The 55,000-nt window shown below is 41.4% G+C and overlaps 1 protein-coding gene and 1 long non-coding RNA gene across 2 annotated transcripts; both read left to right on the top strand.

The window, feature by feature from the left end:
• The first annotated feature begins 22,056 nt into the window (after window positions 1-22,056).
• LOC134585302 (cathepsin K-like) lies at window positions 22,057-32,717 on the top strand. Its single transcript, XM_063440722.1, has 8 exons — window positions 22,057-22,099; window positions 25,502-25,631; window positions 26,897-27,019; window positions 27,519-27,668; window positions 28,886-29,104; window positions 29,451-29,616; window positions 30,866-30,971; window positions 31,968-32,717. The coding sequence occupies exons 2-8, from the start codon at window positions 25,506-25,508 to the stop codon at window positions 32,065-32,067; spliced, it is 990 nt and encodes a 329-aa protein (XP_063296792.1). The 5' UTR covers window positions 22,057-22,099; window positions 25,502-25,505; the 3' UTR covers window positions 32,068-32,717.
• Window positions 32,718-37,816: 5,099 nt separating this feature from the next.
• Window positions 37,817-52,747, top strand: LOC134585300 (uncharacterized). Its single transcript, XR_010086512.1, has 3 exons — window positions 37,817-37,981; window positions 50,039-50,165; window positions 52,595-52,747. It is a non-coding gene; the product is annotated as an uncharacterized LOC134585300 (long non-coding RNA).
• Window positions 52,748-55,000: the final 2,253 nt, after the last annotated feature.

Below are 55,000 nucleotides of genomic sequence, written 5' to 3'. Positions count from 1 at the left end.
GAGGAAACTCACACTTAACACACAATTAAAAAATAAAACAAAACTGGTCTGGAGGTTATTGATAAAATAACTTGTATTCACAATCTAAAATCAAACACTTCAAACTGTTGGTATATCTAGCAATGTATTAAAAAGTCCCTTTCATTTAAACGTAATTTTCAGTTTATGTGATCTGCCCCACTTTTCCCGTGATCTCTACCCCTGATGAGCGAAATGCGTTGGGATCATATTGAGTAGATGAGTGTGATCTCTGCGTTAGAGATGTAGTTTTGCTAACTTTTTTCCCCACTCTCTTGTCCAGCAGGTTATAATTGTTTCTCTTCACTCTTCCTAGGGGACCACGTTGAATGTGCCAAACTGGGAACGCTATAAAAGTTACAGTTTTGCAATTATTTGCACACCAGATTTTTGAAATATTGTTTGTTATGTCTATTTTAAGTGAATTTCAGTTGCAGTTTTATGCAGAATTTCCAGGAGATATTTTTTTTAATTTATTTTTACCCATTTTTTTGTGTTCATATTTTTTAATGTATGCTTTTTTCTTGCTATGTGACCATTTCTGCAGACATGGATTTTTCTGTTGAAATCTATAATACCCCATTCATTGTATATTTATACTTTGATTTTAATGGGCCCCACATGAACAGTTTAGCCTTTGTCGATATTAGATTTTCGATTCCTTGTGGTGGATCCTTCTGTTATCATTACGCATGTTGTTAACAATTCAAGGAACTTTAACAATGTTGTTAATACACACCTTGCCAACATAATATCTGTAATGTCAGCATATCGTATCAGTTGAAACCAGTCGTCTCATAAGGGAGCGCAGTGTGACCTTCCAGGGATTGAAAACCCTTTTCATAACAAAGTGCTTTGAGGAAGACCTATCGTCATGATTTCACCTCAGGGGTTTTTTTTTCTGGTTTTACTAAAGGTATATGAGGGAGGTGATATCTGGCCAGTTTTTTATTGTCTTTTAAGGTAAAAAATATAGAATAAACATGGTACATAAGAGGGGAGAGGAAGGCCAAACAAGGGGCAATAATGGGTTAGGAGTTCTCAGTCCAGGCTACAGTACTGAACTTACAAGAAAGGTCAACAATATGCAGACAGAAAGGACGTATCACCTGACTAGAATGGCCGGGTTTAATGTAAAAAAGAGAGAAATCGTAAACGTATAACTAGCCAGGTCAGGATTCCAGAAATACAATATAACTAGCCAAAATCAGGATTCCAGAAATACAATATAACTAGCCAGGGTCAGGATTCCAGAAATACAATATAACTAGCCAGGGCCAGGATTCCAGAAATACAATATAACTAGCCAGGGTCAGGATTACAGAAATACAATATAACTAGCCAGGGCCAGGATTCCAGAAATACAATATAACTAGCCAAAATCAGGATTCCAGAAATACAATATAACTAGCCAAAATCAGGATTCCAGAAATACAATATAACTAGCCAGGGTCAGGATTCCAGAAATACAATATAACTAGCCAGGTCAGGATTCCAGAAATACAATATAACTAGCCAGGGCCAGGATTCCAGAAATACAATATAACTAGCCAGGGCCAGGATTCCAGAAATACAATATAACTAGTCAGGGTCAGGATTCCAGAAATACAATATAACTAGCCAGGGTCAGGATTACAGAAATACAATATAACTAGCCAGGGCCAGGATTCCAGAAATACAATATAACTAGCCAGGGTCAGGATTCCAGAAATACAATATAACTAGCCAAAATCAGGATTCCAGAAATACAATATAACTAGCCAGGTCAGGATTCCAGAAATACAATATAACTAGCCAGGTCAGGATTCCAGAAATACAATATAACTAGCCAGGTCAGGATTCCAGAAATACAATATAACTAGCCAGGGTCAGGATTCCAGAAATACAATATAACTAGCCAGGTCAGGATTCCAGAAATACAATATAACTAGCCAGGGCCAGGATTCCAGAAATACAATATAACTAGCCAGGGCCAGGATTCCAGAAATACAATATAACTAGCCAGGGTCAGGATTCCAGAAATACAATATAACTAGCCAGGGCCAGGATTCCAGAAATACAATATAACTAGCCAAAATCAGGATTCCAGAAATACAATATAACTAGCCAGGTCAGGATTCCAGAAATACAATATAACTAGTCAGGGTCAGGATTCCAGAAATACAATATAACTAGCCAGGGTCAGGATTCCAGAAATACAATATAACTAGCCAAAATCAGGATTCCAGAAATACAATATAACTAGCCAGGTCAGGATTCCAGAAATACAATATAACTAGCCAGGTCAGGATTCCAGAAATACAATATAACTAGCCAGGTCAGGATTCCAGAAATACAATATAACTAGCCAAAATCAGGATTCCAGAAATACAATATAACTAGCCAGGTCAGGATTCCAGAAATACAATATAACTAGTCAGGGTCAGGATTCCAGAAATACAATATAACTAGCCAGGGTCAGGATTCCAGAAATACAATATAACTAGCCAGGTCAGGATTCCAGAAATACAATATAACTAGCCAGGGTCAGGATTCCAGAAATACAATATAACTAGCCAGGTCAGGATTCCAGAAATACAATATAACTAGCCAGGTCAGGATTCCAGAAATACAATATAACTAGCCAGGGCCAGGATTCCAGAAATACAATATAACTAGCCAGGGCCAGGATTCCAGAAATACAATATAACTAGCCAGGTCAGGATTCCAGAAATACAATATAACTAGCCAAAATCAGGATTCCAGAAATACAATATAACTAGCCAGGTCAGGATTCCAGAAATACAATATAACTAGCCAGGTCAGGATTCCAGAAATACAATATAACTAGCCAAAATCAGGATTCCAGAAATACAATATAACTAGCCAGGTCAGGATTCCAGAAATACAATATAACTAGTCAGGGTCAGGATTCCAGAAATACAATATAACTAGCCAGGGTCAGGATTCCAGAAATACAATATAACTAGCCAGGGTCAGGATTCCAGAAATACAATATAACTAGCCAGGTCAGGATTCCAGAAATACAATATAACTAGCCAGGGTCAGGATTCCAGAAATACAATATAACTAGCCAGGTCAGGATTCCAGAAATACAATATAACTAGCCAGGGCCAGGATTCCAGAAATACAATATAACTAGCCAGGGCCAGGATTCCAGAAATACAATATAACTAGCCAGGGCCAGGATTCCAGAAATACAATATAACTAGCCAGGTCAGGATTCCAGAAATACAATATAACTAGCCAGGGTCAGGATTCCAGAAATACAATATAACTAGCCAGGTCAGGATTCCAGAAATACAATATAACTAGCCAGGGTCAGGATTCCAGAAATACAATATAACTAGCCAGGTCAGGATTCCAGAAATACAATATAACTAGCCAGGTCAGGATTCCAGAAATACAATATAACTAGCCAGGGCCAGGATTCCAGAAATACAATATAACTAGCCAGGGCCAGGATTCCAGAAATACAATATAACTAGCCAGGTCAGGATTCCAGAAATACAATATAACTAGCCAGGGCCAGGATTCCAGAAATACAATATAACTAGCCAGGTCAGGATTCCAGAAATACAATATAACTAGCCAGGGTCAGGATTCCAGAAATACAATATAACTAGCCAGGGTCAGGATTCCAGAAATACAATATAACTAGCCAGGGTCAGGATTCCAGAAATACAATATAACTAGCCAGGTCAGGATTCCAGAAATACAATATAACTAGCCAGGTCAGGATTACAGAAATACAATATAACTAGCCAAAATCAGGATTCCAGAAATACAATATAACTAGCCAGGGCCAGGATTCCAGAAATACAATATAACTAGCCAGGGCCAGGATTCCAGAAATACAATATAACTAGCCAGGGCCAGGATTCCAGAAATACAATATAACTAGCCAGGGTCAGGATTCCAGAAATACAATATAACTAGCCAGGTCAGGATTCCAGAAATACAATATAACTAGCCAGGTCAGGATTCCAGAAATACAATATAACTAGCCAGGGCCAGGATTCCAGAAATACAATATAACTAGCCAGGTCAGGATTCCAGAAATACAATATAACTAGTCAGGGTCAGGATTACAGAAATACAATATAACTAGCCAGGGCCAGGATTCCAGAAATACAATATAACTAGCCAAAATCAGGATTCCAGAAATACAATATAACTAGCCAGGTCAGGATTCCAGAAATACAATATAACTAGCCAGGTCAGGATTCCAGAAATACAATATAACTAGCCAGGGTCAGGATTCCAGAAATACAATATAACTAGCCAGGGCCAGGATTCCAGAAATACAATATAACTAGCCAAAATCAGGATTCCAGAAATACAATATAACTAGCCAGGGTCAGGATTCCAGAAATACAATATAACTAGCCAGGTCAGGATTCCAGAAATACAATATAACTAGCCAGGTCAGGATTCCAGAAATACAATATAACTAGCCAGGGCCAGGATTCCAGAAATACAATATAACTAGCCAGGTCAGGATTCCAGAAATACAATATAACTAGCCAGGTCAGGATTCCAGAAATACAATATAACTAGCCAGGTCAGGATTCCAGAAATACAATATAACTAGCCAGGTCAGGATTCCAGAAATACAATATAACTAGCCAGGGCCAGGATTCCAGAAATACAATATAACTAGTCAGGATTCCAGAAATACAATATAACTAGCCAGGGCCAGGATTCCAGAAATACAATATAACTAGCCAGGGCCAGGATTCCAGAAATACAATATAACTAGCCAGGGTCAGGATTCCAGAAATACAATATAACTAGCCAGGTCAGGATTCCAGAAATACAATATAACTAGCCAGGTCAGGATTCCAGAAATACAATATAACTAGCCAGGTCAGGATTCCAGAAATACAATATAACTAGTCAGGGTCAGGATTACAGAAATACAATATAACTAGCCAGGGCCAGGATTCCAGAAATACAATATAACTAGCCAGGTCAGGATTCCAGAAATACAATATAACTAGCCAGGGTCAGGATTCCAGAAATACAATATAACTAGCCAGGTCAGGATTCCAGAAATACAATATAACTAGCCAGGGCCAGGATTCCAGAAATACAATATAACTAGCCAGGTCAGGATTCCAGAAATACAATATAACTAGCCAGGGTCAGGATTCCAGAAATACAATATAACTAGCCAGGTCAGGATTCCAGAAATACAATATAACTAGCCAGGTCAGGATTCCAGAAATACAATATAACTAGCCAGGGTCAGGATTCCAGAAATACAATATAACTAGCCAGGGCCAGGATTCCAGAAATACAATATAACTAGCCAGGGTCAGGATTCCAGAAATACAATATAACTAGCCAGGGCCAGGATTCCAGAAATACAATATAACTAGCCAAAATCAGGATTCCAGAAATACAATATAACTAGCCAGGGTCAGGATTCCAGAAATACAATATAACTAGCCAGGGCCAGGATTCCAGAAATACAATATAACTAGCCAGGGCCAGGATTCCAGAAATACAATATAACTAGCCAGGTCAGGATTCCAGAAATACAATATAACTAGCCAGGTCAGGATTCCAGAAATACAATATAACTAGCCAAAATCAGGATTCCAGAAATACAATATAACTAGCCAGGCCAGGATTCCAGAAATACAATATAACTAGCCAGGGCCAGGATTCCAGAAATACAATATAACTAGCCAGGTCAGGATTCCAGAAATACAATATAACTAGCCAGGGTCAGGATTCCAGAAATACAATATAACTAGCCAAAATCAGGATTCCAGAAATACAATATAACTAGCCAGGTCAGGATTCCAGAAATACAATATAACTAGCCAGGGTCAGGATTCCAGAAATAAAATATAACTAGCCAGGTCAGGATTACAGAAATACAATATAACTAGCCAGGTCAGGATTCCAGAAATACAATATAACTAGCCAGGGCCAGGATTCCAGAAATACAATATAACTAGCCAGGTCAGGATTCCAGAAATACAATATAACTAGTCAGGTCAGGATTCCAGAAATACAATATAACTAGTCAGGTCAGGATTCCAGAAATACAATATAACTAGCCAGGGTCAGGATTCCAGAAATACAATATAACTAGCCAGGGTCAGGATTCCAGAAATACAATATAACTAGCCAGGGCCAGGATTCCAGAAATACAATATAACTAGCCAGGTCAGGATTCCAGAAATACAATATAACTAGCCAGGTCAGGATTCCAGAAATACAATATAACTAGCCAGGGTCAGGATTCCAGAAATACAATATAACTAGCCAGGGCCAGGATTCCAGAAATACAATATAACTAGCCAGGGTCAGGATTACAGAAATACAATATAACTAGCCAGGGTCAGGATTCCAGAAATACAATATAACTAGCCAGGGCCAGGATTCCAGAAATACAATATAACTAGCCAGGGTCAGGATTCCAGAAATACAATATAACTAGCCAGGGTCAGGATTCCAGAAATACAATATAACTAGCCAGGGTCAGGATTCCAGAAATACAATATAACTAGCCAGGGTCAGGATTCCAGAAATAAAATATAACTAGCCAGGGCCAGGATTCCAGAAATACAATATAACTAGCCAGGGCCAGGATTACAGAAATACAATATAACTAGCCAGGTCAGGATTCCAGAAATACAATATAACTAGCCAGGGTCAGGATTACAGAAATACAATATAACTAGCCAGGGCCAGGATTCCAGAAATACAATATAACTAGCCAAAATCAGGATTCCAGAAATACAATATAACTAGCCAGGTCAGGATTCCAGAAATACAATATAACTAGCCAGGGTCAGGATTCCAGAAATACAATATAACTAGCCAGGTCAGGATTCCAGAAATACAATATAACTAGCCAGGGTCAGGATTCCAGAAATACAATATAACTAGCCAGGGCCAGGATTCCAGAAATACAATATAACTAGCCAGGGCCAGGATTCCAGAAATACAATATAACTAGCCAGGGCCAGGATTCCAGAAATACAATATAACTAGCCAGGTCAGGATTACAGAAATACAATATAACTAGCCAGGGTCAGGATTCCAGAAATACAATATAACTAGCCAGGTCAGGATTCCAGAAATACAATATAACTAGCCAGGTCAGGATTCCAGAAATACAATATAACTAGCCAGGTCAGGATTCCAGAAATACAATATAACTAGCCAGGGTCAGGATTCCAGAAATACAATATAACTAGCCAGGGCCAGGATTCCAGAAATACAATATAACTAGCCAGGGCCAGGATTCCAGAAATACAATATAACTAGCCAGGGTCAGGATTCCAGAAATACAATATAACTAGCCAGGGTCAGGATTCCAGAAATACAATATAACTAGCCAGGGCCAGGATTCCAGAAATACAATATAACTAGCCAGGGTCAGGATTCCAGAAATACAATATAACTAGCCAGGGCCAGGATTCCAGAAATACAATATAACTAGCCAGGTCAGGATTCCAGAAATACAATATAACTAGCCAGGTCAGGATTCCAGAAATAAAATATAACTAGCCAGGTCAGGATTCCAGAAATACAATATAACTAGCCAGGTCAGGATTCCAGAAATACAATATAACTAGTCAGGTCAGGATTCCAGAAATACAATATAACTAGCCAGGTCAGGATTCCAGAAATACAATATAACTAGCCAGGTCAGGATTCCAGAAATACAATATAACTAGCCAGGGTCAGGATTCCAGAAATACAATATAACTAGTCAGGTCAGGATTCCAGAAATACAATATAACTAGCCAGGTCAGGATTCCAGAAATACAATATAACTAGTCAGGTCAGGATTCCAGAAATACAATATAACTAGCCAGGGTCAGGATTCCAGAAATACAATATAACTAGCCAGGGTCAGGATTCCAGAAATACAATATAACTAGCCAGGGTCAGGATTCCAGAAATACAATATAACTAGCCAGGGCCAGGATTCCAGAAATACAATATAACTAGCCAGGGTCAGGATTCCAGAAATAAAATATAACTAGCCAGGGTCAGGATTCCAGAAATACAATATAACTAGCCAGGTCAGGATTCCAGAAATACAATATAACTAGCCAGGGCCAGGATTCCAGAAATACAATATAACTAGCCAAAATCAGGATTCCAGAAATACAATATAACTAGCCAGGTCAGGATTCCAGAAATACAATATAACTAGCCAGGGCCAGGATTCCAGAAATACAATATAACTAGCCAGGTCAGGATTCCAGAAATACAATATAACTAGCCAGGCCAGGATTCCAGAAATACAATATAACTAGCCAGGGCCAGGATTCCAGAAATACAATATAACTAGCCAGGGTCAGGATTCCAGAAATACAATATAACTAGCCAGGGCCAGGATTCCAGAAATACAATATAACTAGCCAGGGCCAGGATTCCAGAAATACAATATAACTAGTCAGGTCAGGATTCCAGAAATACAATATAACTAGCCAGGTCAGGATTCCAGAAATACAATATAACTAGCCAGGGCCAGGATTCCAGAAATACAATATAACTAGCCAGGGCCAGGATTCCAGAAATACAATATAACTAGCCAGGGTCAGGATTCCAGAAATACAATATAACTAGCCAGGGCCAGGATTCCAGAAATACAATATAACTAGCCAGGTCAGGATTCCAGAAATACAATATAACTAGCCAGGGCCAGGATTCCAGAAATACAATATAACTAGCCAGGGTCAGGATTCCAGAAATACAATATAACTAGCCAGGGTCAGGATTCCAGAAATACAATATAACTAGCCAGGGTCAGGATTCCAGAAATACAATATAACTAGCCAGGTCAGGATTCCAGAAATACAATATAACTAGCCAGGGTCAGGATTCCAGAAATACAATATAACTAGCCAGGGCCAGGATTCCAGAAATACAATATAACTAGCCAAAATCAGGATTCCAGAAATACAATATAACTAGCCAGGGTCAGGATTCCAGAAATACAATATAACTAGCCAGGGTCAGGATTCCAGAAATACAATATAACTAGCCAGGGTCAGGATTCCAGAAATACAATATAACTAGCCAGGTCAGGATTACAGAAATACAATATAACTAGCCAGGGTCAGGATTCCAGAAATACAATATAACTAGCCAGGGTCAGGATTCCAGAAATACAATATAACTAGCCAGGGTCAGGATTCCAGAAATACAATATAACTAGCCAGGGTCAGGATTCCAGAAATACAATATAACTAGCCAGGTCAGGATTCCAGAAATACAATATAACTAGCCAAAATCAGGATTCCAGAAATACAATATAACTAGCCAGGGTCAGGATTCCAGAAATACAATATAACTAGCCAGGGTCAGGATTCCAGAAATACAATATAACTAGCCAGGGTCAGGATTCCAGAAATACAATATAACTAGCCAGGGTCAGGATTCCAGAAATACAATATAACTAGCCAGGGCCAGGATTCCAGAAATACAATATAACTAGCCAGGGTCAGGATTACAGAAATACAATATAACTAGCCAGGGTCAGGATTCCAGAAATACAATATAACTAGCCAGGGCCAGGATTCCAGAAATACAATATAACTAGCCAGGGTCAGGATTCCAGAAATACAATATAACTAGCCAGGGTCAGGATTCCAGAAATACAATATAACTAGCCAGGTCAGGATTCCAGAAATACAATATAACTAGCCAGGTCAGGATTCCAGAAATACAATATAACTAGCCAGGTCAGGATTCCAGAAATACAATATAACTAGCCAGGGTCAGGATTCCAGAAATACAATATAACTAGCCAGGTCAGGATTCCAGAAATACAATATAACTAGCCAGGGTCAGGATTACAGAAATACAATATAACTAGCCAGGTCAGGATTCCAGAAATACAATATAACTAGCCAGGGTCAGGATTACAGAAATACAATATAACTAGCCAGGTCAGGATTCCAGAAATACAATATAACTAGCCAGGGTCAGGATTACAGAAATACAATATAACTAGCCAGGTCAGGATTCCAGAAATACAATATAACTAGCCAGGGCCAGGATTCCAGAAATACAATATAACTAGCCAGGTCAGGATTCCAGAAATACAATATAACTAGCCAGGGCCAGGATTCCAGAAATACAATATAACTAGCCAGGGCCAGGATTCCAGAAATACAATATAACTAGCCAGGGTCAGGATTCCAGAAATACAATATAACTAGCCAGGGTCAGGATTCCAGAAATACAATATAACTAGCCAGGGTCAGGATTCCAGAAATACAATATAACTAGCCAGGGCCAGGATTCCAGAAATACAATATAACTAGCCAGGGTCAGGATTACAGAAATACAATATAACTAGCCAGGGCCAGGATTCCAGAAATACAATATAACTAGCCAGGTCAGGATTCCAGAAATACAATATAACTAGCCAGGGCCAGGATTCCAGAAATACAATATAACTAGCCAGGGTCAGGATTACAGAAATACAATATAACTAGCCAGGGCCAGGATTCCAGAAATACAATATAACTAGCCAGGGTCAGGATTCCAGAAATACAATATAACTAGCCAGGGCCAGGATTCCAGAAATACAATATAACTAGCCAGGGCCAGGATTCCAGAAATACAATATAACTAGCCAGGGCCAGGATTCCAGAAATACAATATAACTAGCCAGGGCCAGGATTCCAGAAATACAATATAACTAGCCAGGTCAGGATTCCAGAAATACAATATAACTAGCCAGGGTCAGGATTCCAGAAATACAATATAACTAGCCAGGTCAGGATTCCAGAAATACAATATAACTAGCCAGGGTCAGGATTCCAGAAATACAATATAACTAGCCAGGTCAGGATTCCAGAAATACAATATAACTAGCCAAAATCAGGATTCCAGAAATACAATATAACTAGCCAAAATCAGGATTCCAGAAATACAATATAACTAGCCAGGGTCAGGATTCCAGAAATACAATATAACTAGCCAGGGCCAGGATTCCAGAAATACAATATAACTAGCCAGGGCCAGGATTCCAGAAATACAATATAACTAGCCAGGGTCAGGATTACAGAAATACAATATAACTAGCCAGGGTCAGGATTCCGGAAATACAATATAACTAGCCAGGTCAGGATTCCAGAAATACAATATAACTAGCCAGGGTCAGGATTACAGAAATACAATATAACTAGCCAGGGCCAGGATTCCAGAAATACAATATAACTAGCCAGGTCAGGATTCCAGAAATACAATATAACTAGCCAGGGTCAGGATTCCAGAAATACAATATAACTAGCCAGGGCCAGGATTCCAGAAATACAATATAACTAGCCAGGTCAGGATTCCAGAAATACAATATAACTAGCCAGGGCCAGGATTCCAGAAATACAATATAACTAGCCAGGTCAGGATTCCAGAAATACAATATAACTAGCCAGGTCAGGATTCCAGAAATACAATATAACTAGCCAGGGTCAGGATTCCAGAAATACAATATAACTAGCCAGGTCAGGATTCCAGAAATACAATATAACTAGCCAAAATCAGGATTCCAGAAATACAATATAACTAGCCAAAATCAGGATTCCAGAAATACAATATAACTAGCCAGGGTCAGGATTCCAGAAATACAATATAACTAGCCAGGGCCAGGATTCCAGAAATACAATATAACTAGCCAGGGCCAGGATTCCAGAAATACAATATAACTAGCCAGGGTCAGGATTACAGAAATACAATATAACTAGCCAGGGTCAGGATTCCGGAAATACAATATAACTAGCCAGGTCAGGATTCCAGAAATACAATATAACTAGCCAGGGTCAGGATTACAGAAATACAATATAACTAGCCAGGGCCAGGATTCCAGAAATACAATATAACTAGCCAGGTCAGGATTCCAGAAATACAATATAACTAGCCAGGGTCAGGATTCCAGAAATACAATATAACTAGCCAGGGCCAGGATTCCAGAAATACAATATAACTAGCCAAAATCAGGATTCCAGAAATACAATATAACTAGCCAGGGCCAGGATTACAGAAATACAATATAACTAGCCAGGGTCAGGATTACAGAAATACAATATAACTAGCCAAAATCAGGATTACAGAAATACAATATAACTAGCCAGGTCAGGATTCCAGAAATACAATATAACTAGCCAGGGCCAGGATTCCAGAAATACAATATAACTAGCCAGGGTCAGGATTCCAGAAATACAATATAACTAGCCAGGGTCAGGATTCCAGAAATACAATATAACTAGCCAGGGTCAGGATTCCAGAAATACAATATAACTAGCCAGGGCCAGGATTCCAGAAATACAATATAACTAGCCAGGGCCAGGATTCCAGAAATACAATATAACTAGCCAGGGCCAGGATTCCAGAAATACAATATAACTAGCCAGGGCCAGGATTCCAGAAATACAATATAACTAGCCAGGGTCAGGATTCCAGAAATACAATATAACTAGCCAGGGCCAGGATTCCAGAAATACAATATAACTAGCCAGGTCAGGATTCCAGAAATACAATATAACTAGCCAGGGCCAGGATTACAGAAATACAATATAACTAGCCAGGGCCAGGATTCCAGAAATACAATATAACTAGCCAGGGTCAGGATTCCAGAAATACAATATAACTAGCCAGGGCCAGGATTCCAGAAATACAATATAACTAGCCAGGGTCAGGATTCCAGAAATAAAATATAACTAGCCAGGGCCAGGATTCCAGAAATACAATATAACTAGCCAGGCCAGGATTCCAGAAATACAATATAACTAGCCAGGTCAGGATTCCAGAAATACAATATAACTAGCCAGGTCAGGATTCCAGAAATACAATATAACTAGCCAGGGCCAGGATTCCAGAAATACAATATAACTAGCCAGGGCCAGGATTCCAGAAATACAATATAACTAGCCAGGTCAGGATTCCAGAAATACAATATAACTAGCCAGGGCCAGGATTCCAGAAATACAATATAACTAGCCAGGGTCAGGATTCCAGAAATACAATATAACTAGCCAGGGCCAGGATTACAGAAATACAATATAACTAGCCAGGGCCAGGATTCCAGAAATACAATATAACTAGCCAGGGTCAGGATTCCAGAAATACAATATAACTAGCCAGGGCCAGGATTCCAGAAATACAATATAACTAGCCAGGGTCAGGATTCCAGAAATACAATATAACTAGCCAGGGTCAGGATTCCAGAAATACAATATAACTAGCCAGGGCCAGGATTCCAGAAATACAATATAACTAGCCAGGGTCAGGATTACAGAAATACAATATAACTAGCCAAAATCAGGATTCCAGAAATACAATATAACTAGCCAGGGCCAGGATTCCAGAAATACAATATAACTAGCCAGGTCAGGATTCCAGAAATACAATATAACTAGCCAGGTCAGGATTCCAGAAATACAATATAACTAGCCAGGTCAGGATTCCAGAAATACAATATAACTAGCCAGGGTCAGGATTCCAGAAATACAATATAACTAGCCAGGGTCAGGATTCCAGAAATACAATATAACTAGCCAGGGTCAGGATTCCAGAAATACAATATAACTAGCCAGGGTCAGGATTCCAGAAATACAATATAACTAGCCAGGTCAGGATTACAGAAATACAATATAACTAGCCAGGTCAGGATTCCAGAAATACAATATAACTAGCCAAAATCAGGATTCCAGAAATACAATATAACTAGCCAGGGTCAGGATTCCAGAAATACAATATAACTAGTCAGGGCCAGGATTCCAGAAATACAATATAACTAGTCAGGGCCAGGATTCCAGAAATACAATATAACTAGCCAGGGCCAGGATTCCAGAAATACAATATAACTAGCCAGGGTCAGGATTCCAGAAATACAATATAACTAGCCAGGTCAGGATTCCAGAAATACAATATAACTAGCCAGGTCAGGATTCCAGAAATACAATATAACTAGCCAGGGTCAGGATTCCAGAAATACAATATAACTAGCCAGGGTCAGGATTCCAGAAATACAATATAACTAGCCAGGTCAGGATTCCAGAAATACAATATAACTAGCCAGGTCAGGATTCCAGAAATACAATATAACTAGCCAAAATCAGGATTCCAGAAATACAATATAACTAGTCAGGGTCAGGATTCCAGAAATACAATATAACTAGCCAGGGTCAGGATTCCAGAAATACAATATAACTAGCCAGGTCAGGATTCCAGAAATACAATATAACTAGCCAGGGCCAGGATTCCAGAAATACAATATAACTAGCCAGGTCAGGATTCCAGAAATACAATATAACTAGTCAGGTCAGGATTCCAGAAATACAATATAACTAGCCAGGTCAGGATTCCAGAAATACAATATAACTAGCCAGGGCCAGGATTCCAGAAATACAATATAACTAGCCAGGGTCAGGATTCCAGAAATACAATATAACTAGCCAGGGTCAGGATTCCAGAAATACAATATAACTAGCCAGGTCAGGATTACAGAAATACAATATAACTAGCCAGGTCAGGATTCCAGAAATACAATATAACTAGCCAGGGCCAGGATTCCAGAAATACAATATAACTAGCCAGGGCCAGGATTCCAGAAATACAATATAACTAGCCAGGGTCAGGATTCCAGAAATACAATATAACTAGCCAGGGCCAGGATTCCAGAAATACAATATAACTAGCCAGGTCAGGATTCCAGAAATACAATATAACTAGCCAGGTCAGGATTCCAGAAATACAATATAACTAGCCAGGTCAGGATTCCAGAAATACAATATAACTAGCCAGGGTCAGGATTCCAGAAATACAATATAACTAGCCAGGGCCAGGATTCCAGAAATACAATATAACTAGCCAAAATCAGGATTCCAGAAATACAATATAACTAGCCAGGTCAGGATTCCAGAAATACAATATAACTAGCCAGGTCAGGATTCCAGAAATACAATATAACTAGCCAGGTCAGGATTCCAGAAATACAATATAACTAGCCAGGTCAGGATTACAGAAATACAATATAACTAGCCAAAATCAGGATTCCAGAAATACAATATAACTAGCCAGGGCCAGGATTCCAGAAATACAATATAACTAGCCAGGGCCAGGATTCCAGAAATACAATATAACTAGCCAGGGCCAGGATTCCAGAAATACAATATAACTAGCCAGGTCAGGATTCCAGAAATACAATATAACTAGCCAGGGTCAGGATTACAGAAATACAATATAACTAGCCAGGGCCAGGATTCCAGAAATACAATATAACTAGCCAGGTCAGGATTCCAGAAATACAATATAACTAGCCAGGGCCAGGATTCCAGAAATACAACTAGCCAGGGCCAGGATTCCAGAAATACAATATAACTAGCCAGGGCCAGGATTCCAGAAATACAATATAACTAGCCAGGTCAGGATTCCAGAAATACAATATAACTAGCCAGGGTCAGGATTACAGAAATACAATATAACTAGCCAGGGCCAGGATTCCAGAAATACAATATAACTAGCCAGGTCAGGATTCCAGAAATACAATATAACTAGCCAGGGCCAGGATTCCAGAAATACAATATAACTAGCCAGGGTCAGGATTCCAGAAATACAATATAACTAGCCAGGGCCAGGATTCCAGAAATACAATATAACTAGCCAGGGTCAGGATTCCAGAAATACAATATAACTAGCCAGGTCAGGATTCCAGAAATACAATATAACTAGCCAGGTCAGGATTCCAGAAATACAATATAACTAGCCAGGGTCAGGATTCCAGAAATACAATATAACTAGCCAGGGCCAGGATTCCAGAAATACAATATAACTAGCCAAAATCAGGATTCCAGAAATACAATATAACTAGCCAGGGCCAGGATTCCAGAAATACAATATAACTAGCCAGGGTCAGGATTCCAGAAATACAATATAACTAGCCAGGTCAGGATTCCAGAAATACAATATAACTAGCCAGGGCCAGGATTCCAGAAATACAATATAACTAGCCAGGGCCAGGATTCCAGAAATACAATATAACTAGCCAGGGCCAGGATTCCAGAAATACAATATAACTAGCCAGGTCAGGATTCCAGAAATACAATATAACTAGCCAGGGTCAGGATTCCAGAAATACAATATAACTAGCCAGGTCAGGATTCCAGAAATACAATATAACTAGCCAGGTCAGGATTCCAGAAATACAATATAACTAGCCAGGGTCAGGATTCCAGAAATACAATATAACTAGCCAGGGCCAGGATTCCAGAAATACAATATAACTAGCCAGGTCAGGATTACAGAAATACAATATAACTAGCCAGGGCCAGGATTCCAGAAATACAATATAACTAGCCAGGCCAGGATTCCAGAAATACAATATAACTAGCCAGGGCCAGGATTCCAGAAATACAATATAACTAGCCAGGGTCAGGATTCCAGAAATACAATATAACTAGCCAAAATCAGGATTCCAGAAATACAATATAACTAGCCAAAATCAGGATTCCAGAAATACAATATAACTAGCCAGGGTCAGGATTCCAGAAATACAATATAACTAGCCAGGGTCAGGATTCCAGAAATACAATATAACTAGCCAGGGCCAGGATTCCAGAAATACAATATAACTAGCCAGGGCCAGGATTCCAGAAATACAATATAACTAGCCAGGGCCAGGATTCCAGAAATACAATATAACTAGCCAGGTCAGGATTCCAGAAATACAATATAACTAGCCAGGGCCAGGATTCCAGAAATACAATATAACTAGCCAGGGTCAGGATTACAGAAATACAATATAACTAGCCAGGTCAGGATTCCAGAAATACAATATAACTAGCCAGGGTCAGGATTCCAGAAATACAATATAACTAGCCAGGGTCAGGATTCCAGAAATACAATATAACTAGCCAGGGCCAGGATTCCAGAAATACAATATAACTAGCCAGGTCAGGATTCCAGAAATACAATATAACTAGCCAGGTCAGGATTACAGAAATACAATATAACTAGCCAGGGTCAGGATTCCAGAAATACAATATAACTAGCCAGGTCAGGATTCCAGAAATACAATATAACTAGCCAGGGTCAGGATTCCAGAAATACAATATAACTAGCCAGGGCCAGGATTCCAGAAATACAATATAACTAGCCAGGTCAGGATTCCAGAAATACAATATAACTAGCCAGGGTCAGGATTCCAGAAATACAATATAACTAGCCAGGGCCAGGATTCCAGAAATACAATATAACTAGCCAGGGCCAGGATTCCAGAAATACAATATAACTAGCCAGGTCAGGATTCCAGAAATACAATATAACTAGCCAGGGCCAGGATTCCAGAAATACAATATAACTAGCCAGGGTCAGGATTCCAGAAATACAATATAACTAGCCAGGGCCAGGATTCCAGAAATACAATATAACTAGCCAGGGTCAGGATTACAGAAATACAATATAACTAGCCAAAATCAGGATTCCAGAAATACAATATAACTAGCCAGGTCAGGATTCCAGAAATACAATATAACTAGCCAGGGTCAGGATTCCAGAAATACAATATAACTAGCCAGGGTCAGGATTCCAGAAATACAATATAACTAGCCAAAATCAGGATTCCAGAAATACAATATAACTAGCCAGGGTCAGGATTCCAGAAATACAATATAACTAGCCAGGGCCAGGATTCCAGAAATACAATATAACTAGCCAGGTCAGGATTCCAGAAATACAATATAACTAGCCAGGGTCAGGATTACAGAAATACAATATAACTAGCCAGGGTCAGGATTCCGGAAATACAATATAACTAGCCAGGTCAGGATTCCAGAAATACAATATAACTAGCCAGGGTCAGGATTACAGAAATACAATATAACTAGCCAGGGCCAGGATTCCAGAAATACAATATAACTAGCCAGGTCAGGATTCCAGAAATACAATATAACTAGCCAGGGTCAGGATTCCAGAAATACAATATAACTAGCCAGGGCCAGGATTCCAGAAATACAATATAACTAGCCAGGGTCAGGATTCCAGAAATACAATATAACTAGCCAGGGCCAGGATTCCAGAAATACAATATAACTAGCCAGGGTCAGGATTCCAGAAATACAATATAACTAGCCAGGGCCAGGATTCCAGAAATACAATATAACTAGCCAGGGCCAGGATTCCAGAAATACAATATAACTAGCCAAAATCAGGATTCCAGAAATACAATATAACTAGCCAAAATCAGGATTACAGAAATACAATATAACTAGCCAGGTCAGGATTCCAGAAATACAATATAACTAGCCAGGGCCAGGATTCCAGAAATACAATATAACTAGCCAGGGTCAGGATTCCAGAAATACAATATAACTAGTCAGGGTCAGGATTCCAGAAATACAATATAACTAGCCAGGGCCAGGATTCCAGAAATACAATATAACTAGCCAGGTCAGGATTCCAGAAATACAATATAACTAGCCAGGTCAGGATTCCAGAAATACAATATAACTAGCCAGGGTCAGGATTACAGAAATACAATATAACTAGCCAGGGCCAGGATTCCAGAAATACAATATAACTAGCCAGGTCAGGATTCCAGAAATACAATATAACTAGCCAGGTCAGGATTACAGAAATACAATATAACTAGCCAGGGCCAGGATTCCAGAAATACAATATAACTAGCCAGGCCAGGATTCCAGAAATACAATATAACTAGCCAGGGTCAGGATTCCAGAAATACAATATAACTAGCCAGGTCAGGATTCCAGAAATACAATATAACTAGCCAGGTCAGGATTCCAGAAATACAATATAACTAGCCAGGGCCAGGATTCCAGAAATACAATATAACTAGCCAAAATCAGGATTCCAGAAATACAATATAACTAGCCAAAATCAGGATTACAGAAATACAATATAACTAGCCAGGTCAGGATTCCAGAAATACAATATAACTAGCCAGGGCCAGGATTCCAGAAATACAATATAACTAGCCAGGGTCAGGATTCCAGAAATACAATATAACTAGTCAGGGTCAGGATTCCAGAAATACAATATAACTAGCCAGGTCAGGATTCCAGAAATACAATATAACTAGTCAGGGTCAGGATTCCAGAAATACAATATAACTAGCCAGGGCCAGGATTCCAGAAATACAATATAACTAGCCAGGGTCAGGATTCCAGAAATACAATATAGGCCTGCAGGGGTGGGGAATATAGGAGAGCAGGGGTGGGGAATATAGGACTGCGGGATGGGGAATATAGCAGAGCAGGGGTGGGGAATATCGGACTGCGGGATGGGGAATATAGCAGAGCAGGGGTGGGGAATATCGGACTGCGGGATGGGGAATATAGGACTGCGGGATGGGGAATATAGGACTGCGGGATGGGGAATATAGGACTGCGAGATGGGGAATATAGGACTGCGGGATGGGGAATATAGCAGAGCAGGGGTGGGGAATATCGGACTGCGGGATGGGGAATATAGGAGAGCAGGAGTGGGGAATATCGGACTGCGGGATGGGGAATATCGGACTGCGGGATGGGGAATATAGGAGAGCAGGAATGGGGAATATCGGACTGCGAGATGGGGAATATAGGACTGCGGGATGGGGAATATAGGACTGCGAGATGGGGAATATAGGACTGCGAGATGGGGAATATAGGACTGCGGGATGGGGAATATAGGACTGCGAGATGGGGAATATCGGACTGCGGGATGGGGAATATAGGAGAGCAGGAGTGGGGAATATCGGACTGCGGGATGGGGAATATCGGACTGCGGGATGGGGAATATCGGACTGCGGGATGGGGAATATAAGACGGCTGAAGTCCCTGAAAGTTTAAAAAAAAAAACAATTTAAAGCTTTTATTCGTTTTTTTGTTTTTTTTTGCTGTGGTCTGATGAATTAATACGTGATCTGTGTGCGAGGTCCAATGTTTGTAATCATGGCTATTTGTTAACCAAAGCGCCCACTATTTATATTGTTTCTATGATTCTCTCGTTGAAAAACAAATCCTATGATCCATGGCAAGGCCTGTAACATAGGGATCGGAAACCATTCATCTCTGAAAAGTACACAGTGTTTAATAATCCAAACTATTTTCTATTTATTTATATATAATTTAAACATTAAACATCTCTCTCAATCTAAATGTATCTGATGTGTAATTATCGCATTTATTGCGCAATAACCATGTCTAAATAATCTCACTGCTTGTCTTTTGTTTTGCAGTTTATATCAGAAGGTTCTGAGCTGGCTCTGGATACGTGTGATGACATGAATTGACTGTCCATGAATTCTATTACGGTATATGGCAGTCATATGACATGCGGTATATGCTTAGGCCTCCGCTGTGTCCAGGTGCTATCCCTCACACAGCATCCAGAGCACCCACATTGCAGCATTTCAGGGTGTAATGTAACAGCTGTAATGTTAATATATTATCAGTGCAATCAGATAATGTCTGTAAGATGGATATTAAGAATCTAGTCTCATATTCACTGTTACAAACAAAATGACTAATTCCTTGAATTTCCTCGAATACGCTCGTACAGTTGAGTTTTGGAGGAAGGAGTTAAGTTAACTCTGGTGACTGATAATCATATGATTCTTGGCCAATGGAAAACAGATGTTGTTATGTTAATAAAATCCCGGCGTGTCTGTGACTGCAATTCCAATACCACAACCCATGATTCCAAGGTTGCAAATGTATCAGAACAGCCGCCACGTGACACATGCATCTAACTGGCCTGCAACGCACTGGTTAAAGGAATGGTATCAGAAGGCCTTGCAGGCCAGCAACATATTTAACGTTGCTGCTAGTTATTATTAAACGTTGCTGCTAGTTATTATTAAACGATGCTGCTAGTTATTATTAAACGTTGCTCCTAGTTATTCCACTATGCCAATGGCCAAGAGGAACTTCAGATTGGATTTCCCAGTGTCCCTTCTTACAGTCCATCCTAGAGTCCCATCCCAGAGGCCCACTCCAGATTCTCATTCCAGAGTTCCATCACAGAGATCCATCCTACAGTCTCGTCCCATCTCAGAGTCTCATTCCACAATCACATCCCACAGCCCTAAACCACAGTCACATCTCAAAGTTCCATCACACGGGTCCATCCCACAGTCCCATTGCAGAATTCCATCCCAGAGTTCTTCCCCACAGCCAATCCCGGACTCCCATCCCACAGTCCCATTCCACAGTCATATCTGAGAGTCCCAGCCAAAAGTCTCAGCCCAGTGTTGAGTCCCATCCCAGAGTCCCATTCCAGAGTCCCAATCCCAATTGTATGAATGTTTGCTTGAAACATTTTCAAGATATGTCTGGTGCTATCATGTTAGCATGGGTCAAAATCAAGCCGTTGTTGAATTTATGACGGCCATACCTGATGGGTTTTGAACCTAGTCCTTACCTGGTGGCAGGTTATAAATGTAAAAAGTTTAGTTTGTAAATGTATCACTCATGTGTCTCCCCATCACGGGGCCGCGTATCCAGAAACCCACGGATGGTAGGTCGAAAGAACGAGGTCGGCTATTTTTGTTTAATAGAATCTATATGTGTGTAGGTTCAGATGTAATGTGAAATATATTGTTTTAAGGGGACTGTGCCATTTATAAACAGGACAAATGAAGCTTCCAAATTATATTGCATTGATGATTATAAAATCTCCTTAAACTTGTTTGTAATATATAAGACCTGCACCAAACCCAAATAAAGTTATTAAAACCAAGTAAGCAAACCCTCTAAACAAGATGGAATGTTTGTGGTTCGATCATGTATTTAAAGATTTGTTTTATGGGAATTTGCAATTGTGAAATGAGTGCACCTGGTCTCAAATCACTGTTTGAAATATTAGACTGAAATCAAACCATGCCACGGAGCTCAATATCCCCAACGTGATTCAGACAAACAAACAGGTTAAACTAAAAAAAATGATTCTGGAGAGGAACGTTTTCCATAAGTGATAGTGATTCATAAAATCCCAGGTTCTTCATCAACATTTTCCGTTCTGACTTCCGCATATCAGACCATATATGTTACGATCAAAATCCCAAACACAGATACAGAGCTACGAGGAGTCCGAGGTAAGCAGAAAATGATTTAATGTTCCCTGTTTTATATCGTGGCCAAGATAGCCAAGTTTGGAAGAATAGCTGATTTGTAGAATGTTTGACCTTAAATTTGAAATCCCCTTTGAATTCTTGCCAATGCTCCTGGGCCTTTTTTTACATAGCATCCACATGAACAGTATAATACATATTCAATATTATTACTCCTGTAAGTCATCCTACAATGCTACCCGTTATCCACATATTTATATGGACCACAGGATGCAACTCGCGGGGCAAAATGGTGCACCCATCACATACCTACCTATTGCCCAGAGTTTGTGGCACTGTTACGGGTTGTATTAAATATGAAACGTGACGTTAGCAGATGTTGGGTTTTGAAGTTTGATGTCAGGATTTTTATGCAAAGTTACTTCCTGTCAAGAAAGGTGTAAGCTAGAAGCTAATTTGTGTATAAATCCATCCGACACAGTATGCAGGCTGTGTAACATACTGTGATTACAATAGAAATGCTTAATCGTTTTGGTTCCCTATTTTATATTATTAAGAAGAATGTAAATAATTAAAAATACATTGTATTCATTCTAAAAATGGCGTAAAGCCAGAGTCAGAGGCCCCCACTGAGCTGAATCCAGATTTCTAGATTTGTGTTTTTCATATCATCGTCCTCCTGTTAAAATAACACCCTGTGTAATAAAATAGTTTTCTGGCTTATTCACCAAAGTAGGAATATCCAGGTATTTCATGACAACTCAAAGGGAATTTAACATAACAAAATAACACCAAACTCCCAGCTAACTGAGCTTATGTCATAGTAATAAATTGTGGGTTTATTGACTGTAATGTAAACGGAGGTGAAATGAAAGCTGGGACATTTTAATAGAGCTCATCTATCTTGACATCAACGTCCCTGCTTAGTAAACAAGCCCCTAATTAAGGATGAGAGTGCACTTCTAGAAATAAAAAGACACAAAAATAAAACCGCTATTCAGGTCACTCGGTCTCATTTCCTTTACTGGAAAATGTAGATAAAAAAAACAGAATCCCTTCCTCTTCCTCTTAATGCAAAGTGCTGATTAAAAACAATAAAAACAATAAAAAAAAGTGCTGATTAGCAGCTGTTGAAAAGCTAACCTGTTAAAGCAAACGTTAAAGACAATAAATAAAATCGCCATCACGTCCCAGTATACACAGAGTGGAGCTGCCTATTGGAGTATAGGTTGGCACGTTAAAGGTACACTGTCCTAATTGCCCAGCTCCGTATACTGAACAAGTCTGGAGTTCATAAATTAAGATCGCCACAATGGAAGCTGCTTTGGGTGTGAGCTACAGAGCAGCCATCTTAACTATATATCACATGACACCTCGCTGGCGTTTAATGATAAATTATTTAATTATTTAGCCCAGATGTAGACAACTTTCAGCTGTATGGATGCTGTGGACTACATCTCCCATAATGCAGGCATTGCGTCAGCGGTTATGTACTCCGGAAAATTCGGGGATACGGAAAGTTGTCTACCCCTGATTTAGTGACTCCTTGGACACCTCAATGCCAAACCAAGAGCAGAGACCAAGCTCCGCCTTGAAAGGGGCGCAGGCTACCATGAGATAATGGGGGGCTTTATCAAAGTGTTCTGCTTTAAAAAAGGTGTACAGCATTCTTGGCAACGTAGGAAGGCACCTGCAAAATCTCTGCCGGAATAAAGCCTGCTCTTAAAAACTCCTACCATTTCTCATTATTAATGAAAATATAAATTAATATGAACACGTATAAGTAAATGTTTGCACACGCCTGCTTCAGGCCATCTTTAGCCTCTATGGTCAGAATCACTGATTCTCTGCTTAGATTAGGTGTGTTTGAGGCCTGAATCCATCCCACAGTGCGTTTTGAAATGTCCACTGCTTGGGCAGGATGTCAGGATTCGTTAACACACACTAACTCTTTATAATCGGGATGATTTATGTCGCACAAGCAGGTGATCCTGGCCAAAGAGGATTCAAGAAGGACACCCCCATAGAGCAAAGTTAATGCAGAACATCCAATGAAAAGTGATATTTTCTGACAAAATAAGGCTCATAGAGGAGATATAGCAAGTAACCTCTTACTTTAAATAATAACAAAATGTACATTTAATATCATACGTTAGTAGCCAGAAGGGATACATTGTGACCAAACGTCTTCATTGTCACATGTTTAGCAGAAAAATGTGTCTTCCAGTCACAATGTGTTTCAATCAGCACGTGTCACCCACTTGTTTCGTGTTTCATCTTCCTTTACATGATCTATATCAAATGTTTATTTCTGTGGTTTTTTTAAAAAACATTTTTGGTTAGAGAGATTACAATTTTAATATTTTCTTTAGATTTTTAATCAGCTAAATTAATTATTTTCTATTTTTTATTTTCTTATAGTTTTGGGGAATAACCGGAGTGGGATTTTTTTTTCCATTTTCATTAATTACTTTTAACGGTTAAAATTTCTCTTCTTTAAAACCTTGTTATAAAAAGCTACATTTCTGCTCGGCCCGTGTGGATAGTTGGTACATTTTTAATAAATGTCGTTTTCAGTCAGCAGAGCCCAGGGGGATTGCAAGATGTATTTGTATACCTACGTTCAATCAAAGGAAGCAGCGTAAAACCCCTGAAGGTTTATAAAACCTCTTTTCCAAGTAGTAGGTGCATGGTACTTTGTCCCAGTAGATATGGTAGATGCTATTCAAGTCAAGTTTATTTTGACCTTCTTATTATTCGAGGGACACTATAGTCACTAAAACAACGTTAGCTTAATGAAGTAGTTTTGGTGTATAGATCATGTTCCTGCAGTCTCACTGCTCAATCCTCTGAGAGACTTAGGAGTTAAATCACTTTGTTTCTGTTTATGCAGCCCTAGCCACACCTCCCCTGGCTATGATTGACAGAGCCTGCATGAAAACAAAACTGGTTTAATTTTCAATCAGATGTAACTTACTTTAAACATTTTATTTCCTGCTCAGTAAATTGAACTTTAATGACATACAAGATGCTCTGACAGTGTCTAGCAAGCTAACGATAGAGCAGGAGATAAGATATTGTAAATTAAACAGAATGTGCAGTAAAGGAAGTGTAAACATTAGATGACTCTTTACAGGAAGTGTTTATGGAAGGCTGTGCAAGTCACATGCAGGGAGGTGTGGCTAGGGTTCATAAACAAAGGGATTTAACTCCTAAATGGCAGAGGATTGAGCAGTGAGGCTGCAGGGGCATGTTCTATACACTAACTCTGCTTCTGTATGAGAACGTTGTTCTGGTGACTATAGTGTCCCTTTATGGTTACCAAGCTGTGAACACCAACAATAACAAGCAGCAATGAATGATCTATGGCTTTGCAGGGGGCTGACTACAGGTACAAGAGACTGACTAATCTATGACTGTTTGCAGCACAATGTTGTACTTCTGTGTTTTGGTTTTCGCTCTTCCCTTGGTGACGGCCAGTGTGGATGGAGATGATACACTGGATTCTGAGTGGGAGAAATGGAAGCAGACTCATGGCAAACAGTACCAGAATCCGGTGAGAAATTCAGCTGTTTCAAAAAGCTTTATGTACACACTCTCAGAAACGCACGCACACACACATACATACACAAGCACGCACACAAACACATTCACACACACATACATGCAAACACACACAGCAGAAAGTGAGCAATGAACGTTGTGTGTGATATTATCTTTATATTGAATTGTGAATATATAACTTGTAGAATAAATTAATAAACAACAACCTCCTGCACTTCAAGCTGAATTCAGTAAACAGATCAGGAAATTATAAATCTTAATCCAAAGTGGCCAGAGCCGTTAATACATTGAGTTAGAGAATATTTACACTCCGATTGTTTTGGAATAAAAGTTGCAATCTACAGGACAACTGTCTACAATTTCACTTTTTAGTAAATAAGATAAGCACATATACTTTATGTAAAGACAAAGTCTCATCAAGTTAAAGAGACACTCCAGGCACCCAGACAACTTCTGCCCATTGGAGTGGTCTGGGTGCCAACTCCCACTACCCTTAACCCTGCAACTGTAATTATTGCAGTTTTCATAAACCGCAATAATTACCTTGCAGGGTTAACTCCTCCTCAAGTGGCTGTCTACTAGATAGCCACTAGAGAGCACTTCCGTGTTTATAGCACAGATCGCTCAAATCCCCATAGGAAAGCATTGAAAGTGTTTTTCAATGCTTTCCTATGGGGAGGTCTAATGCGCGTACACGGCATTGCCGCGCAATTGCCTCACCCCGCTGGCGGCCGTGCATGCGCAATCTGTCTCGCCCGCCGGATGACGTTGGTGGGGGAGGAGTGTGGGCGGACCCAGAACCAGCGCCGATGACACCGGCGCTGGACTCCGGTAAGTCACTGAAGGGGTTTAAACCCCTTCAGCAACATGGGATGGGGGGTGGGAGGGAGAGGGGACCTGCAGTGCCAGGAAAACGGATTGTTTTCCTGGCATTGGAGTGTCCCTTTAAGCGTCAAGTTTGCTTAGGCACATTCAGATAATCTATGGGAGTAAAGGCCTCCCTCGATGGGTGGCATAGTCTTTCTCCATGTCTTCTTTACAGAGTTCGAGAAGAAAGACACCACTAATGAGAAATTTTCTAGAAAATTATGTTACAGTTTCCATTATGGAAATGTCCACATGGGGTCTCAATCACTTCATTACCTGTGTTTATATCTCCTAGTCATATCTGTATTCTTCATTAGTTATTGCAGACGCTCGATGCCTCACTCCACGTGGCCAGTAATTGTATTAAATCCTCTATATACCCCTCCACAGACGCATGAGGAGCAGAGACGTCAGATCTGGGAGAAGAACCTACAGATAATTGCTGCCCATAACATCCAGTTCTCAGAGGGGATACATTCGTACAATCTGGCCATGAACCATCTGGGAGACATGGTGAGATGTTATGTTTATTGTACTTACAGTCTGTGTACCCACATTCTGTACGTCCTCACTTACTGTAAATTCCATTGTTACATGCTTGTTTAGTTTGAAAAAAAGACTAAAATCACTTAATGTTATTCCTAACTCAGCCCCTATTAATATATAAGTGGCCTGTGCGATCCTTATTCCAAGATGCATTACTTTTCATTTTTCTTTGAATGATGCATTAAAATATTTATGTAGGCTAACAGACTCACAATTAGTAATATCTGTGTCACAGTGACAATGTCAACGTACCAAGAGAAGGTTATCTCATTGCGAATGTACCAACTTTTATGTATGTACTAACCATTCTTTTGATTTAAGAACTAAGTCATCTGTTCTTACAATAATGAACATAGGAATGTCAAATCTATTGGTTAGTATAATCCTGAAGGAATGAGATTGCACATACTACATGCATACAACATGCAGTTAACCATGTAATTATGGGACTTTCGTCCATTTACAGACCAGTGAGGAAATTGTTCAGACGATGACTGGGTTGAAGGTGCCAGACCATCGCCAAGCCAATAACACCTATTCCCCTGATTGGAAGTCACGGATTCCCGAATACATTGATTACAGGAAGAAAGGCTATGTCACTCCAGTCCAAAACCAGGTAAATAATTTGAGCAATAGCCGTGGAAATGTGGGCAACTGGGACCCCTTACCCTCTCACTGGTCATTTATTAGCTGTCCTGACAATGGACCTCATCGATAAGTTCAATTGAAAATTGTGTTTGTAACATTGTGGCTTTATCAGATTGATGTTATATACTATTCACCTCATAACTCTTTAAACAATGTTTGGTCAACTGACATGATATTTTATTTTAGTCTTGTTGGCCAGAGAGGTGAACAGTTGGTGAAATTCTGAAATAATAAACGTCCATCAAATTCACCATGTTTCAGTATTTTTTGTAATTTCTTCGATCCACTGGAAAAGTGGTGGTAAAATATGATAAATAGAGAAGCCACAGTGGCATGGACCACTGGAATTTGGTAGAACATTGTGTAGCGGTACTTACCCTCTCCAGGGGCCGGCCGGGGTACTCTGTTCTCACCGCGCGCGGTCCTGCTTCTGCACGAGCCGCACGCGGCTCATCCGACGGCGAAATCAGGAAGGCGGGCAGTGACCACGAGAAGCGGTCACGTGTCCCTCCTGACTCTAAGAGCGCGCCGCGTGTCTCGGGCGCGCTCTTAAAGGGACAGTGGGAGCCGAAATTTGAAACGGTCTCCCATTGGCCTCTGTCATGCCACATTCCCCATACACTCACGTTTTGGGGGCGTGGATATGACAGGGGCCAATCAAAGTGAACTCTAGGGTATTTATACTCACCTGTTCCTTAGTACCTTGCCCTATCGTGGTTTCTGTTCAGTTCCCTATAGTGCTTGTAGCGTTCAGTTGTTTTTTTGGAGCTTGACCTTGGCTTTGTTCCTGACTCCGCTTTCTCTTTATCCTTGCTTGTCTAGTCCGCCGGTTTGCTCTCCTGTGTACCAGTCCTTGGCTTGTTCTACTTTACGCTGTCTCTCTGTTTCCTTGACCTCGGCTTGTTCTGGACTCTGTCTTTTCTTGTACTCGTCTAAGTCCGGCCATTCTAAGGTCCGGTAAGACGTACCTTGTTTTCTTGCCTCTAGACTATCTGGACTATTCTTGCGTGTTGGGGTATATTACTGTGACATATTGTGACTTTCTAAACTGCCCAAAACTTTTAAAAATAATTTTACACTTCCACGTTACCAGGTTAAAGTATGGCGGGGTTTATCTCTTACGTTAATAAGTATATCCACCGTTTTTTCATACCAGATAACACATACAAACATCCTTCTTTACAGGGAAGCTGCGGTTCTTGCTGGGCTTTCAGTTCAGTGGGGGCCCTGGAAGGTCAGCTCAAGAAGAAGACTGGTACTTTGGTCTCACTCAGCCCACAGAACCTTGTGGATTGTGACACGGATAACTATGGATGTCAAGGTGGATACATGACTAATGCATTTGGCTATGTGAGGGACAATGGTGGAATAGATTCTGATACATCCTACCCCTACATTGGTCAGGTGAGTTCCAGGGCACAAATACAGACAGAAATGGTTAATGAAGTTGTAAAAACTACAACGTTTGGTTCTGCAGACCATGGGTTTCACGCAACATTGGATAGCTAGGGAGTTAGCTGTTCAGAAAACCCAAGAACCTTGAATTAACAAATCTGTGTAAGCTGTGGCGAAAGTCTACATAGAAGACTTCTTCCAAACTCAATGGCTTTTCTATTAGGGGAGATATGGCGTGAAGATGAACTTGGTAGATTCTTCACAGTATGACTGTGAGTTGTAGTCATGTTCAGAGGGTTATACTCTCTCTGACGCTGTATAAAAACACCTGTGAAGTAGATTTTCTTTATTTAAGGATGAAGGCTGCCTCTACAGACCAGAAGACAGAGCAGCCACATGTAGAGGCTTCAAGGAGATCCCAAGGGGAAACGAAAAGGCCTTGAAACGAGCGGTGGCACAGGTTGGCCCAGTGGCGGTCAGTATCGATGCCAGCCTCCCTTCCTTCCACTTTTACAGCAAAGGTGAGACTCTCCTCCTCTCTCTGTCTCTGTCTGGTGGGTCAGGAGAAAGTGCTATAGCCTTCCCATCTAGATGGATTCCTCCTCCTGCAATTATCAGGGTCGTGAAGGGAACTAATGTCCAAGCACTGCCAGATTGCCACCGGCTAGTCACATCCGGATAGTAAATATCACTTTGTGATACTTTTTTGGGCTGAGACCGAAATGCAAAACCAGTTTTGTCTAATATTTATGAGAACCATTTGACACACACAGGGTTATTCTTCATTGAAGGGTAAATGGCCAGGAATTCAGTGAATTCTAAATTGTAGACTGAAATTGTTGAACAGGAAACACAGCTCCAGTTCAGCTTTTGTAGCCTGAAATTTAAATTCAGCCTAAATTCCCTCAGAATTCCAGACAATTCACAATTTAGTGAAGGTTCCTCAATAACGGAGAGATCCGATTTTTCAACCTGCTTAAAAAAGCAGAACCAAAATTAACACTGTTATCTATAAAAGATATAAATCAGATAACAGGAAAAAAACAACACTATTAACAAGAACTCTATTAATCAGAGGATTGTCATATCTTCTAACAATTATATCAAATCATTTGTATTTCCTATTTTACCAGATCTGCTAAGCAACCTATTTGATTACCTTGTAGGTAGTCAAAGGAGCGTCGTCACTAAACAGACACGATTAATCTCCAAAGTGACAATGCAAAGTGAAATTCAGATTTAAGGCTAAGTCACCTATAAGTCCAGCTGACTTCGAGAATTTCCAGTTGGCTATTTTCACCTGGGATTTGCTATTCACTTTGATTTCTGGCTTTGGTTAATATCCCGAGTGAGTTGTGGCATGTTCCCGGCTAGTTTGGATGGTTTAGGTCCAACAGACCATGTTGGACACAAAGTTCAGCCGGTGGCAAGTTGTATGCCGGGTGTAACTGTAACACAGGACTTGTCCACCATGGCCCACGGTTAGGTCGTCAATGTGAAATGGGTCATTATCTGTCTGGAGGTAAAGATTATCTTTTATATTCGTCAATTAGAAGGACGTCTTGTGTGGATTCTGAAATTGCTATTAAATGTCTTAGGATGATAATTTAAAGTGGTTTAGTTAAGTCTCAGTTCTATGAAGGGAAATCACTCTGTTTAATGGCTAATTTTTGAATGATTTTCTCCTTTCTATATGAAATAACTCCCTGGGTGCGCACCCTAATGTACTGTGCGTGGCTGTGATCTAACGTTCGGCGTCTCTCTGAGCAGGCGTGTATTACGATAATAACTGCGACCCCGAAGGTATAAATCACGCAGTGCTTGTGGTCGGCTACGGAAACATAAAAGGGACAAAGCACTGGATTGTTAAGAACAGGTAAAAGCAGCGTTTCTTCTTCATGATATAACAAATAAATATAATCTAATAAATATATCTGTCCTTTATAATAATTCACACTCTGCATATTAACTATTAAACATGGAGATTCATTTCAGAATAGCGCATCGGGGCCATCTTTGGGAAGTGCTAATATTATCACACAGAGCTCCTCATCACGCACAGAGCTCCTCATCACGCACAGAGCTCCTCATCACACACAGAGCTCCTCATCACACACAGAGCTCCTCATCACGCACAGAGCTCCTCATCACACACAGAGCTCCTTATCACACACAGAGCTCCTCATCACACACAGAGCTCCTCATCACTCAAAGAGCTCCTTATCATGCACAGAGCTCCTCATCACACACAGAGCTCCATATCACACACACAGAGTTCCTCGTCACTCAAAGAGCTCCTTATCACACACAGAGCTCCTTATCACGCACAGAGATCCTCATCAAGCACAGAGCTCCTTATCACACACAGAGCTCCTTATCACACACAGAGCTTCTCATCACACACAGAGCTCCTTATCACGCACAGAGATCCTCATCAAGCACAGGGCTCCTCATCACACACAGAGCTCCTTATCACACACAGAGCTTCTCATCACACACAGAGCTCCTTACTGAGGTGTTGAACATGCAGGGCTTGTTATTAGTAAACAAAGAAATATATAAATAAAGGAGCTGATGATCTAAGTAAAAAGCATATTTCAGGATCAAGAGGTTCTCAAAGTGCTCTATAAACCGTCTCCAGGCAGACTATGTCACAATGTTCTGGGTGTAGGGACCTTTTCCTCTGCTGAATGTGAAATCTTGGTTCAATATGTTGATTTGTTTAGTCCTGTTTGATAACATCCCCAGAGATTTGTTTTTACTTGTTCTGTTTATATTTGTATAATGTTATCATATTACTTTGTATCATACAGAGTATTACAGCTCAGTCGTTATATTTTAGATTTCACTGATTTTTATTATAATTTTTAAGCTGGGGAGACCAATGGGGGAGGAAAGGATACATTCTCATGGCAAGAGAGAAGAAGAACGCCTGCGGAATCGCAAATCTCGCCAGTTTTCCGGTGATGTGAAAGGATGAAACTACCGGGAATGAGGACCTTATTGTAACCGAGTGCGTGGTACCCTGCTTCACCCATTTTAATTTAATAAAACTCCTTCTACTGTATTATATTACTGGTAAACAGGTGATCTAATTGGGGGTGACCTGTTCTTCCTAATATTTGCAAAAAATCCCCTTAAAAAATACTAGGAATTCATAGTTTATCCTATCCACTGTTTAATGTACAATATTTCTACTGGCTGCAAACAGAATGTCAGTGAGCAAGCTGTCAGACTGAACACAGGGTTTCATTTTTAAGAAAAATAAAATATAAATAAGATCTCAGAGAGCCTCATTGAACAAGATGGGGTTTATCACCAAACAGGAACTGGGGAAATCGGAGAGGGAAACGGCAAAATATAGACACTAATAGGGGAAATTCTCAAATTCTACCATTTCAGCAAGTGGACGAGAATATCCTATAATTTCCTCTTTACTTCCAATTGTCCACAATTCTTGGTTATGGTAATTAACCTCACAGAGATTCTGAGACTCCCAAGTAGTGATGGTGTCTGCGTGTAGCCATTAACTCTGTGGATTATCACTGATACCGCCTCATCCAATGAGGATTGGGGCTGTAAGCGTTGCCTCGTTGCATCAGGAAATCGCCATATAATAAATGACACAGTACTATGACTCAGTGCCACAGTACACAACACTGTTGGTAAAAAAATAAATTTGAGAATCTTGTGGTTTATAGAATGATCATTATTCATAGTAAATGACCTCTTCATCATCGATATCCAAGTCAGGCTGGTGGTGATGAGATTATTTATTTACGTGACTGTATTTGGCGCCTACCTCCCAATCGAGGACAGAAGAAATATCAAGAATACTTTCGTACATGTATACGTTTATAGAGTTTGTCAGATTCTTGCTCATTGAATGTGTAGTAAAGGTGTCCAAACCATAGAGCAGACACACAGGGTACTTATGCTGTTTACGGATATAAACACACGCTATAAAATTCATGTTTATTGGGTTCAAAGATGAAAGTGAATCAATCACGTGATATTCTCTCTGCACAATCTGACCTAGCAAATAAGTTCAAAAAAGAGAAAGATTTAAGTCCATTGAATTCAGTCTTTTACATATTGGTTTCCTCGGGTGATCCAAACGAAGGCGCAACACTCGATTCGACTCAATTTCCAATTACTCCTCCTAATAAGAGAAATAGGTATCTGGAGGAGGGGAGATATAACACAATTTGTAAAATAGGTACCTGTACATGTGATGGGATTATAAAATTCAAAACGTATTTACAAACCTTTATTGATTGTCACGGGACTTGTTACAATGAAGAAAAATAATACAGTGATAAAAAAAAGAACAATTTAGAATTAAAACTGTCGTTTTGTAGTAAGTAGTAAATGGAATGACAGTTTCTATGGTTTCTATACAGTCGGAAACCTTTTGTTGATGTTTGTTAACAAGTTGCATTTTTGGGACGCACTCGAATTTTAATAGTGTTGGGCTTAAGGGCATCGATGTTTTTCTTTGTTAAATATTGGGAATATGTAATATTAAAAATCACTATTTTATGAATCAGCTGATCTGGGCTCAATAAAATGCAGAATATACATACACCATATAAATTACTATATACAGGTAATATATATAAATAATTCTTTATCTAATGCGGATTGTTTGAGCAATAAATACTTATTTAATCAGAGATTGAAAAGGGGTTTATAATAAAGCGTTTGCTGATGTTCTTGACATGAACGCTGTTTTAAATGTAGTCCCAGATATCTGCGGGGCCTTTTCTGTAAACTCCAATTTATTATATCATATATCATATTATTATTATTCATTGTACAGATAAGGCATTACAAGTATTTTTAATAAACAAAATTACCAAAACATAATAACATTGTGTCCCTGGTGCACTGTATAACAGGCCAGTCTGCAGATACAAGCTGACCACTCCCACTAGGAAATGGCTCCACCAATCCGAGCATCCCAGTCTGGACTATGGTATCAATCACTTCCAATACTCCCCCGTCTAGCAGACATTTAATAGATCTGCAGTCTAGCGACAGAGAGCAGTCCAATCATCGCACAGTGAACTGGTAGCAGCCATACTGCAATTTATACACAGACTGGATCAGACTCTTCATGGCTTCTAATCTAGTGCACACTCACGCAGTTATGGTGTAGTTGCTGAGTGAGAGCTTTGGAGAGATTAAGCTTAGTAACTTGGGACAGGACAAACACATCTACTATCCAAGTCTCTGCATGCACCTCTACACATGGTTCTTCCACCAATGCAATAATAATGTGCTGTGTGTACAAGTGTATCACAGAGTGCCACAGCCATAAAACTCCCAGTAATATACTGTGTGTACGAGTGTATCACAGAGCTCCACAGCAATAAAACTCCCAATAATGTGCAGTGTGTACAAGTGTATCACAGAGCTCCACAGCAGTAAAACTCACAGTAATGTGCTGTATGTATGAGTGTATGACAGAGCTCCACAGCAATAAAACTCTTAGTAATGTGCAGTGTGTATGAGTGTATCACAGAGCTCCACAGTAATAAAACTCACAGTACCGTGCTGTGTGTATGAGTGTATCACAGAGCTCCACAGCAATAAAACTCTCAATAATGTGCTGTGTGTACGAATGTATCACAGAGCTCCACAGCAGTAAAACTCCCAGTAACATGCTGCATGTATGAGTGTATCACAGAGCTCCACAGCAATAAAACTCACAGGTCAGGATAAAGATATTACACCATTACACCATGCATAGCGACTCCAGCCCAGGATTACACACCATATTCAGCATTTAGAGCAGAACTGTCACTGTCTGGGGAGTTTGTAAAGACACCCGACAGTGACATTGCTCTGGTGGTCCGGTTCCCATCAGGAGACTGGCAAAGGTGGGATTTACTTATCTGGACCTGTCACTTGTGGGCGCCGCCATCTTCATTCAGTGTATCCTCTTGAGATACTGAAGCCAGGAGCAGTGGCAGAACTAATGCCAATAGGGCCCCAGTGCAAGAAATTATTTTGCCCCCGCCCAGCGCCAACATATTCTGCAGCAATGTAAGCTGGTTTATTTATGGACTATGTGTGCGTGAAATGTATCAGTCTCTTTGTGTATAGTGTTGGCATAGTATTTGTAAGTAGTTTTGATGTTTGAATGTTGGGATGAATGCACATACACATATGTGGCCACACACAGTGACACCCAAACACACAGCTACACACATGTACCCACACTGACAAACACAGATACAAAATATACCTACACAGACCTGTACACTGGCACACACAGATACAATCATACTTACACAGGCACATACACACACTGACAGGCGCAGACTGGCCATCGGGCAAACCGGGCAAATGCCCTGTGGGCTATGATGGCCATGGACTGAGGCCGGCAGGGGAGATCACAGGATCTCCCCTGCCAGCCCCTGCAGGGCCAGCGCTATACGAGCGCCGGCTCTGCTGTGTACCTTCATGGGCCAGTGGGGATATCAGTCTAGCTAGTAGCTCCTCTAGGTCCTTCCTCTTGCAAGGTCGCAGCATTGCCGCGGTTACTGTGGCAATGTTCCGGATCTCACAAGAGTAAACTCCCCACCGGACCACCAGGGATTCTTCACCGGACCACCAGGGCTGCAATCTCCCCCCTCTCTGGGCAAAGGTAAGAAGGGAGGGGGTAATATATATAGATAAAAAAAAAATGCACAGAAGTAGCCATGTATTTAAATACATGGTTTATTTAAAAAATAAATACATTTTAAAAAATGAATATATCTATATGTTTGCCTATATCTGCACCCTCACACACACACTGCACCGCAAACCCACACAGTGCACCACAGACACACACAATACACCACACACACTGCACCACAGACACACACAGTCACCCTTCACACACATGCTGCACCACACACACACTACACCATAGACACAAACAGTGCACCACACACACACACACACACACACACACTGCACCACACACAAACACGGTCTATCCTTCACACACACTGTACCCATCACACACACACACTGCAAACTTCACACACACTGCACCACACACAAACACAGTAGTGCATCCTTCACACACACACTGCACCCCTCACAGTGCTCACCACACACACATTACCCGTCACACACACTGCACCCCTCACACACACACACATCATGCCTTATAGACACTAAACCACTTACACACACCACATCCCTTGTAAACACTCTGGATCCTCTACACACACACACTATATTCTCTGGATTCTCTACACATACAAAAGATCCCCTATAGACACACCCTGCACCACCACACTGTGCACCACTCACACACCATGCACTCCTCACACACACAACTCTGGCTCCTCTACACACACAAGAGATCCCCTATAGACACACACTGCACCACCTACACACACTACATTTCCGACATACACACTCTGAATCCCCTATGCACATACTAGATGCTCTACACTCAAACACGCACATCTACATTCCCTAAACACACACTCTCTACAATTCATACACACATCACCTACACACACACACACATATACTAAGTCAGTATGCACACACTCGTTACACCCCCTATACACACACTCTCTCACTGTCTTCAGTCCCTGGCCACACATATTACACCACAAACACATCACAACTGAAACCGACCAATTTACACAATACCACACCACAATCAGCTCACTCTACAAGCAGCCTCCAAACACATGCACAATTTCCTTTCCTTGACGTTTTGTCCTCTGGTACGCCACTTATGGAGACACCGGAGACAGAACACATACAGGGCCTTTTTCTCATGCTTGAGCTCTTCAGCAGAGCTCAGAACATGGGCTGCCCCGGAAGAGCATTGAACCAACATGCTTTGAGAGGGGGCGTGTTTATCATTGGTAATTACAAAACACCACCTCTCTGGCCCCTCCCCCTCTGTCTGGGCCACTGTGATTCAAAAATGGGCTAGGTCCTTATACCAAAGGACAGCAGCACCTGACCGTCCCTAAATGAGACCTGTCTGGGGTAACTTGGTTGGATTTTGACATTGCAGGGGCCCAGTCAGGCTTTTAAAGGGCTGTTGTGCCCGACTGAACCCGTTTTTAGCAATAATAACCACCCGATGGGCCCCAGAGGGCGTGCGGGCCCCGGTGCAGCTACACCGGCGGTAGTTCTGCCACTGGCCAGGAGCCCATGTCACTGATGAACTCTTGCGCATGCATGAGAGTACAGCATTGAGGTATAGGGAGGATCCCACAAGGCAGCAGGATCCTGCATAGAAAAAGCAAAGTCCCTGCAGCCATTACTAGTGGGGGGAGGATGGAGGGAGAGGGGTATTGATGCTTCTAGATGATGGTCTAGAACTATCAGGGGAGGAAATAAACAGAGACACAATTATCCCTACTGAGTCTCAGAATATCTTTTGATTGAGTTTCAATTTCTGTGAAATTCCAACACAGTAAATAGAAGTATTTTTATAAAGACTCTATCTTTATAAAATACTAATTTTTCGCGGGAGGTGACAGTGCCGCTTTAACAGCTATCTCTGGGTCTGGAAACATTTATTTACCCTCCACGTTTGTTTAAAGATCTGCTGACTTCATTCTGTCCGACGCGCGGAAGAGAAACTAAAATCTGACATTTCTTTCCTGCCAGAGGGTCTAGCAATAACTAGCGAAGTCACGAGATACAAAGAATGTCATCACTGGAGTTTATTCTTAATAAACGTAACATTGTTCAGACCGTGTCTTGTCGTTCACTCCAACCCAGACTTTCCCAGAATTTTTTTTGTGTGTGTAACTTCCTGTAAAGGAACAACCCACAGGATTCAATATAACAGTCACTGCTGTAACCTGACCTCAAAGGCAGACTCTCCAACAGCAGAAACACTCTATCCAGGTACTGGACACACAGATACTCTGTATACTTATTGTATCAATAGATTATAGAAATCAGTATACTGTGCGTAAATATTGTATCAATAGATTATAGAAATCAGTATACTGTGCGTAAATATTGTATCAATAGATTATAGAAATCAGTATACTGTGCGTAAATATTGTATCAATAGATTATGGAAATCAGTATACTGTGCGTAAATATTGTGTCAATAAATTATAGAAATCAGTATACTGTGCATAAATATTGTATCAATAGATTATAGAAATCAGTATACTGTGCGTAAATATTGTATCAATAGATTATAGAAATCAGTATACTGTGCGTAAATATTGTATCAATAGATTATAGAAATCAGTATACTGTGCGTAAATATTGTATCAATAGATTATGGAAATCAGTATACTGTGCGTAAATATTGTATCAATAGATTATAGAAATCAGTATACTGTGCATAAATATTGTATCAATAGATTATAGAAATCAGTATACTGTGCGTAAATATTGTGTCAATAGATTATAGAAATCAGTATACTGTGCATAAATATTGTATCAATAGATGATAGAAATCAGTATACTGTGCGTAAATATTGTATCAATAGATTATATAAATCAGTATACTGTGTGTAAATATTGTATCAATAGACAATAGATGATAGAAATCAGTATACTGTGCGTAAATATTGTATCAATAGATTATAGACATCAGTATACTGTGTGTAAATATAGTATCAATAGATTATAGACATCAGTATACTGTGTGTAAATATTGTATCAATAGATTATAGAAATCCGTATACTGTGTGTAAATATTGTATCAATAGATTATAGAAATCAGTATACTGTGCGTAAATATTGTATCAATAGATTATAGAAATCAGTATACTGTGTGTAAATATTGTATCAATAGGTTATAGAAATCAGTATACTGTGCGTAAATATTGTATGAATAGATTATAGAAATCAGTATACTGTGTGTAAATATTGTATGAATAGATTATAGAAATCAGTATACTGTGCGTAAATATTGTATCAATAGATTATAGAAATCAGTATACTGTGTGTAAATATTGTATCAATAGACAATAGATGATAGAAATCAGTATACTGTGCGTAAATATTGTATGAATAGATTATAGAAATCAGTATACTGTGCGTAAATATTGTATGAATAGATTATAGAAATCAGTATACTGTGCGTAAATATTGTATCAATAGATTATAGAAATCAGTATACTGTGTGTAAATATTGTATCAATAGACAATAGATGATAGAAATCAGTATACTGTGCGTAAATATAGTATCAATAGATTATAGAAATCCGTATACTGTGTGTAAATATTGTATCAATAGATTATAGAAATCCGTATACTGTGTGTAAATATTGTATCAATAGATTATAGAAATCCGTATACTGTGTGTAAATATTGTGTCAATAGATTATAGAAATCAGTATACTGTGTGTAAATATTGTGTCAATAGATTATAGAAATCAGTATACTGTGCATAAATATTGTATCAATAGAGTATAGAAATCAGTATACTGTGTGTAAATATTGTGTCAATAGATTATAGAAATCAGTATACTGTGCGTAAATATTGTATTAACAGAGTATAGAAATCAGTATACTGTGCGTAAATATTGTATCAATAGATTATAGAAATCAGTATACTGTGTGTAAATATTGTATCAATAGATTATAGAAATCAGTATACTGTGCGTAAAAATTGTGTCAATAGATTATAGAAATCAGTATACTGTGTGTAAATATTGTATCAATAGATTATAGAAATCAGTATACTGTGCGTAAATATAGTATTAACAGAGTATAGAAATCATTATTCTTCATGTAGTTATAGTAGTAATATAGTATAGAAATCATTACTCTTTGAATACTTATAGTATTAACAGAGTATATAAATCATTACTCTTTGTATGGTTAAATAATAGAGTATATAAATGATTACTCTAAATATAGCCCCCCCCAGATCCAGGCAGGTGGGGACCGTAAAATAAATAATGGTGGGGACCTAATAATGGGGGGTCCCCACCCACGAGTGGCAGGTGTGGACCACAAATAATAAAGTGACTAGGGGACATACACGCTCATACAATCACAGCCACCCACTGCTGCTCGGGATAATACTTCTTTATTACGCCAAGCAGCATAGAGGGGATGGGGAGCTTTATCATTACAATATTTAAATGACTTGACACGGAATGAAAGGACAGCGCCAGGCAGGGATGTCAAATCCAAACACTATAACCACTTGAATGAGACGAAGCAGTTACAGTGTCCCTTTAAGAGTGCGAGGTTAGAATTGTCTTCCTTTCTCTATTTTTGATTGTGGCACAGCATGCGTTGCAGGATGTATTGCAACCAGGGCACCAAGATTGCTAATGATGTATTTATTAATTGGCCAGCAATACGTTTATTATTTGCATCGAGCTTGGGCTGCTGTGTTTTCTTTGGGCATACTATGTATATTATTTTTATTCATATTGTAGTTATAGCCTTCTCTTGGTTAAACATGGATATATTACATCATCTGCACATCACTTGTAAAACGTTCATTAAAAACATGTAAACAAAGTTCATAATTCTGGGGTTCAAGCTCTGATTTGAGCTATGGCTGTATTTTAATTGTTGAGGGACACTCCAGGCACCAATAAATGTGCCGAATGCTGCACCATAAGCCGGCCTATTTAGCCACGCCCCCTGACTCCAGAAAAATACTTCCTTATCAATGTATGTACACAGCTCATCCACTGACAGTACTGAATGATCTGATCTACAAAACAACCTGCATTAGGAAGAGAGGACACCCAGAGAGGCATATAGTGAGGATATCACTCCGTTTGTAGTTTCTCTGACTGTTCCAGCCTGGTCTCTTTAAACCATAAGAAAATTGGAATATATATATATATTGACTTTGAATTAGTAATAGTTTTGCCGGAGCTTTGATCGTACTCCTGACCAGTTTATGGAATCCACATGGTGAGAATTTCTCAAATGACTTCATAAGCAGAAGTTAGCCATTTCTGGTTTCACTAATCTGAGTAAAGTCCAAAAACACGAGTCGTTTATTGCCTTCCTCTCAGTTCTGCTTTTCTCATCATAACATATCAATATAGTCAATATGAAGACAGTTTATTATACATTATTACCACTGGGACTACAATTACCCTGAGACTCTGCCAATAATCTATATATTGTAAGAAACAGTGGGGTACATATCACTCCATATTTCTCATGTATTATATACCTATATAGATAGCGAAATAGAAATAATGCAATAACATGTAGACTGTCACTGACACAGCCTACATGAAAGCAAAATGGTTTCATTTCCGATCAGAAGTAATTTACTTTAGAAGTTTTTATCTCCTTTGTAATGGCACCCCCAGGTATACGAAGGGTTAAAGCAGTTGAGGATGTTCCCTTCCCGAATGCAGAAGCAGCTAACGAACACTCCAATTAGCCGAACAGGAACCATATGAATACTCCACACGCCAAACAGCCGAACAGGAAAAACCATACGAATAAATCCCCCCCAATTGCGAGACAAGGCTCCGTATTGAGGGTCAGCAGTGATCTAGTTTAATGGGGCTAACTGCCCGGTATTTATGCAGGTCTTCCACCAGGTGGACACTCCCCTAGGGGACCCGGTGGAAAACTGTGACAAAAAGATACAGTAGCCAATCACAAGAGTATAGGTATAAACACTCCCCCTTTAGCCGTACAGAACCCTCTTCTCTATCCTGGAGATAATTGGGAAGTAACTCAATTATCTCCGAGGATAGAGCATAACCTCCATTTTAATAGAGACAACAAAAATACATAAAAATACAAAAATATATAATAGTAAAACTACCAAATTAAACATGCATGTTTAACGTAACCCCAGATAGCTTAGATCTGAGCGCACATTATTACCGAATGGCACTCAGATCGCATACATACAGTTCAATCGCCATGGAGCCAAAGTATTTCACACAGTCTTTCGTTATACCAATGGGCTCGATGGGATAGCTATCTGAGGTGACTCCATTCGTGAGGAAAAGTACCGAACGGGCCGGTGTTCGTATGCTGCAGGCACAGAAGAAGGGAGGTCGGCGGCTTCAGCTGTGTCCGTTTTCAGTTCCATGAAATCGATGACGAACACCGCTGGGCATTCGTACGTCCAAGATGGCCGCCGCCTCGTGTTCGTTCATACGAACGATGATCACCCAGCCGGCATTCGACAATAGGAAGTGTCTGCGGTTAACCACAACGTTCTAAAGGGGTCAAGAGGTTAACAAGCAGCACACTTCCCTGCTAGGTGGCCGGCCATTCTGCAGTTCTTTCGGTGAAACAGGGGAATAACGTAGGGGCTATACGGACAGGGAAATAGCTGAGCAAACTGACAAATGAAGGGAAAATAAAAGTAATTCACAGACAGATGGGTCTGTCACATCCTTCTATGTAAATTAAACTTTAATTACACACAGGAGGGTCCTGGAAGATCTAGCAAACTTAACATAGCAGAAGATACGAAATTTGAAATTAAACAGAATTTGCAATAAAGGTAGTGTAAACATTAGATGACTCTTTACAGGAAGTGTTTAGGAATGCTGTGTAAGTCACATGCAGGGAGTTGTGACTAGAACTGTGTAAACAAAATGATTTAACTCATTGGGCAGTCAGACAGGAGGTGCATAATCTAAACATGATCTATCTAAGCTAAGGTTTTGGTGACTATAGTGTCTCTTTAATAATCTAGATCAACGGCAGTAAAATGGAATGTGCGATAGATTGAACTTGATTAACTGGATTTTCTAGTCTAGATTGCTATCTGTGTGTTTATTTTTATATTGTTGCTATTGTACTTGCTGTGTGAAAGACAAGGGAATGTTTGTTTTAAGTCTCTGTGCCAGTCAGTATTTATGGCCATTATATCATTACTCTAGCTTCCATCAAACCCCCCACCTGCTGCTATCTTCTCCCACCATTAATCTCTGGCCGGTTCATACATTAATGTTATACATAACAGGTCCATATAAAACATTGCAAATATAATCAGAATTGTAAAAACAACAAAAACAATCATTGTTTTCAGATTCCAGCAAACTCTTTTAAAAAGCTTTAATAGTCGGCCCATTTAAGTCCAAAATAGCCAAACGTCCTCCACTCAACTTCATTACCATTCGGCTACTCTGGCCTTGACGTCCAACGTATTAATTGCCTGCAATCCCTGGTTTAGTCAACATTTAAAGTTGTGTTTAGTTACAGGAATGGCAGATAGACCTGGGGGATTTTATGTGGTGTGATAATCCATGTCTCTAGATGTTTGGGTATCTGACCCCCCCCCCCCCCCCCCCACCTCCACCTTTTTCTACATCTCTAAATTTTTCAAGCTGACCTGTTAGAATATAAGCGAATATCTGTTTGTGAATCGATGTTTGGGTTTGAGATACTATCGGTTCTGCATTGTGTGTGTTTCAGTATGAGCTCAGATGTTGGGGGAGCCAGAGGCCCACTTCCTCTACTCTAAAGCATTCCGTGCTTCATCAAAGACCCACTGCTGTAAAGACATCCAGATGTTTGACACAATCTCGTGACTCATGATTCATACAGAGAGCTGAAGCACACAGTTTGCAATGCTGGGTTAGGGGTTGCATGGGGCTGAAGCTGAAATTATAGTGGGCCTAATTATGGAATTTTACTTTGTAGGCACGTACAAAACTATTCCAATATGGATTGTGTGATCCTTGTTTGCAGATAGCACGGTCCTCTAGGGTAAACAACAGGCACAGTCCTTTGGTTTTCATACAATCCAGGCAATTCTATTGGCAAGTCCACACAGCAACACAACTAAAACATAAATATAACAGGTTTCCCCTTGAAACAAAAACCTAGCTCGTCTGAGCACTGACTCACTTTTAATATCCCTCTCAATCAGGGTTAAACTAACAAAACATATCGTTGGGTTGCACCAACCTTATTAGATAGCAACACTCTGCTCTCCTTTGTGCACTCCAGTGCTCTCGGCTAGCCTGCTGCTTTCCTTTGTGCCCTCCCAGTGCTCCAAGCCAGCCTTAAAGGGAAACTCCAGTGCCAGGAAAACAATCCATTTTCCTGGCACTGCTGGTCCCCTCTCCCTCCCACCCAGGGGCGTATTAGCCGCGAGGCAAACAAGGCATTTGCCTTGGGCGGCATTTTCCAGGGGGCGGCAAAACACGCCGCCCCCAAATGCCCAAGGCATATGTCTTGTTAGCCTTGCGGCTAACAGACATGCTGGGCTGGTTGCTGGGCGGCCGGCGAGGGAGCTCTTCCCCTGAGCTCTCTGCTCAGCTCCCTCGCGCGCCGCCCGCAGAGTGAGACTGGGAGCCGGAATATGACGTCATATTCCGGCTCCGCCTCCCAGCCTCACTCTGCGGGCGGCGCGCGAGGGAGCTGAGCAGAGAGCTCAGGGGAAGAGCTCCCTCGCCGGCTGCCCAGCCTGCCCGCCAGTGCCGCCTTGAAGCCACTGGACCACCAGGGAATGGGAGAACCCCCCCACCCCCAGCATTCCCAAAGGTAAGGAGGCTGGGGGGGGAGTAAATAAAAAAAAATGTGTTAATGTGAGTGTGTGTGTGTGTCTCTGACTGTGTGTGTCTGATAGTGTGTGTGTGTGTCTGTTAGTGTGTGTGTCTGTCTGTCTGTTAGTGTGTGTGTGTGTGTGTGTCTGTGACTGTGTGTGTGTGTGTGTGTGTCTGTTAGTGTGTGTGTGTGTGTGTCTGTTAGTGTGTGTCTGTGACTGTGTGTGTTAGTGTGTGTGTCTGTTAGTGTGTGTGTCTGTTAGTGTGTGTGTCTGACTGTGTGTCCGACAGTGTGTGTCTGTTAGTGTGTGTGTCTCACTGTGTGTGTCTGTTAGTGTGTGTGTGTCCGACTGTGTGTGTCCGTTAGTGTGTGTGTGTGTGTGTGTCCGATTGTGTGTGTTTGTTAGTGTGTGTGTCTCACTGTGTGTGTCTGTTAGTGTGTGTGTGTCCGACTGTGTGTGTTTGTTAGTGTGTGTGTCCGACTGTGTGTGTTTGTTAGTGTGTGTCTCACTGTGTGTGTCTGTTAGTGTGTGTGTGTCCGACTGTGTGTGTTTGTTAGTGTGTGTGTGTCCGACTGTGTGTGTTTGTTAGTGTGTGTGTCTGACTGTGTGTGTTTGTTAGTGTGTGTGTGTCCAACTGTGTGTGTTTGTTAGTGTGTGTCTCACTGTGTGTGTCTGTTAGTGTGTGTGTCCCCGACTGTGTGTGTTTGTTAGTGTGTGTGTCCGACTGTGTGTGTTTGTTAGTGTGTGTGTCCGACTGTGTGTCTTTGTTAGTGTGCGTCTCACTGTGTGTGTCTTTTAGTGTGTGTGTGTCCGACTGTGTGTGTTTGTTAGTGTGTGTGTGTCCGACTGTGTGTGTCTGACTGTGTGTGTCTGTTAGCTAGTGTATGCGTATCTGTCAGTGAATGTGTGTGTATTTAGAAGGCGGGGCAGGGGGGAAGGGTTGGGTGGGGGTGGCGCGCGCGCGGGGGGGGGGGGGTGTCTGAGTTTTGTCCTGCCTAGGGCAGCACAAAACCAAGATACACCACTGCTCCCACCTCCCAATCCCCGGTTACTGAAGGGGTGAAAACCCCTTCAGTTACTTACCAGAGGCAGCGACATGTACCACGTCACTGCTTCCTCCTCCGCCGCCGCTCCTCCTCCTCTGCATTACGTCGGCCAGTGGGCAAGACTGCACCGGCAATACACTGGCATTACCTCCTCTGCATTACACCGGCCGGGAAGACCTAATGCACATGCGCATTAGAGCTCCCCATAGGAAAGCATTGAAAATGCTTTTCAATGCTTTCCTATGGGGAATTGAGCGACAAATCTGTGCTAGAGACGCGGAAGAGCCCTCTAGTGGCTGTCTAGTAGACAGCCACTAGAGGTGGAGTTAACCCTGCAAGGTAATTATTGCAGTTAATTACACTTGCAGGGTTAAGGGTAGTGGGAGTTGGCATCCAGACCACTCCAATGGGCAGAAGTGGTCTGGGTGCCTGGAGTGTCCCTTTAACTGCTTTCCTTTCTGCACTCCCAGTGCTCCAAGCCAGCCTTAACTGCTTTCCTTTCTGCACTCCCAGTGCTCCAAGCCAGCCTTGACTGCTTCCTTCTGCACTCCCAGTGCTCCAAGCCAGCCTTAACTGCTTTCCCTTCTGCACTCCCAGTGCTCCAAGCCAGCCTTGACTGCTTCCTTCTGCACTCCCAGTCCTCCAAGCCAGCCTTAACTGCTTTCCTTCTGCACTCCTAGTGCTCCAAGCCAGCCTTGACTGCTTTCCTTCTGCACTCCCAGTGCTCCAAACCAGCCTTGACTGCTTCCTTCTGCACTCCCAGTGCTCCAAGCCAGCCTTGACTGCTTCCTTCTGCACTTCCAGTGCTCCAAGTCAGCCTTAACTGCTTTCCCTTCTGCACACCCAGTGCTCCAAGCCAGCCTTAACTGCTTTCCTTCTGCATTCCCAGTGCTTCAAGACAGCCTTAACTGCTTTCCTTTCTGCACTCCCAGCGCTCCAAGCCAGCTTTAGCTGCTTTCCTATCTGCACTCCCAGTGCTCCAAGCCAGCCTTAACTGCTTTCCTTTTGCACTCCCAGTGCTCAGTCTCCTTGACTCTCTCACAGGAGAGAACAGCGTCTCTCCTTCCTGCTTCCAGGGAGGAAGCCAACAATCCCCCTTTACCAGCTTAGCAGGGAGAGGTTTATCCCCACTTCTACAGCTGATTATCTGCAGCTGAGCAGTGGGTTGGAGACAGATCAAAACTCTGAACTGTACCTTATTTCTCACAGTTGTGTATAAACTGAGGAGTGGAGCATTGGCCCACCCTGCTCTCCAAATGCTCCACCCCAGGGGCCCATAACGAAACGTAGCTTTGTGTCTGTGTCTGTGTGTGTGTATGTGTGTGTTTGTATGTATGTGTGTGTCTGCATGTGTGGGGGGCAATGTATGGGAGGGGGATGGTAGACATATCGGGGGTGGCTGGGGGTAGACATATGGGGAGGCTCCAGGACATTTTTTTTACATCAGGGCCCCGTGGTTTCTAGTTATACACTTTAACTTTGGCTATTTGCACGAACGGTTCAGTTTGACTATTTGAGCTGAACTTAGCCATTGGAAATAAACCGGCCGCACAGCCAAATTCTCTGGAATTGTTTTGGGCATAAAATCATGCATGCGGTCGGTCAAAAGAGACTTCCATTAAACTTTTGAACCCCTGCTCTGATCTGGATGATTTTTGGATATGTTGCTCACCCAGATCAGGGCTATCCAGGGATATATATATATATACATTTATAGGGATATGTTATGTTTGGGGATGTTTTTTGTACTTTGGGGAAAATGTGTGGTTATCTGCCTGTAGATAATTAGGTTATTGTATTAGCTACTTTAATTATATTACAGGCAGAGGGGAGGGATTGTTTGCTGTATGTGGGAATGTCGGTCATTGTTACAGTGTTCTTATTGGTTTGTACAGTTGGTAATGCAGTGTTCCATCAGGTCCAGGGGGTGTGCCTCTGGCCTGAGGAATTGTATATAACGCAACCTGGACCATTAAACTCTCAGATCATCTTGTACCTTCATGAAGTCTTGGCTCAGGTTTGGGGGATTGGAGAACTACACTCTGGGGATTGCTGTAATCACCATACTGTCCAGAGTATAATCACTCGCTCTTGTAAGAGCTGTTCCTGTTCCTGTTCCTGCTCTCTAGATTACAAGAGAGGTATACCTACGGGAAGCTGGACCCTGGTCTTGGGCCCAGAGTAGGAGGAAGACGGCACAGGCCACAGGGGTCAAGTCCTGGGGAATAAAGTGTGGGAACTTACCCAAGATTACCCCCCTCCCCCAAAAACAATATATACACTTGTATATATATATATATATATATATATATATATATATATGTATATATATATATATATATATATATATATATATATATATATATACACATACACACACATACTCAGACACACACACTCACAGACACACACACACACATACACTCACAGACACTCACAGACACACACACTCACAGACACACACACTCACAGACACACATACACACTCACACACACAGACACACACACTCACAAATTTATTTATTTTTTTAATTAAAAAATGTCCACCCAGCCTCCCTACCTGGAGAGCTGGCATGGACCTGTCCCTGGGGTCCAGTGAGGCGGGCGCCTGTCTCCTTATCAGATACGGTGAGGGAGCTGTGACGTCATATTCTGGCTCCCGGCATCAGCAAACAGCGTGCGGCGAGAGGGAGCAGAGAGAACACAGCTCCCTTGCCGCGTCTGATATGGAGACAGACGCCCGGCGGGGGGGGGGGGGGGGGGGGGGGTTCCATCAGGTGGCCATCAGGCCACCTCTTGGGCCCCCCATGACGGGGGGCATTTGGGAGTGGCATTTTTTGCCAACCTCTGAGTACCTGCAGGAACAGCCGGAACAGCGTTCCTGCTGTAAAAAAAAGTGCAGGAACACCGTTCCCACCAGTTCCTGCAGGACTCAAGCCCTGACAGGCCACATGGAATCCATCCTATGGGTAATGGGGCACAGGGAATCCATAATTTGGCTAATGGGGCACATGCAATTCATCCTATGGGTAATGGGGTAGGGAATCCATCCTATGGGTAATGGGGCACATGGAATTCATCCTATGGGTAATGGGGCACATGGAATCCATCCTATGGGTAATGGGGCACAGGGAATCCATCCTATGGGTAATGGGGTACAGGTAACCTATACTATGGGTAATAGGACACATTGAATCCATCCTATAGATAATGGTGCACAGGAAATCCATCATATAAGTAATGGGGCACAGGGAATAATTGTTTACTGGAAATTTGTGAAGGTATATGGTTGATTACCAATTTATGTCCTATATTTTCCATATTAGTCTTCTGCTAACTTTTTCCTGTTTTGTATTTTTTTTATTTCTTTCCCCCATCTTGTCCCGGGATCTCGATCACTATCCACCTCAATGCTGTTCCTATCATTGACACAAGAGTTACAGTGTGTGAAAATTGATGAAACTGGCAGTTAAATAATGAGATACCCACACCGAGATCTTGGCAACTTGGAAAAGAGACTTCTCATTGCTATTACCCTTAGATCTGACCTTACCTATCACATGTATTACACAGGTCTGAATGTATTACACAGGTCTATGTGTTACCACTATTCTGCTACACAACGAGTCTTACCATAGATTGAGCCTGAACTGTACTCAGTCACAAGTGAATGTGTTAAATGCATTTTTTGGTGACAAGTTTCTGGGCCTTAATTCAGCCTCCCTTCCTCCAGGGCTTTATTCGGTATTCTAACACCTGAGGAAGTACAAAAATTCCAGAAAAGAGAAAAAGCACTGATCTTAATCGACATTTTGCGAAACACCCTATCCTTCACTCCTTATCTCATTTTATGGTCGTACACAATGGGGCGAGGGTTAACAAACACATATATGTACAGTCTTTCTTTGCTAAATACTGCTTTATCCGATTCTGTTAAAAAAAAAAATCTTCATTCAGGTTCCCCTCTTGTGGGACTATTCATTAAACTCTGAACTAAAACTCTGAACTTTGTCCAAAGTAGCCATTTGTGGCCGAGTTGGAGAAGTTTTCCAGGTCAGATATTTTTATTTAGTTTGTCCATTTGGATTTAAAGCTGGGAATTCTGGGTTCAGTGAAAGACCTTGCTGGTATCTTCAAGCCCAGTTGCTGGATCGGAGTCCGATTCCTGGCGCTGTGGGATGTAACGCCGCCCTACACACCTTTCTAGGTGAAGATTTGCAACACCTTGTACAACTCGCTGTGACTCAATGCTTTACGTTGTGCGTGAATGGTTGCTGTGGTGTTATTGTACCATCTAGCTGCCCGCTCTGTTGTCGGATATTTATTACGGTAACTGTTCTTTATAAAAGGCATTTTAAACAGAGTTTCCTGTGACATTGCCAATGGCTATAATTAATCTTATTATACTTTGTTCCAACGGTTCATTTACTATCTGCTTCCTTTCAGGGACATGTTTTGGATTTTGGCCCTCGTTCTACCGTTGGTGAATGCTGGATTATACCGGTATAATGGCACGCTGGACTATGAGTGGGAGCTCTTTAAGAAAACTTACCTGAAGCAATACAACAGCCAGGTAATGACTGGAAACTGCTCTGGGATAACCTAGGGATCTGATAACTGCAGCGACATGGAACTCAAACACACACACAAACACACACACACTGTCCGATCACTGCTATTTCCAGCCGCTGCAACATAGTACTCACAAACAGACACACACACACACACAAACACACACAGAGTGAGGTGTGGTGAGTGTGACAGGGTGTGTGGCAGTGTGAGGTGTGGTGAGTGTGACAGGTTGTTTGGCAGTGTGAGGTGTGGTGAGTGTGACAGGGTGTGTGGCAGTGTGAGGTGTGGTGAGTGTGACAGGGTGTGTGGCAGGGTGGGGTGTGGGGAGTGTGACAGGGTGTGTGGCAGTGTAAGGTGTAGTGAGTGTGACAGGGTGTGTGGCAGTGTGAGGTGTGGTGAGTGTGACAGGTTGTTTGGCAGTGTGAGGTGTGGTGAGTGTGACAGGGTGTGTGGCAGTGTGAGGTGTGGTGAGTGTGACAGGGTGTGTGGCAGTGTGAGGTGTGGTGAGTGTGACAGGTTGTTTGGCAGTGTGAGGTGTGGTGAGTGTGACAGGGTGTGTGGCAGGGTGAGGTGTGGGAAGTGTGACAGGGTGTGTTGCAGTGGTGTATTCTTCCTCAGCATACTTCAAATATGAACACGTCAAAAAATCATACAAATCATACAAATCCCTCCAGTAGGTAAAAAGTTAGTCAGAAGTCCTTTGTGACCGACCGCAGCCAAATTTATGGAACTGTTTTCGTCTACCCAATTGCACGAACACTGCTGACCCTTACCTCATCCACTTAGTTTTCAGCCGCAGAGATGATTCGAACGTACATTCGAATGGGACTTTGCGTAAAATTGACCGACTGCACAGCCCAAATCTATGGAACAGTTTTGGGCAGGAAAATGTGCTTGCGGTCAGTCACAAAGGACTTCCGACTAACTTTTTATCTACTGGAGGGATTTGTATGATTTTTGAAAGTGTTCATATTTGAAGTATGCTGAGTAAGATAATATGTGCTTTTTATGAAGATTGGATGTATAGTTTTAAAGTTACAGTATATGTGTAAAAAGTATATTTTTCCTGTCTGTGATAATTACATTAACCCATTGTGTACAGTAATTATATCACAGGCAGAGGGGAGGATTTTGTGGGAATGAATGGGAGCGTTTTACTGTATATTACGTGTTTTATTGGTTGTTTTAAAAAACCCTGTGGGCGGTACTGTATGTGTAAGACCTGCATAAAAAAGGCCCTTTGTGGCAGATTAAAAGAGATCTTCTTGACCCTCAACACGTAGTCTTGTCTCGTGATTGGACGGGACAGCTATATTCACACTGGGGATTGCTATACTTTGTATACTCCCCTGAGCTTTAATCACTTAGCTCTTTTAAGAGCTTGTTCCTGATACGCTCTCCTGGAGGAGAGGTCTTTCCCACACGGTCCTGGAGGACAGAAGCCAGGGTGGAAGGAAGACGGCGAGACTCCAGTTAAGCTACGGCGGTGGTTGTGGTGTCCGGAGCAGTGCTTGTTGTCCTCGGTGCAAGCTAGGAAGCGTCCATCAACGGAATGTACTCGGTCGGAGTACGGGGAGTTCCGTTACAGGGAGCGTGACAGGTTGTATGGCAAGGTGAGGTGTGGTGAATGTGACAGGGTGTGTGGCAGTGTGATGGGGTGTGATGAGGTTGGGGTGTGGTCAGTATTACATGGTTAGTGTGGCAGGGTGGTGAGTGTGACAATGTTGGGGTGAGTGTGATAGAGTGAGGGAGAGTGATTGTGACAGGGCAAGGTGTGGTGAGTGTGACTGGATGTGTGGCAGGGTGAGGTGTGTTGAGTGTGACAGTGTGACAGTGTGTGTGATAGTGTGAGGTGTGGTGAGTGTGATATGGTGTGTGGCAGTGTGAGGTGTGGTGAGTGTGACTGGGTGTGTGGCAGTGTGAGGTGTAGTGAGTGTGACAGGGTGTGTGGCAGTGTGAGGAGTGGTGAGTGTGACAGGGTGTGTGGCAGTGTGAGGTGTGGTGAGTGTGACTGGGTGTGTGGCAGTGTGAGGAGTGGTGAAAGTGACAGGTTGTGTGGGGAGTGTGAGGTGTGGTGAGTGTGACAGGGTGTGTGGCAGTGTGAGGTGTGGTTCTTATATATGTTCTTATGTTATATATATTGCAGTATCCAGAGCCACGTTACGTTGCCCTCATTTGGAAATTAATTTCTTCTAGACTTTTTAAAAAATATTTTTGTTTCTCTAGAGCAGGGATAGGCAACCTTCGGCACTCCAGATGTTGTGGACTACATCCCCCATAATGATCTTACACCCATAATGCTGGCAAAGCTCAGTGGGAGGTGTAGTCCAAAACATCTGGAGTGCCAAAGGTTGCCTATGCCTGCTCTAGAGTATAGAGTATATGCCAACATAACCTGACCAGCTGAATATATTACAACTGTTTCCATAGACAGATGAAGTTTTTCGACGTCTCGTCTGGGAGAAAAATCTGAACTTGATCAAAACCCATAATATGGAGTATGAACAGGGGCTTCACACTTATGATCTGGGCATGAACCATCTAGGAGATATGGTGAGTTATCAATAGCTTCAAACCAATGATCTGGGCATGAACCATCTAGGTCGGAGATATGGTGAGTTATCAAACCAATGATCTGGGCATGAGCCATCTAGGAGATATAGTGAGTTACCAAACCAATGATCTGGGCATGAACCATCTAGGAGATATGGTGAGTTATCAAACCAATGATCTGGGCATGAACCATCTAGGAGATATAATGAGTTATCAAACCAATGATCTGGGCATGAGCCATCTAGGAGATATAGTGAGTTACCAAACCAATGATCTGGGCATGAACCATCTAGGAGATATAGTGAGTTACCAAACCAATGATCTGGGCATGAACCATCTAGGAGATATGGTGAGTTATCAAACCAATGATCTGGGCATGAACCATCTAGGAGATATGGTCATTTATCAATAGCTTCAAAACAATAAGGTAGGTATGAACCATCTAGGAAATATGGTGAATTATCAATAGCTTCAAATCAATGATCTGGGCATGAACTATCTAGGAGATATGGTAAGTTATTGTGGCGAAACTAACCTCGCCACTTGGTCCTGGAGAAGCCTGTGTTACAAAACGCCTGTTGTCACTATTTTCTCTTATGACAAATTGCCCTGCTCCCTGGGTTATGGAGAAGCCTAATTGCCAGCCTCCTTCCTCATGACTATGGATCGGTGTGTATGACCCTTTAAGAACCATCTGGGGACATAATCAGACTTTTCGGGACAATGCCCCTTTAAGACGGTGTCCCCAGTGTCCCCAGACTTGTTTGGGACAATTCCCTTTAAGACGGTGTTCTCAGACTGTTAAAATCCTGTCTGCATGGCTTTTTCCCACTTGGTTCAGTAAATGGAGCTTACTGAATCAAGTTTTGCATAGGTGGACCACCCAGAAGTGGAAGCGTGTGACCAATTTACCTCCCAGGCCGGGAGGCTGCTGTAGGTAAATTGCTGACCGCTGGGTGGCCGCCGTTCGTGCAAACGAACACATGGTGGCGGCCATCTTTATTCATTCGAAAGCGGTCAGTCGTGTGTGCAGCCAAATCTATGGAACCGTTTTCGGCTACCCAATTGCACGAACACCGCTGACCGCGGTCTCCTCCACTTCTACACTGCGGCTGGAGACTTCAGGGATTCGAACGCATGTTCGAATGGGACTTATGGGAGCGGGATTTATTTGTATGCTTATTCTGTTCGGCTGTTTGTAGTGTAAATCATTTGTATGGTTTTTCCAGTTAGGCGGATTGGTGGATTCGGTAGCTGCCTTCATCTTTGGAAATGGAACATCCCCTAAACGGCTTTAACCCCTTTTATACCTGGGGTGCCGTTACAGTTATCAAACCACAGATTGTGAGGGGGCACTGAGCCATGCATGATTCTCTCCGTGTTCAGAATCCGCAAAGCTGCAACGGCTCCTGGAGACGCACCCAGAGACACTATAAATATGACGAAGAATATGGCAACCCATTTCGCTATCATGTCCCGCTCCCGAGACTTGGGCACCATGCAAATGGCAGGTAGCACAGTGGCCCTCAATGGGAATCTCATGCTCGCAGCACTTGTAGAACGGCTACAGCTGGCACCAATAGCCAAATAACTGAGGGACGTGGGAGTCAGATACAGGTGGGGTGCAGATGGATCCCTGGCGGTACCATGGGGAAACCAGACTCTTACCCTGTCCTCCACAAATGACCAAAAGTTATTATTCCGGCAGCTGAATTTGCGGGATGCAGACACGGGAGAAACCAGGGACGAAGGCAACCAGACAAAGCGTCAGCCCAAAAGCACCCAAGGGCCGAAAGAAAGGCTTATACATGCCACCTTTTCCAAAGAGACATTCCTAGGCTATAGCACATAGCTGTCAATCTTGTTCTCTGGGCCTCTCGTAGCCGTAAAGTTTCTACAATAAAAATCGGACACGGAGCACTCCCCACAAAACCTGACCCTCCTTGCTCCATAATGTTACTGCATTAATCGTTCAGGTACATTGTTTGTGCTGCAAGTTGCACACGGTCCCTATACGCAAATGTCTGATATATAGCCATCCATGCAGCTCCTACAAGTTGTCTACTATTGATGTCTAATTGTTTCTTTTTTTTCATACTGTGGCAATGCTGTATTTTGAGTATTTAAACTCTAATAAAACACAAATAAAAAAATAAATAAAAAAACACATTGTGTGGGTAACACATACCTATATCAGAGAAGTAAGAATATCACATTGTAACAAAGTTCAATAAAATGCTGAGTATGTGATCTTCTGGCACAACCCCGATATATCCAAAACTT

This window comes from Pelobates fuscus, unplaced genomic scaffold, assembly GCF_036172605.1.
Source record: "Pelobates fuscus isolate aPelFus1 unplaced genomic scaffold, aPelFus1.pri scaffold_82, whole genome shotgun sequence".
Taxonomy (NCBI): Eukaryota; Metazoa; Chordata; class Amphibia; order Anura; family Pelobatidae; genus Pelobates; species Pelobates fuscus.
This window is presented reverse-complemented; position numbering and strand designations above follow the sequence as displayed.

Bases quoted from the DNA above. Each gene is read 5' to 3' on its own strand.
- LOC134585302 (XM_063440722.1), top strand. From the start codon at position 25,506: ATGTTGTACTTCTGTGTTTTGGTTTTCGCTCTTCCCTTGGTGACGGCC. The intron at 27,669-28,885 runs GTAAATAATTTG...CCTTCTTTACAG, and splicing joins TCACTCCAGTCCAAAACCAG to GGAAGCTGCGGTTCTTGCTG. The intron at 29,617-30,865 runs GTGAGACTCTCC...CTCTCTGAGCAG, and splicing joins CTTCCACTTTTACAGCAAAG to GCGTGTATTACGATAATAAC.